This window comes from Uloborus diversus, chromosome 2 (assembly GCF_026930045.1).
Source record: "Uloborus diversus isolate 005 chromosome 2, Udiv.v.3.1, whole genome shotgun sequence".
Lineage (NCBI taxonomy): Eukaryota > Metazoa > Arthropoda > Arachnida > Araneae > Uloboridae > Uloborus > Uloborus diversus.
Genome location: NC_072732.1, coordinates 47,129,972 through 47,202,060, shown reverse-complemented (window position 1 = coordinate 47,202,060; position 72,089 = coordinate 47,129,972). Strand labels below are relative to the sequence as shown.

At 32.5% G+C, this 72,089-nt stretch overlaps 2 protein-coding genes across 2 annotated transcripts; both read right to left on the bottom strand.

Annotated features, from left to right (window-relative positions):
- Positions 1-14,187: 14,187 nt before the first annotated feature.
- LOC129217013 (bone morphogenetic protein receptor type-1B-like) lies at positions 14,188-58,721 on the bottom strand. The gene is made up of 11 exons (XM_054851244.1): positions 58,629-58,721; positions 56,909-57,093; positions 50,282-50,402; positions 49,862-49,943; positions 48,905-49,082; positions 40,210-40,402; positions 38,962-39,153; positions 34,602-34,707; positions 29,435-29,610; positions 22,549-22,679; positions 14,188-14,432 (listed from the first exon to the last, which is right to left on the bottom strand). The coding sequence occupies exons 1-11, from the start codon at positions 58,717-58,719 to the stop codon at positions 14,289-14,291; spliced, it is 1,599 nt and encodes a 532-aa protein (XP_054707219.1). The 5' UTR covers positions 58,720-58,721; the 3' UTR covers positions 14,188-14,288.
- LOC129217014 (tigger transposable element-derived protein 6-like) lies at positions 18,445-19,215 on the bottom strand. The gene is given in 2 exon segments (XM_054851245.1): positions 18,445-18,695; positions 18,697-19,215. Coding segments are annotated over 2 exon segments (600 nt in total). The 3' UTR covers positions 18,445-18,614.
- Positions 58,722-72,089: the final 13,368 nt, after the last annotated feature.

Here is a 72,089-nt window from a genome sequence, read left to right as displayed (position 1 = left end):
TTTCTCACACCCTTTATTATTTCTCTCAGGGATTAGGAATGATTTGGAAAAGTTTAACTACTGCAACTTTCATTCTAGAGCCCGGGGGTGTCGGAAAATGTCTTGAGAAGCCCAAAAAAACCAACCTAAAACTTTTCGCTCCCTTCTCACGCAAGTTCGTTGGACCTTTTGACCTTATTTCCACCTCCGTAAAAAAGGAGAGGTGAACGGAAAATCCCTTTAGAGACACAGGGAATGGGGTTGTTTCCTTCAGTCAAAAGTAGAACTTTTTGTCACCAAAAATGATAGAATAAGCAAAAAAAAAATTAATTTGAATTTTTGGCATCTTGAATTCAAATTATGTTTTTCACAATCACGGAGCGTGTGTGTTTGTGTAGGCGCATGTGTGTGGGTGCGTAAGTGTATGTATGCATGTGTGTGAGTGAGTGTTGTGTACGTGCGTGTGCGTGTAGGCGTTCGTGTGTGTGTGTGTGTGTGTGTAGGCGTTCGTGTGTGTGTGTAGGCGTTCGTGTGTGTGTGTAGGCGTTCGTGTGTGTGTAGGCGTTCGTGTGTGTGTGTGTGTGTGTGTGTAGGCGTTCGTGTGTGTGTGTGTGTGTGTGTGTGGGACATGGACGCCACCGCCCAGCAAAAGTGGATTTCGGGGGACAGTGTTCAGGACCAGCCGCGCCGCCGCCGGTGGACGGTGGTGCTGCAGGCCTGGTCCAAGCTGAAAAAGGCACGGACGCCAAAAAACGGTCAAGTGAGAACAATAAGCAATCGTGATTGCTCAAAAAAAAAAAAAAAAAAAAAAAAAATAACATGGACTCAGAAAATACTTTCATTTTCCCAAACAGTTATTTTTTAATTAATTTTTTAAAATGTCCGATTCTTCAAACCAGGCGTGGTCTTTATGACGTCACGAGTGATGCACTATGGCGCATCTTTCTACCGCATTTTTACGTTATGATAATCAAGCAGCGAATTACAATTGTGTTCTACGCTTGCTATCAACCATATCGTTGCCAATACACGTGAGTAAAGATGCGAATTAAATATTTTGGACCGTGAATGGCAACACTGAATGGCATTTCATCATTTGTGATGTCATCGGCAGAAGCGTTAAACGATGAAAGAGCACGGATTTAAGTATTTTTTTAAAAAATATTAAACTTAAAGAGATTATTTAAAAAATGGTCAGATTCTATGTTTTTAAGCATTCTGTTTCAGAAAAAAAAATACTTTTAAAATTTTGGAAACGACCCCATTGTGCAATCCTTTGTCTAACTTCCGGGGCGCTCGAAACTCGTGTGAAACCGATCGTTCTGCAACTTTGCTAATCCAAATCATTGATAAGTTTAGTCGTGGTAAATGACATTTTGCTACTTCACTAGAGCGTTATTTTTTATTCTTTTTTCTGATATTTTTGGCGAGTTTTAAAAATTTAAATTTTTGTTATTGTATTAAACACTTTTTTTTCCAACTTTCATTACATGTTTCCACTTATTTTTAACTATCGTGATTAATTTTTAGAATATTATTTTAGAATGAATATGATCTTATTATCTAGAAAACTCGATTTTTTTAACCGTCCCTTCTACTTCGTGATATCGAGAGTATACTGAAAAAAAGAGAACCTTTCGTTCCTCCTCAAGTCAATAAAAGAGAAGTCTGAAATAACGTTTTAAAAGACGTTTAAAATTTTGCAAAATTTCTGGGAAGGAACCCCCAAACCCCTTGCTCTAAGTTTGCTAAAGATGGCTTCAATTTGCGTCTTTAAGACATCAGTTCAGTTTAAGAGTTTTTTCTGGGAAGAGCTTTCCTTATCCTTACATTACATTACCAAAGACAGTCGAAACTTCTTTGTTTTTTCTTCTTATTATTATTAATTAAACTTTATTTAAAAAAAAAAACATTACGGTGACAATCCTGGAAACTCCTTTCTGTTCCCCAAACGTTGACAAAAACTCTACTAAGACGGCGTTTTTGAAACTACAATTTCAAAGCATTTACGCGAGAGAACACCAAGAAGCCCCCTCCCCCCCCACTCATTCAAGATAGCCTAAAATAGTTTTCACCTTCCTAAAAAAAATTTGCCCCTGCACTTATAAGCCCCACTCGCCGCCTCTGCTCAGTACAAATAGCAACCTCTCAGGGCTGCAGAGAGTCAAGGAGGGCCCCTTGTCAGTTTGGTCGCTGATGAGTTCCTCCTTCCCCCATAAAACTTATAAAATTTTATACTGCTCCAATTCCAAAGCGGGCCCCTAGTTTCCGGCCAGGCTGACATGGCCTCTCGTCGGCCCTACACCCTCCTACCCTTAGTGATGCTACTAGCTTTAATAGGTTATAAACAGTTTAAAATATTGGGGCTAAATTTCGAAAGGAATATCTATAACTTTCAAAATATCTAGATTACATTTTGGGTGTAACTCCCTCAGAAGGGCCACAGCCGGAACGCCCCCCCCCCCCACCTCCAAAGTTTGCACTTAATCTTTGAAACACGTCATTTCATTTTTTTGCATTCCGCACAATTCATTGAAAAATAGTTCCCCCCCACGCAACCTTTCCAATTCATCCTTCTCAGAAAAAGAAAAAAATTCTGAACGTCTGTGTCTCTTGAAATATTTTACAAAAATCTAAACACAACATTCCACCCAAGTCATAACGTAACACAAGCAACCGAAAATAGAATCTCCGCGTATGCGCATGACGATAAACCTCAATATTCCACGCTCGGCAGGTTCACAGCCGACTATCAACTGGTAATGCATCAAAGTTTCAAAACACTTCAAGTGACAGTGACACTACGACGAGCAGCATGACACGAATTGTTGTAATTCCAGCGTACAAGATTGTTGAAATGGACGAAGGAAGGATGTCATGCTGGTTGAGGTAATATAGGGTGGGGATTTGCTGACTTAACCTTTCAGGGAGATGCATTTCTTTTTGAGGTAAAAAAGGATGAATCTGACAACTTTCAAAACGTGTTTCAATTTTCTCTTTTTTTAACCCCCCAACACACAAAGGAAAAAGGGGTTTATAAGTTTGACGTGTCTGTGTATCTATGTGCCTGTCTGTGGCACTCTAGCGCATAAACGGATAGAAAAATTTTGAAAAAAAGAAGAAAAAAATTGTTCGAAAGGAGAGTTGATCGAGAGTGTTCTTAGCTAGGTTACATATTTGGATGACAATAATTAACAAAGATATTAATTAAAAACCTCCAAAAGGTTTTTCGCGAGTTTTGCAGTGAAAACATAGTCAAACATTTTAAAATTTAATACCAAAATATTGAATTTTTTTCCGTGTCTGATAGAATGTGTTTGGAACTTCCATCTTTCACAGAAATATAATTATAACGTTTTTTTTTAAAGCAGATTTTAATAACGGCTAAGCCTTTGTTCATGCGATTGATAATAGAATTCATTGTTGGCCGACAAGGAAATTAACAGCCATGATTTAAAATTTTTATCTGTTGCCAGTTTCTATTTGTTAACAAATAAAATACTTGTAATTGATTTTTAATAGTATAAGGCTTTTAAAAGGATTTTAAATTTTCCCTCTTGATTCTACAGTTGCGACTCAGTCGGTGTTTTTTAAAATTTTTAATTTCATCGTTGCGTGTTTGTCTTTTAACAGGGTTGCTACTAAAGTTAGGGAATAAAATTCCCTCACTTTTGCGCTTAAAAAAAAAATCCAGATTAATCGATGTCTGCCATTCTACAATATGGCACGATATTCTACATTTCGATATCCGACGTTCTGCAAGTTCCAAGTCGACTATCATATGGTAATTTCAAACACTTAGTTACAGTGATAATAAAACAGTAGTACGTATGAGGAGAATTGTGGTAGTTCCCAGAGTAAAAGATTGCTGAAATGACGAAGGAAGAGCCATGCTAGTTGAGGAACGTAGGGTAGGATTTCCTAGCATAACTTTAAGAAGAATGCATTTCTTCGAGGTAGGAGAAACAGGAGAACCTAAGTACTTCCCGAACGCTTTTCTTTCTTCCTTTTTTTTTTTGTCTTCGAAGCAGTTGGGACAAAATGATGTCACACTTTATTCCAACGATAGTTCTAGTCTTCTTTTGTTGTCTAGAACTTGTTGTTGTCTAGTCTTCGAAGTCCTAAAGGCTTCGAAGGCCTTTTCCTCTTACCCTCGATACATGGCCGTAACCAGAGTTTATTTTCAGAGAGGGTTTTATCTAACATATTACTCCGGAAATCTATACATAACCAGTGGCGGATACAAGCCCCCCCCCCCAAACCGCGGGGAAAATTTTGAATGTTTGTTTGAAAAAATAAAAGAAAATGTCGAAATCATGAAAAAAAAGTAATGTTTTTGAATTCAATTTTTTTGGGCATTACATGAAACGGTGGATGGATAAAGAAAGGGGGGGGGGGGTCATAGGAATAGTGACCCCCCTCCTTCCCTCATCTTTGACAACACTTTTCAATCTGTTATAAGGTTCATTGCATTTGAATAGTGAAAATGACGACTTGAAAAGAAAAAAAAAGAAAACCTGCCCAAAACCACAAGAAAGAGTAAATAATTTTTGAATTCCCTTTTCTGGAAGCATTACATGTCACTTTTCTATTTATATGTGGCAATAAATTAGCTCTGCTTGAGACAGTCTCTTCTTCGTGAGGTCTCAGGTGCCAGTATAGTGAAAGAAAGTGTCTGCCGCCCGCTTCCGAACTAACAAATTTAATTGCCGATAGCTATATAATGTCAATATTTTTTATGTAACGTCTCTGTAGATTATTCTTTTATGTTGTAATTTTTAGATAGTTTCGTTTTTGTTTGTGCTGACTTTATTTTTAAATGAGCTGTAAATAGTTTAAAACCAGTATTGTCGGGCAAGAAATGTATAATTTTAGCATCGTGTTTGCCTAAAACCTCGTTACACGAGGGTTTCCGTGATTAACCCATCGTATTAGACGGAAACTGTGCTGAAAAAAGCCGCGTTTGTTAGAAAAAGGCCTACCCGTAACCAAAATATGAAGCGTTCGGGCGACAAAACATTGTTGTCTTTTTTGAAAAGTTAAAAAAACTGATGAACCCAACCGGTGGAAACATATCCGATTATACGGAGTTCTTGTATCAGACTCTGAGGTCTTCATTCCCTCTGTTTTTTCCACAATTGAAAAGAATCTGCGAGTATTCATCAATGACTGAATTATATTCATAAAATATTTAGTTTGAAAGAAGATTTTTCGCCTCATTTTTTACTATTATTTAGTGAAGATTATTGTATTTTTCTGCAAACAAGATGGATGTGTATCCTGTGTTGAGTATTATGCTAATGTTTAATCAATATCTAAATGTATCATATTCATAAAACATTTAATTTTTATTAGATTTTCGTAGTATTTATTGTATTGTGTTGGCTGGCGTTTATACTGGTCTTACAGGGGTTATAATATAACTTAACTAGGTCATTTTTAATGCATTGAGTTATTATTAAGTTTAATTAATAATAAATTAATTTATAATAGTTAAAATTAAGTTTTCACCAACTAATGGCCGATTATTGTGCTTTTCTTGACACCTAAAGAAACCAAAGTTCAAGAAAATTGTCGTATGTAAGACTACATTTTTGAGCATGCCCCCCCCCCCCCCCCCCAATGAAATCCTGTATCCGCCCCTGATGATAACTAATATTTGATTTCATTCGTATGTTATGATTTTTGTTGCAATGTTATTTAATGAGGGAGGGCAGTGCTGCTTTAAGAGCAGATGACATATCTGTTAAGTTAAAAAAGAAAAAGCTGATGTGTACACTTCGTAATTTCATTTCTGTTAAATATTTGAACTATTTTTAATAAGTCAAAAGCTCCGCAGATGGGTGTGCAATTTCAAAGTAATATTTCTTAAATTCATATTTTTTTAGTTTAATTTTTTTCTTTTCGACATTTTTGAAATAAAATGTAGAGTTAGGCACTGTTAAATTTAAAGATTTTTGATCATTTTTTTTTCGTAGCTATTCAAAATTTGAAGGAAGACTATCGTTTTGTAAATGTTTGGAGTGACTAAAATAAAAATAAATACTGTGGATAAAGCAATATGTTTGTATTACTTTTCAAATGAAATTGAAAAAAAAAGAAGATAAATAAAATAGCACTAGAGAGCAGTAATGACTATTTTTAACAATATATATATAATAAAAATTATTTTTTGAGATAGTTTTGAAAAATTTCAGAGGGGGGTTTGAACCCTAAAAACCCACCCTTTAAATACGGCCATGCCTCCATAATTTTTAATCGAAAATAGGGATCTTCATTATTGTGCATACTTGAATTGCCTAACTTACGCCATTAACCTTTGCTTCAATCTACTTTGGGACTTTTCCTCTAAGGTTTTGGAAAATCACTTTTGTTCATAGCTTTCATGAAGTTCTTCATTATTCCTCATTGAAGGAGCAGTGGTGGAAGCAGAAAAAAAGCATTTGGATCTACTACTCATTTTGGACATTATTCTCCACCAAAATTTTAACTTCTTGAAATCTGTTTGTATTTTACGTAGTGAGATTTTCTGTCTTCCTCAGAGGTGGAAGCTCAAACGACGGTCTGATCCATTGAAGGTGCTTCTATATATCAGAAAGAAAAAATGAACAGTAATGTGATTTTCTTGCCCTAGTTGACACTGTATTTTGAAAACAAGAGCTGACCTCAACTTTGTATGGTGATTTTTGTGTTTAGCAAAACAAAATACTTCAGAAACAACTATTTTTGAGCCGATATATTTTTGGTGTTGGGTAGCTTTATTGATATATTATATTCTTCATTTCAATATTCCACGCTCAGCACGAAGAAATTGAAAAAAGAAAAGGAAGAACTCGATACTAAATTAAATATGTCTACTAACTAAATATTTGAAGTTTTATGTTTTATAATAATAAGAAAGCTGGCTCAGATTAATGTAAATTATGACAAAATAAGAGCAAGAGACGGAAAATAAAATCAAGATTTTATTCACCTGAAACGATGTTTAAGATCTTTTGTTTTTAAGGATTTTATAGAAATATAATTCTCAGTTTGATTTTCTGTACATTCTTTCCATGCTGAAAACACATCAACAGGAAGTTAAAACCATCAATTTTTACAAAGGAAGCCCACTAGAAACTTCATTTTCAGAATACGTATTTACATTTGCTTCATATCAAAGTGATTATGGAATTTACATTGCATTCCCCCCCCCCCCCTCCCCAAGATGCAATATACCATTTCAAAAGTGATTTGACTGCAAATATTAAAAAAAAAAGTATAGGCAAATTAAATGTCCCAAATTGTAAAGTTATCTTAAAATATAAGACAAATAATATGACCTTTCAAAAAGAATATCATTATTTAAAAAAGGTAATTGTAATTTCTTAGAGCCTGATATGCATTTTCATTTATTTTACTAAAAACAGAATTTATAGCGATGTAAAAAAAATATAAATATCAACATTTATTAAATAACACCAACAATTACCGCACACCAAAGAATCAAATGAAATAAGGGCAGGCTTAATGTTGGCTTTCATTTTTTCCACTGCAAGAAGGAATATTTCTTGCAAAAGCTCATTGCATAAAAAAAAAAGGTTTTGAATTATCAATTGATTGTCTATGTAGAATATCTCAGAAGCAATTAAAGAACGCATAGACTAAAAATGTGATTGGAATTGGAAAGCTTAAACAGTAAAAACTTAAAATTCTTTGAAGTAAATTTCAAAATCACTCAGCAGAAGCAACATAACATTGCAACTTACATATTCTAACAAACTTTACAAGTGTGGCAAAAAGCAACAACAAAAAATATATATACAAAAACAATATGAAACAAAAATATATGGCACATAAATCAATCCTTATTAATTTAAAAATTAATATGAATACTTAAAATGTTTAAATGATATGAAATCAATTAAATTTGAATAAAAATGAAATTTAGCAATACATACATATAAATTTGGATATGCAATATTTTTTACAACAGTTTAAAAATTTTCAGTATCAGATGATATGATATAAGATAGTAATTCTTTTCAAGTATTTCTAATTTAAGAATACACATGATTATATTCTTTTTTTTTTGCATTGAATTATGTGCAGATGATTAAGACTTTAACAAGTGCCAGTAAATGGGCAATTTAGAATTTGGTTAATTCGGAATTTATGGTACAAATATGAAGTCTCAAGAGTGAAAATGATAGGTTACTGTAAAATGGGGGAATATTACTCCTGTAGGGATAACATTGCTTCAAAGTTTTTTTTACTGATTTCCGAGGACTTCAGGGACAAAGCGGTTGAAAATGAAGAATTTCTTTCAACTAGGTAGAAGATAACAGTAAACAGGTGGGCAAGTTGCCAATTCAAGACCAAAAATCAGTAAAAAAAAACTTATTTTGGAGCAATGTTATCCTTACAGGAGCAATGTTCCCCCATTTTACGGTACTAATTTCATCACTGTACATAAACAAGTAACACTTCTACATGCCTCTCAGTTTGAATTTTAATACATAAAAAAATGGTAAAAGATTCTAAATGAAATCCCATCCCTCCATCAGTTTTTCTACAAATTTGTGGAAGAAAATCTCCATTGTCTAAACTTGCACAATTAAACACATTCAAGAGTTAAAGTTGCAAAATTCACAAGGCGGAAATTTTTCAAATAGAAAGGGAGGTTAGGGCAAGTGTTAAAAAACAGAAGATTTTAACAACAAACTGACAATAAAGTTGTGAATATTTTTCAAGAAATAAATTTCAGGACATTATTTCACTTGAGAATAATTTATTTTTCATCATTAAAGTTTTTTTTTCTTTCCCTACTTAATTTCGATTTTGAAATACAGTTGGTTAAACTGGAGATCAAGTTAAGTGGAGGCCTTTTAAGCGGGAGTACCGTAAATAAAAAAAGTTATTTCAACTGATATCTGCTTTTATAATACCGAGATTTAATTCATTCCTGGTGTTTCATTATTTTGATAATTTATCACCCTTGATGAGAGAACATCTTCCCTTAGAACTGTTATCATGTCAACCACACTGATCAGTTCTGAACAGTCGCCATCATGTATGCATGCAACAGTCTATTGCGGCAAATGTTACTACAGTTCAGGTCAACTCTTTCAACTCTAACTTCACAGGCCTTGATTGTTTTTTACTTTTATTTTATTCTGTCTCACTGTGTTCCCAATTTATTTTTTTTAAAGACGGAAATCTGTCAAATGACTGAAAACTTTCCCGAGTATATTTAAAACAATGATTTTTTAAAAAAAGTCTGGTTTTCGTTTGAATCTTTCGGTTGAAGAAACCACACCACCAACTTTTTAATAAAAATGTTGTGTGAAGCATTAAAACAATTAATACTTGAAGTTCTAATCTTCTTGAAATATTTCTTACTTTCTCATACATGCATCCAACTATTCTAAAGTCAAATCTATTGAAATTCACTCACAATATTTCAAACTGTATTTCGTTTTAAAATAAAAACGGTAAGGTTTTTCTTTTCAGTATTCGAATTGATTTCACTTGGGACTTGCACACTTGCAAGAGACAAACAATTGTTTAAAAAATCAAAATTTAAACAGTAAAAATCAGAACATATCACAAGTATCATGAAATAAAAAGTTGCTTTTCAGTATTTTGGCATATGATTTAGAAAAGCGATAGTTGAAAACAATAGTCACATGGAACTTATACTTCAGTTAAAAATGCAATAAAGCATAAAGTTGCTATATACAGTGCAATCCAAATTGAAATTAGTTCTTAATTTAAAACTAAGAAAAAACAAAATAATGTATCGGATTTTACACCGGCACTTTGGCAACATAACTTAATTTCTGAGGGGTTCTTAACAAATGATGCGACGCTTTAAAAGGGGGGGGGGGGGACACTCGTGAAATCGACAAAGGAGGGGGGGGGTGGACAAGAAGTGTGACACTTTTTCTTGCAACAATATGTTCATGAAAAACTGCATGACATGTGAAAAGGAGAGGGGTTTAAGGTGAAGTGCTACATCTAAGGAGGAAGTCAAAAAAAGTGAGACATCATTTATGGACAGCCCTTAAATAAAACATGTTTTTTTCTCTAACAAATCTGCCCTTTTTGAATTTGTAACAAATGAAAATATCAAAACATATTTACGGAGCTGCATATCAAAAAGAAGAACATAAAACTAAAAAAACCATTGCAAGAAGTTTAACTCAATGAATTTGAGCATTGATTCTGATTTTGTTTTCTATTTCTCTCTGTTGGTATATTTTGTAAAATTACGATAGTGTAAAATTTAATTTATACCCATGTACACCCTACCTCCCCCCCCAAAAAAGTCTATAGGGTTGTCTACAAATGATGTCCCGCTTTGAGAGGATAGGAGTGCTTGTGAAATTGAGACAAGGGGGAGGAAGGGAGTAACAAGAAGTGACATCACACCTTTTATTTAAAAATAAGAATATGTTGATGAAAATAGTGTGACATGTGACAAGTAGAGAGGGGTAAGGTGAAGTGTGATTTTTGTGTCAAACCTGGGAGGGGGTAAAAATTGCAAAAAAAAGTGACATTTATGGACAGCCCCTATGTAATTCTGTAATTAGCATAAAATGTTTCTTTTGCCAATATCATACAAAGAACTTCTTCAAATTTAAAAGTAAATAAAATGTGTTAAGCAAATTAGAATTTTTTTTCAAAACTATGTAATTATTCAATGATTGATATGATGTAAGAATATAAGAGTAAAACAATAATATATGTGATGAGTTAGGTATTCACTACATGAAAAATTAAGAAATGAACCTAATAAGCTTAAATTTCTTTCTAATTACTTTTAGATTATGCATAAATTCATAAAAATAACAATGCTAAACCTTGTTATCAACCACTAATACATCTCAATGATAACCAAAGAGTATTACATTAATAACTCAGATTTGAAAAAAAAAAAAAAAAAAAAAGGGAATATGTAACGTAAAAAATCTCAAAATGCTGTAGCTAATTTTTACAAAACAATATTTCTTTCACACTAAATGCACAAATATATAGATACATGTAATATTTAAAGTCCTAGTTTAAAAAGCCATTTTAAACAGAAGTACAAAATAAATACAAGTTAGTTAAAATTAATTTCTAGATAAAAGTTGAAAGGTAACTGATAACAAATTAGTTATATTCTACAGACACAAACAAAAATATAAGATATATTCACACAGAAATACATAAAGTTATCAATAACAATCAAGTTTTGGCACAAAATATTGCTCACCCAATAGTTATATTTTATACATAATACAAAAATGAAAGCAAAAAACATCTCACAGTACATATTTGATCATAATCTAGTTTTGATTCAGATAGTGATACTCGTTTTAAAAAAGAGTATCGGCAAAGGAACAAAGGAATTTCAATTTCATTCGGCATTTGATATGTTATTCTAAGATTAAAAAGATCTTTTTATTTTTTCATAATATACCAAGACAGTCTTGCATATTATGTAAAATTTTTGAGAGAACATTTTAAGCTTTCAAATCAATTCTTGATAGGTTTTCATTAAAAATGCAGGATATGCTGGAGACAAATTGCATAATTTAAAACCAGAAGACTAAGCAATTGTGAGAATGAGTAAATATGGTTTCAAAAGTTACCCATTTTTAAAATTATGAGCAGTACTAAAGAAAACGAAGATTTAAAGACTAAAAGTAACAAATTCAGCAACAGAAGAAACAAGTAAGACATAAAAAAATTAAAACAAATCATTCATTTAAGATTTGAAATTTACACATAATGACATGTTACACTATTTCATTGTGATACAAAATTTACATTGAATTGGTGTAAAATAGAAATAATTGGCAGTGAACAGTTCTTTAATTTAAATGAATAATCACAAATAGCTATTTTTTTTTTAAACTCAAAGATAATACAAAATCAGTGAATATTGACCTGAATTTGACACTAACATTAAAAACATAATGTGGAGATTTAGATAAACAGACATTGTTTGATTATATATTTTGATTTTATATTGAATAAGTTCTTGAAATCTATATGGAGAAACATATCAAAAATAAAAGTTCTAAAAAATATTTTAAAAGAAGCGTGTTATCGTTTAATGCTCACAAGAATCCTGTAATGATTGTGGGGAGGGCAGGGGGAGAGAATGCGGTAGATCACCAAAAACCCGACTTAATGAGGATCAAGTTTCTGAGTTATTGAAAATTCAGGAATATCAAGATTTTTCACACACTAGGATCTTTTGTCTTTGCAAGGCATGGCCAAGTTTCTTGGATCAAGTGCCGAGTTGCTTGCGTTATCATATGCCGAGTTAGCATGACTCCACTGTACAAAGTTTTTAGATATTTTTAAAATAAAGTTTGTTGTAAAGCATATGAAATAATTCACAGGGTCATATACTAACATTTCTTGCCCTACTCCCTTCCTTCAGACAAAGATAAAAAATTAACATAGCATTAGCACTTGAGTTTTCAATGAGGAAAAAAATCAAAAGCCTTAAAAAAAAAAAAAGAAATGTCTTAATCATTTAAAATTAAAGAATTTTTCATAGAACAGAGGGAAATATAGCATTTATTTATGAGAATGTTAAAAATCTTTAAATAGGAAACAAATTGCCAACATCTTGTTTTGAAGTATTTATTCATTTCAATCAATGTTTTCTAGTCAGCAGGAATCTTTACTCAAAAATTTTCCTTTAGGGCAATCTAACAAATCGGTCAACACAAATGTTCATTTTAAGCTTTTTAAATTTTTTGTTTGGTCATGCAGACTTTTAGCATAACACAATAGACAGCATTTATTATTTGATGCCTTGCAGAAAACCCTTAGTAAAATTAATGATTCTTCTAAATATCTAGGTTTTTATTGTCTTTTAGCTTGTTCAATAAGAATACGATTTTTTTTTAAAATGATTGAATGATCGTGGAAGGAGTTTGAAACAAGATTTGATTAGGAAATATTCCTTACTTGCTTCCAAAAAAGTTTCCTGAACTTTTGAACTTTTATAAAAATAGTTGAATGAAGTTCATATGCATAGGGCTCTACTAAAATTTAGAATTCAATATAATGTATTGTTCCAATTGAAATTTGATAGCTTTAATAGAAACAAAACACTGTAAAAACATCATTTTAAAACTTTAACTTCCAGAATACTTTTAATCACACTAATTTATAAATAAGTTACTTTGAAATAGATACACTGCTTAATAACTTGAGTCATTTACTAAAGGGAATTTGAACTGGAAAGGATATATACTTTAAAAACAAATTAAAACTAACAATTAATAATTGCTTGATGATTGAAAAAAGAACATTCTGAAACAAAACTAAGCAAAAATGATTGCACAAATTGGAAGCATGAACAATAGTAAACTGTACAAAAATAGTTACACAATTGGCAAAAATCAAACACTTTCAAATAAATATTGTTTAATCGAGCTGTCTTGACTGAATTAAAATTAAACAACAAATATTTATATTCAATTTAGAATCAAAAGTTTCATTGAGTCACCATTTAAGATACACCTGAAGTGGAGTAGTTTTTTTTAGTAAGTGTCTTAAAATAGTTGTCAGAGTACAAAAACTAAGCTTCATTACTTTATACATTACAAAATAATCATAAGATTCAAACAATTAGCAGCATATGAGATTGAAAGTGAATACAGTGAACTTTGATTTTTCATTTACTGCATGAAAAAATACCAGTGATTATAAATGGCGAAATAACTTGTATCTAAGGTTAATAAAAAAAAATAAATAAATAAAATAAATAAATAAAAAAAAGATTTGCAAAGAAAAAGTAAAATTCATTAGATATTAAGTGAAAATATCTCTGCAAATTTATGGCTTTTAAATACAATGCTTCCTTTGTAAAGTCAAATTTGAATGCATCAACAAAACTAAAAATTGCAAAAAAAAAAAAAAAAATCAATAAAGGATAAAATAATGAATGAAGACTATGTAGGCAACTCCAAATTCAAAAATTGAAGGATTGTCAGTTACATGTTTTACTTAATTTGCCGCTTTCTAATGAGTAAATCTGTAAATGAGAAATGATGGTAGAAATGTTACAATAAAATTTATATAAATGCTTGACCTGCAAATATATATTGAGCAGCAGGCCAATGTAAACATTTCTGTCATTGGCTTGTTCCACTTTCACGCAAGATCACACCTTTTGAGAGTAAAAGAACACATTTCAGTCAATGAGGTTTGAAATTTTGTTTAAAAGGCACCAGATTTACCATTCAGAAGGGATGAATTGAGAAGCAAGTTTTTGCCCTTCCTTTGGCTTTCAATTGTGAAAAACTGGAAGAAACAGATCACACTAATTTCTCATCTTTGTTCAAGTCTTGATACCTATCTTCAAGTTTCTTGAGATCTTTTTTTATCCTTAAGGCAGCAATTCTAGCTCCAGGATTCTTATTCCAGCTTTCTTGAATGATTTTACTCATTCCTTGCATGAACTGTGCAACAAGTTAAATTGAAAATTAAATACAATTCAAAAAAAAAAATCTTGTCAAATAAATTATTACTTGCTGCAAGGTAAAATCAAATTATGCTTGTGTTATTTCAGAATAATAATATAAATTTGAGTAACAAAATATATAGCATTTTATTATAAGAACAGGGTGTCTTTCTTTTTTTTATAAATTCTTTGACATTTAGTTGAGGAAAAAAAAAGTACTAAAAGTTAACACTTTGATATTTCTCAAAGGCAAACAATAGAAAGCACGTTAATGCATCTAGCTATGCATATTTAATATTTGGAAGCACATGGGAGCGGCATTTCTACATATATAAACCAGGGGCGGATCTAGACTATGGATTTGGGAAGGGAATTTTTTTAGCAGTTTATGTTTATGGGGGAGGGGATGAAATTAGTCATTTAACAAATTAACCATAAAAATTGAGTTTTACAACTTATCCTCTGCAACTTAACGCTTCTTATAAAAACATTTTGCCTTTAAAAATTTTGCAAGAATAATTTTCAGAAAATAAATTAAAAAACTGTTATTTTCATTGTTATATTTATATTTTAATCCTAAAATTTTCACCAACTGATAAAGGGGGGTTTGGGGGTTCTCCCTCTGAAATTTTTTGAAATTATAGCTCTAAGAACGCAGTTTTAGACGGCTTCTGATAATGCTACAGGGAAGAAAGGTTCTTGGGGCTTTCTGCAAAATTTTTTAGAAATTGAAGTTTTAAAAACACGATTAAATGCAATATTTGTTGACGGTAAGGTAAGAGATGGGACTTTTGGGGCTGCCCCGGATCTTTTTTTTTTGTAGAATAGATCTAAATTGATCACCCCTCCACCCAATCTTTCAAATTGAAGTTTCTAAAACGCAGGTACAGACTAACTTTGCTGATGTTATGAGCAGTGGGGTTCTTGGGCTCTTACCGAAAAATGTTTCGAAATTGAAATCATAGGAAACGAAGTTTTTAAGCGATATTCAGTGACGAAGGATTTAAATGCTCTCCCCCTTAAAATTTTTCATAATTGTAATTTTTTCATTTTTAGATTTTCTACAAGAGTATTCAGGCCCTTGTTCAGAATTTTTTTTAAATTGACCTCTTAAAAACGTGACTGTAGACCATGTTTGGTAACGTTAGGGTTTGGGCAATTTTTCAAATTTTAAGCTCCAAAAAGCAATATTAAACGATTTTGGATGTTTTTAGAATGCAAGGTGTTAGGTAGTTTTCCCCTGCACTTTTTTCGAAATTCAATTTTCTGCTATTTTCTAATTGCTTTTCCTGGAGGTTTTCTACAAGTTCTATAAAATCGAAGAATTTTACTGCAATGAGTTGTGAAAATTTTTGGTATATATGGGATTTGGGGGGGGGGGGTATTCCCTCAGTTCCCCTCCATGGATCTGCTCCTGCTGTTGTTTAATTGCTTTTCCTGATGCCTTAGTTCACGTTCTAAAAAATGGGACAAAATTTCTGTACTCCTGTTTTCTAAACTGTTTTAGGCACACTTGGGATTTTTTTTTGAGGGTGCGCGGGGAGGGGGGGGGGGATAACGACATTCCCACAGTTCTCCTATTTGAATCTGCTTTGCAATTCTTTCCTCGCTTTTCCTGGCGCCTTTCTTGAAGTTCAAGTTTTAAAAAACAGAAGAAATGTGCTGTATTCTGTTCTGAAAATTTTTTGGTACACTTGTTTCTTCTTTTTTTTTTTTTGGCGGGGGGGGGGGGGGAACGTTCCCTCAGTTCCCCTCCCGTGGTTCCGCGCCTGATATAAACACATATATATCACACTAATGAGCAAGTTGAAATTCTCCAGATTAAAAAAAAATCCTTGATTTTGTTCAACGCATTGAAGTTCCCTGATAATTTCCTGTTTCAAAGTTTGTTGCTTGTCTTGAAGAAAATACTTTTGAAGAGCTTGCTTTGTTTTTGGGAAGTTATGTTGGGGAGAATTTCTAATCTAATAATATCTCCCCAATGTTTCTTTGATACTAGCAGAGTGAGTTCGGAAATAAGACTAACAAACTATTTCTAACTTTCATGAAGTTTATTTAAACAATAATGTAAATAGTTAAAACACGCTGTAAATGATAAAAATAAATACTAAGGACATAATCTCTCCACATGCTACTTTTGCATGAGATAACTAATACAATAATGCAAACTGCATGACTATTGACTAAAAACTTCGATGAAGTAAACCCATTGGGAAATAAGCTAACTCCAGCTCATCATTTCCTATAAAGGGCGAACGGCACGAACAAGCAAGTTTGAATACCGATCGAGTGACCGCCTACAATGACGAGATGATCAAAGAGAGAAAGAACTAAAGCCGCGAGCAGTTTAAATATCCCCCCGGGTCATTAGCATATCAGAGTCACGTGAACGGACACTCATCACTGCTATGGGGAAGCACACGTGCCATCAGATTCCCTCTAGAAGCTTTCGCGTGACGTCATCCACTACGGAGTTCCTGCCACAGGTGGACGAAAGTGAAACAAACATTCGGTCGATTCGAACAATGTGAATGAGTGCTGATAAGAATCTTTTACCCCAGTCATGCAGAATGATTGGTAATACATTATAAGTAAGGAAAAACATTCTTTTACTATTGGTGTTGTGAGGTGATGAGATAGGTTTATTTACTGTTGTTATTAACAGGCATTTATGCCTAACAAGTTAAGATTGATGAAGAAAACAAATATAAATGAATTATAATAGCATTAAAACTATGTTATGAAATTTCGGTCTTACAATACTGGACAATTTAGAGAAAATGCATAAAATACTTCATTATCAAATGGCTGGTTTTAAGTCTTTGACAAATATAAATTTAACAACAATGGTGCTGCTGTTGGCAACTTAAATCGCTTAACCCTCTGTGGTGCGAGTCTATACAATTTTTCAAATACAGTAAAACCTCGCTATAACGATATTTTGGGGACCAAAGAAATATATTGTTGTAGAGGGATATATTGTTATATCGAGGGCCTATATATTTTGATAATACAATAGTTTTTTTTTATTTAAATGTTATAGTATATGCATTACCTAGGTGTAAATGTTTTTATATATAGTATATTTGTAATACATTTATTGGCAAGGTGTTAATTATGATTAAATATTACTATCAATTGAAATAAATTCCGAAAATAAGCTCGTAAACATACCTCAAATCCGTTTTTATTGAAAAAAAATCCAATATTTTTGTTTGTTTGGCCGCTTTTTTGACTGTTAAGTCAACCAACAAGGTATACATTGAGTCCAAAGCACGAAAATGATCCTCATTTGTGGATGGAAGACTTGAAAAAAATGTCCGCAGAGATTTGACTGATTGAAGTGCTTCCTGGGTCGACAATAAGGATTGTGATGGACTCGTATTATCATCATCATCATCTTCTTCTTCCTCCTCATCGTCTTCTTCTCCACTACGTTCCATCTCACCAGTAATTTCAGAGAGAATTTCTTCATCAGTAACTCCTGCGAAAACAGTAAGATCGTCATCCGCTGTCAAATAATCATCCACGTTCACTCCATATTTTTTGCCCGTTTTTTCCTCGAGTTGGGACACAGATGTTTGGAGATTCAAAACTATTTCCTCAACATATAAAATATCACAGTCTGAGGAATTTTCATCACAATCAGATAACATTTTATCTTCTAAGACACCTAAATCGGCCTTTTTCCAACAATTCAGAATGGTTTTCTCTGTTACTGCCCACCAACTTCCAGCAATAAAGTCACATGCGTCCTTAACATTTACAGCTTTAAAAGGGTCTTCCACTTTATTTTCAATCTCCAGAAGTATCGATTCTACCAAACGTTTCCTATAGTATCCTTTAAAACATTTAATTATGCCCATGTCGAGTGGCTGCAATATGGAAGTGCAGTTGGCCGGAAAAAAAACAATTTAAACGCATTGTAGTTTTGGAATTGAGGTGTGAGCGGAGCAATTATCAATCAACAATGCAATTTTTTTCTTCCTCTTCTTCATTTCCTTATCTAACTTCAGCAACCATTCAGAAAAGAATTTAGACGTCATCCAAGCCTTTTTATTGGCTTTATATTCCACAGGAAGACTTCTCACATTCTTGAAGCACCTTGGCTTCAAAGATTTGCCGATAACAAGAGGTTGAATTTTATGTGTTCCTGTACTATTGGCACACAGAAGAACAGTCAATCTTTGTTTTGATTTCTTCCCGCCGTGACACTTTTCACCCTTAAACGCCAATGTTCTATCAGGGAGGAGTTGAAAAAACAGCCCAGCTTCATCAGCGTTATAAATGTCTTCTGGTGCATACTTTTGAAGAATTTCTTTCATCTTCTCTTGTCTCCAGGCCTTTGCCTCATTCATCGGAGCAGATTTTTTCTCTCCGTGAATTTCCTGGAAAGTGATTCCGTGGCGATCCCGAAAACGCATTAGCCAACCATTGCTAGCTTTAAAAGTTTCGTTCCCTAGCATTGCTGCATATTTCCGTGCTTGTGCACATAACAAGGGTCCATTTATTGGGATATTTGTTGCCCTCATCTCTTGAAACCACTTCAGGACGGCAGCATCAATCTTTTCATTAGTCGCGACTTTTAGTCGTTTTCGCTTGGGATTAACTGAATTTGATCTCACAGCATCTTCAATATGTTTCCTCTTCTTGAGGAACGTTGCAACTGTAGATTGAGATAATCCATATTTCTTAGCTGCATCAACCTGCTTCATTCCATCATCAATATCGATGATGACGTTGAGTTTATCTTGAAATGAAATTTGCTTTCTCCCTGCCATCTTAGGGAAAAATACACTAGTGAATAAAATCAAATCTTCCGTTTTCGTCGATCATGTGACAGTGATGACGTAATCAGATGGGAATGTTACACCTTTTCGGATCATCTTCATTTGCCACTCACTCAAAAAAAAAAAAAAAAAATTGAACATTTTCTGTTTTTTTATTTGGCAAGCATTTTTAGATGTTTAGTTCCCCTCTCCATGTGCATGTTTTCTTTTCCCAAAAAAGAAAAAAAAAAAAACACTGTGGTTTAAACAAAATAAAAGAACAATCTCAGGGGGGGGGGAGGAAGGATGGTTTCAGCTCTTTATTCCTTTGGTCTAGACGCCTTTTTATACAAGGGCGCCTTTTCTTTTTGTTCATATGTGTTGCAAAAGAAATTTATACGATTGTACTGCTTTTTTATTTATTTTGGAAGGTGCATTTTTGTTTTGGCTTGTGAAAATAAACTATCTCCAGCGCGACGCCATTTTGGAAACGCATTGTTTATAATGTAGCGCGAAACTTAGAGCTAACCATTTTTAAAGAAAAAATAAAGTTTTAAGTTTTTTTTTTTTTGAAAATAGGAGGGGTTACTTTCAGGATTTTACTGTACTTGAAAACCAAATTATCGTAATAAAGAGGGGTTGAAAACTTAAAAAAACATCGCTTTACAGGGGTTTATTGCTGTAGAGAATATCGCAATATTGAGAGGAGGATAACATTAATTCCTATGCGAGTTCACCGGGACCACGAAATATTATCGTTGTAGAGGGATTTATCGTTGTATCGGATAGCGTTGTAGCGAGGTTTTACTGTATAATGAAAAAACACTATGAATGGGTGTAATTATATAGACAGATTTTGCAAAAAATTTTTTTTACCTCTATTTATTTACACCACCACTTAGGGCAGGAAAAAAATGTGTTTATCCATTCAAAAATAAATTTAAATGTTTTACAGAAATTCAATTGAATACTTGGAAAAATGAAGAAAAATGGTTGCCTGTTTTAAAGCAAATTAAAAGTTTTAAAATCTTATGAAAATTCCCCTTTTAGGATTCAAAAATTGAGAGATTTGAAGAATTTGACCGAGCAGAAAAAGATTTTTGGACAGCTGCCATTATTGGTTGTTAACGAGAACAAAATACTACCTCTGCAGCAATTTTTGTGACTTTAAAAAGAGATTAAAAAAAAATCAAATTGGTGTGGGTCAGGGTTGCCAGACCTCCCGGAATTAAGGGACAGTTCAGTGTTTTGAAAAATTGTCCTGCGTCCTGAGGAACTTCCATACGGGATGGCTAAAGTCCTGTATTCTAGCTGATAACAACATTTTACAGAATGAGACATTTTCAGGGAAAAAATAAACAAAAAATGTGAAATAATGAGCAATAAGAAAATCATGTGGCAACAAACAAAAAAATTGTTTTCGTTTCGATTTGTATGTTTCAGTTTTGGCAGCAGACCATGAGGAGCCAAATGGTTGCTTCTTTGCTCCATTGACTAATATTGGAAATATATCTCTGCGCATGCGTGTGCACCATCATTTGCAATGAAAACGATCTTTATACCTTGCTAGGCGACATTTTCTGGTGTTTAATGCTTCGTTGGGATTGAATTTACAGCGACGTCTCAAAAATAAGCACCCCCCCCCTTTCACTTTTAAAAGCCTGCCCGGTATTAACTGTTCGTAAATCTGGCAACCCTGGTGTGGGTGTCCTTTTATGTGACCACTGCGACGGAGAGGGTATAGAAGGTAATTAGTACATGCACTATACTGCCGTGCTAAGCACAGATGTGGTATCTGCAGTATAGCTCAAAATGAGAAATCGACGATTAAAGTTTTACAACTCATTTCTTTGATTCATGACTTAATTAAATGCTCAACTTGCGGTAGTTGTTCCGTAAATAACTTATCTAAAAAGCGTAAGAGAGTATTTTTTAATAAATGTAGTTACGACAAATTTTCTTTTGAAAACCTTTTCATATACTAAGCTATTTTCACCGTAAGTGACAATTACTAAGCATTTTTAGGGGTATCTGCAAAGATACGACAAAAATAGCTTAGTAAAACGTGCTCAAGGTATCATTAAATAATACTGAAAACATCTGCTTTCTTTGGAGTTAGCTGTTTCGCTTTATTTTATTAATACAAATCTAACAGAATCTACCTTCTGAAAGATACCATTTTCAAAACTCCGGACAATTAAGACTGTAATCCATTACAATTTTCTGTTCTATATATTAAAAGAATGTGTTTTTTATAATGTTTTATTTTCTAGATTCATTTTTACCGAGCATTTTTGACAGCAGACGATACTTAAATAAAAATATTACTGGCCGTAGAATGAAATTCGTTTCTTTTTTTTTTTGCATGAAAGAATTAGATATGAATATTTTACATGCATTTCATTTTTAGAATTTACATTTTAAATAAACATTTGAACAGAAAAAGCTGAATATTTACTTTAACAATTATGCAAAGTTGTATTAATTTTTATTATCAACCTGTATCAACTATTCAACGGTAAACTAATTTTTATTTCTGTGTTAAAATAAACTGCTACATTATTAAATATGCTGCTTTACCAAGGTATAAAAGTCGTATCTACAAAAAATACTAAGGAAAAAAGTGGTAACTGCGCAGATACCACTTTAAAGGCTTAGTATTTGTCACTTACGTTCAAATTGCCTTAGCAAACTCTGCAAACTGTGCAGTTACGACTTTTTTCCTAAATCTTTTTTTTAATATTTCGCGTTCACAAATCGCCAAAAAACTTGAGATTTAGGTAAATTAAATTACTAACGACCACCTGGTGACAATAACTCAATTTTGATAAAATGTGCAGATACCACATCTGTGCTTAGCACGGCAGTATACCAGACAGCCCAGTCATCACATCCAGAGACTGCAGTTTCATTCATATTAGTCATTCATATTATCATCAATCTGGATTAGTGAATAACTGAGCTGGAGGTAGATGTCATCTCATTGAAGCTGAGAGCACAAACAAACTGGTAGATAAAGGAAATCTACCCAGCAAGTGTCTGCAGCATGGTGCTGTTCTACTTGTGAGTTCTAATAAGAGCAAAAATACAGTCTCTGAATGTAATAACCAAGCTGTCTGGTACATTGCATTCAGTTCTGCCATGGGTTTAGAGGCAGTAACTTACTGCTAAGGTAATTGGTGTCACAAAAATAAAACATATCACATTTACATTACATATTATTAGAATAGCTTAGAGTTTGGACGGGGAAACACCCACAAAGAGCAATACATGTTTTGAAAGGAAGAACACATTTAGGAAGAAGTGTTTAAAATATTTCAGAGCGAATGCATAAATTGTACTAACTTCACAACTGCTCCAATGCTTGGGAATAGTTGGCCTTATTTGATCTACACAGACTACTTTTCTCATGTCTTCAAAACTAGGATTTGTAGGTACATATTCATAATATGGAAGCTGATATTCTTCTACGATGCCTAAAATAAAAGTAATCCGAAGAAAGTTGCTATTAATATTAAATATTCACATAAACACCGTTATAGGATCACATCTTGTGTCATTTAAAACCAGTCATAAATACAATTAATAATTTTAATAACATAATAAAATAAAAAATGATAAAGTAACATTTTTAACCCCCAAATAATTTTAAACATAATTCTACCAAACATGAATTACAATGAAACTTAAGAAACTGAAAAGAAAAACAAAGCAATTAATGTTCTACTGCTTAATGCTTTAATGTTCAAAAAAATTAAATACAAATACAAAAGTGACAACCAGCAATGCTCATAGCAAGTGGGAAAAAATATATAGGAGTTTGATAGCAAAATATATAAGAGTTTAAAAGAAAAAATATAGGAGTTTGGTAGAAAAATATATAGGAATTTCGAAAAAGTATAGCATCTAGTATGTTTGGAGCACTGCATAAAAAGAGCACCAGTATACAATTCTATTTTGCCTGAAGTTATGGCAATGTGAAGAGTCACAGATGTGAGAGCAAATGAATTTTTGTACCCACGGTCGCTTATATGAAATATGATATGACAATTTTGATTCTTTTTAAACCTGGAATTCTACATACAATTTCAGAAATCTTTATTAAATTTTTGGTCAAACAAGATATAATTAGAAGTATACCGCTCACTCTCAAACTTGTCAATTCTATTCAACTCAAGATATCATTCTCTGATTATTTAAAGAATTTAATCACAAAACAGTATGAAAAAGCAATTACAAAATTCAGATTTTAACTTACAAACTTCCAAAAAATGCATCTCTTATTGATTGTTAAAATTAGGTAATAATTTATTTGGACATTTTTTTTTCAATGTCATAAATCTACCCACAGTCCTCGATATTGATACCTCATTGTTTCAATGCTAATACTAACACTGAACAGTGTCTCCATGTCTCTTTCGTCTCACTGGTTTTGTTGGACATATCATGAGACAATCGTTACAAACAGTGCGTAACACTCTACCTCCCCTTTGTTTCACTATTTACAGAAAAAAAACTTATTTTACTAAACGGAGTCAAAGAAAAAAAAAACTGCACTAATACATCACGTTTGTGAGAAATGGTCAGTCTTATACGCTTGATTTATTTAAGCGGCATGTTTGATTCAAATATTCTGCAATTTTTTAATGTTGAAACTGCATTTCGTTTTGTTTTTGAGAAATTGATTCATTAAAGTGGCTGATTCAATTACCTGTCGCTTACTCTAACGGCATTATCCATAACTTACAGTTAATGTGTGTAAATATATGTACATACATGTATAAAGGGTGAATTAAATCTGCGAAACGAAAGGGTGTGTTAGAAAGGCCCAAGTGGAGCATAGAACCATCCATAATCCTCTGCATTTTGTAACGGTAACCGAGTAAATAGAAAAAAATGAGCTAAAAAAAAAAACGAATTTCTGAGATGATGATAGATTTCTGAAATTCTTGGAAAAACACAAAATAAATACATATTTGAAAAAAGCAGACAAAATCCTATAAAACGATTTTTTTCTTTGAGCTAGTTTCTCTTTTCAGCAAGCTACAAGCTTTGAAACATTTGAAGTTCTCAAAGTTGAGCTGGTACCAAATCTGTACATGGCATTTTAAAAAATAAAAGCTTTCAAAATCTTTACAGCAGTACACTTAAAGTTAACATGTTATACTATTAAAATCACAAAGTAAACTCATTAAAAAAACAGGGATGCCACGGAAGTTCAAAAATGAAATTCCCTGACATTTCCAGGTGACTTTAAGAAGAATTCCAGGTTATCGATGTCCACCTTCATTTTGCAACATTAATATATACATCTCAAATTGATAAAACTTACCATTTTCAAACTTTACTAACAATGCTTATCAAATTTAATTTACTCAAGATGAAATACTCAAAAATATGTACTATAGGGTGGTCCCAAAAAACTTTTTTTCAGCTTGAATCCAAGACACCCTTTACTTTTTTTATACTTACTAATAGTATTATGCAGTAAAAGTTTTAGATTCTTACTCAAATTTTATGAGAATGCTCAATGACCTCTTAATTAACATTAGCCGTAGCATAAAAAAAGGTCAAATTTAGAAACTAATTTCCCGAGCAGTTTTTTTTTTTGTAAATAATTATTTTATTGCAATATACAGTAAAACCTCTCTTAACGGACACCCCTCAAGTGCAGACACCCCTCTTATACGGACATTTTTTAATTCTCCGATTCCAATGCAAATAACTTTATTAAATCCCTGTCCTGCAGATACTCCTCTATTGTGGACAAAAAAATGTGTCCTGTTAGTGTCCGCATTAGAGGGGTTTTACTGTATATGCATATTACAAGTGTATATTATAATATGTAGCATTGTTTTTTCAGTTCAATGTACTTTTTAAACCTCCCTCCCCATACGTATGAAGTTTGTGGGAGGGGGTTGAGCAGCTTCTTTCACTTGATATAGGAAGCTAAAATTCTTCCAGTATATTACTATCCACGAGTCTAAAAACATTGAGTGGTGTCCTGTTATCTAGGAGAAACTTTTTCTTTACATGTATTTCTGAACCACCCTAATGTACTAAGAAAAGGAAACAAATCACTGTAATAAAGAATTAACGTAAATGTAGTATGTCTTCTTTTCAATCGCAAGGAGCCACTGCCTTACATCAAGAGAAATAACGGCCAAATAAACAATTGTGATATGTCAAAAAATCAGTAATCCAACGTCAGAAAGCACAAATATTGCAGACACGTGTTTCGGTGTTACAAGGAACACCTTTCTCAATGCAAAGAAATGTGAGCTTCTGGATGAAAAGTCATCCCTTTTCTCGGATGACTTTTCATCCAGAAGCTCACATTTCTTTGCATTGAAAAAGGTGTTCCTTGTAACACCGAAACACGTGTCTGCAATATTTTGCAATATTTGTGCTTTCTGACGTTGGATTACTGATTTTTTGAATTTTCAGCACAAAGGTATTTATTCGTTATTTAATTGTGATATCTGTATCACAAAAAAAAAAAGTTAACTGCAAATAGTCTGAACTAAAAACTTATGAAACCTAAACCTCATCAATTATTGCCTTTCACCCATCCAGTCCAGTACATTCACTGGGCTTTTAGACTTTGGCCTGTAGAAAAATCATGCATCTTTTATCTCTACATATTTCCCCTATTTGTTGCTCCCCCACCCCTAATATTTCTGAACTTCTTTGCACTTATTTATTTTTATCCTCTTTTTTTCTGTTTTTTTAATATTTTTTATTTACCTATCTATTTATTTTTGATTATTATTGTTTTAAAAGAAAAGTTCTGCACTCCGCCAATGAAATACACACACACACAAAATAAAAAAATAAAGTAAAATGAAATAAATAATTTAAATAAAAACAATCAATAAATGAATTCAAATAAATAGAAAATAAAAAAATCCCCCCAAAAATTTTGATGTCGCAACTTGCACCATAATCCCCCCTGTGGGCACCCCTGAAAGTAAAAGTTTGAGCAATGAACACAGAACTCTGATGTGCAGATTTTTTTAAAAAATTGGATTACTTTTATTTTGAAAGAAAGAAGAGCATTGAAACAGTCATTAAAGATCACTACCAAAATACAAAAAGATTAGCGATACTCCTGCAAAAAAGAAATTTTCTAAATTTAAAATGTGCTGCATACTCAAAACAGTAATAACTTCAGAACTGCTGATGCAAAAAAGCAGCATTTAGACAGAGCCCACACCTTCTGGGCATGTCAGCCAACTGCTATAGCGCTGCCAAAGCCAGAGAGTTGATAAAAAGAACTGCAGGGGGAAGGAGAAAGTCAGAACCAAACAAGGTTGAAAGGAATTATTTGAAATCATATAGCGCTGCTTGCCACCACACTAACAAAGAATGATTGGAAAATAAAAGAATTCCCGACATTTATGTTATTTTTCATTTTCCCTGACAATTCCAGGTTTTACCGGTGCGAGGCAACCCTGAGAAAAAGAATTAATTGAAAATAAGTAAAAAGTTACAAGTAAAGTCATCTATGTTTTGTATGTTTCATAAGAATAATTAAACAGAAGTTTAGTACATATGACAACATTAAAGATGCAAGAGTGCACAGTGCAGGGGAGAAAGAAAAAAAAAGGATCAAAGTTTTTTTAAATTTTTGGTTAGTATTTAACATCCAACAAAAGAAAAAGGAGAATATCTGACAAATTGTGAAAATATAGGAGGACTATGAGCCCTGAACCAGCAACCGGCTCTGGGTCCAGTTGAGCTGGTCCTGTCATATTATCAATTAATAATGAAGATCCGGCAAACTTAAACTATTAACCCCAGTGCAAGTAAAGGCTGCTTCTGGCAAACTTTTCGAAATACATTCGGACCCCGATTTAACGAATTCATTGGGACCGAAACTTTTATACGTTAAATCGGGGTTATTCGTAATATCGGGGTGCGAAAAAAAAAAAAATTACACTTTTTTAATCTGGAAGCCCTAATAAACAACTGCACAAAAATATCCATAATTAAACAGTGTGCACTCTTTATTCTGCATTCCGCGGCTTATTACACACTAATTAATTTGAAATTTGATTGCACTGAGTAATAGATTTTGATAATTTCCTTGATACTACTGACTCAAAATAGTTCTCTTTCGACTTCATGGAGAGAAAGAAAAATACTGCGTCATTTACAACCTTCTGCATGAGACATGTTTTTAGTTCATGTAAAGCATTAGAAAAAGTAACAGTTTTAATGATAGTTTCATTATCGCTTTCTGCATAAGAATCACTATTCTTTGGTTGCTCTTGCCCGTCAAACATTGCTGATTCCAAGAAAAGTCTTTTTCTGCTTCGGACAGTACAGATATATCATTTGGAAAACAATACAATACAGTCGACTCCCTCTACAATGCGATCCGACTTACGTGAAATGGCTATAACGTGATTTTTTTCACCAGTAAAGAATTTTAAGCTTAACGAGAATTCCTCACCCGCAATGCAAAAATCTTCGGTGGGGAATCGTAGTGTGTAAGTATTGGCTTTGTAATTGGCTACTGTAATTTTTTTTTCGTGAACAGACCATCACTTTCGCATCACTGAGAGTGGAAGTTCCCACACCGTACTAGTCTGAACATTGCTTATACAAATAACTCCTTATTTTCCACTATTTTTTTCGTTCTAAATGAGAAAGTTGATGAAATGTAATGACACCTAAGAGTTCTGTTTCATCTAAAGTTTGTGAAGATAGAAAGAAAAAGAGAAAGTTTTTGACAATTAAAGGAAAGCTAAAGCTTCTCAATGCAAAAGCTTCTTGAAAAGCTGAATCTCAACTAAAAAATGCGCCGAAGGTAGCACGACAATTACGTACGAGTGAATCTTCCATATTCCATACATACAATTAAAAATCAAGAAAAGGAAACCCATAAAGATTTACCGAGTAATATCTTAGTAAAATGCAAAATTTATGAAAATGGAAGCTGCTCTTGTATTGTGAATTAATGAAACCAGGAAGAGGGGTGTTGCCATAGATGGCTACGTTATAAAAGAATTAGTGAAGCAACTGTTTAAAAATATATTAGAATAACGGTTTGATCACGAAGCATAAATCATTATCATCTTCACTTTTTTAAGTTACGAATATCATTACTGGATCAACTGTACAGTACAACTGCAGTGCATTTGTTTTTTCTGTACGCACAAACGTTACTGTATATTGTACGCACCGTTCACTGGTTTATGTCTTTCTTCCCCATTGATCATTGATTTTGTAAATCGCAGCAGTATTAATGTTGAATAAAGGTTTTTTTTTCTTTTTTTTAAAATATAAGTAACCATTCAGTTCTTTATGTAAGAAACAGTAATGTATAGTTAAGAACTGGTTTTTAACAGTTGGGGGGTGTTTACAAGTGTCTAAAATAATTGGGTACGTTTATAAAAGTTTTTACAAATACCCTTTTCTACAACGAGAAATTTCGACTTACGCGAGGGGACTTGGAGCGCATCCCTTGGGTAAGTCGGGACTCGAATATATTTCCTAACTCAAACTAACGAATTTTACCTACAATCCCGTTGAGGAAATAACTTTTTTGATTGCAAGTTTAGATTAAGATTTGAAAAGCTTACCCCTGGTTTTGCCATCTGAGCAGAAATTTAGCACATACCCGTCCTCTACTTTAATAAACTTAAACAACTAATGCCCCTTTGCTCAATCAAGATTATACATATTAAGCATTCTACACCTAGAATCCTGATCTAAATTAGAAAACCCATTTACTATCCTTATAGCCCTCCTTATGAACACATCTCCCAAAAAATTGATATCTTTCTTAAGCTAAGAAGACCAAAACTGAACAACATATTCAAAATGAAGTCTTACCAAACTTTAGTATAAAGGTAGAGGAACTTCTTTAGAATTTTATGAACTAGACACAAAAGGCTGGGGCGCTATTACCCCAAGAGCAAAATGCCCCCCCTCCCATGTACCTTGATGACATAGAATGAGAGCCCCTCCCCCAAAAGAGAAAAATCCCCCTGAAAACAGCCCCCAGTGGTGCCAAGTGTTTGAGCTATCATCCCCCCCCCCCAGTGAGTACACTGCTTAAATAAAAAAATTATCAAAAACATATAAAAATTGATAAAAACTCCCAGAATGAAAACAAAAATGCATAAGATATTGATGAACATATTTACAGAATTCAAGACAACACATTTCAAATGCTATTAAGGAATTCAAAGACTCAAAAATTCTTAATAATACAGCTTACCATTTACTATGCACCTCCTAGCTATTTCCCAAAGAACAAGAGCAAAAGAATAAATATCTGATCTTTTGTAAGCTTCAAATTGTGAGGGATCAAGGGTTGCATCTAAAACTTCAGGTGCCATATATCTTCTAGTACCAACTCTCGTGTTTGTACCTAAATCCAACTCATTGGATTCACTAAAAAAAAGAGCAATAATGAGATTTTTCAAAAATGAAAAGATTAAATTGAAAGATTGTTATCAAAAAAAGTAATAGCTTCAAGCATTAGATAAGTATAAATAAAACACTAAACTCACTATTCAGTAAATTACCGCCCAATAGCCAGGGCTAAAGCAGAAATACATGAAAAACACCGCCAGCTCAGTCATTTCCAGCCGAGGACTGCAGTTTCGTGCTCCGCAAGCAGCTTTTTTTTTGTGCAATCTTCGAATTGAACCGAACCATTGCTTCGGTCACTCGTCTGGTCAGTGCTAACTCTGTATTAGCCACCTATTTTTTGGCACTCTTGGCTTCCTTAAGAGGTTTTCCACCTCCAGTTCAGTCACTTTCCTATGCCGGACTGATGAGTGCTAATAAGCACGAAAGTGCAGTCCTCCGCTGGAAATGACTGAGCTGGCGGTGTTTTTCATGTACTAAACTCACTGTTACAACATATTACAGAGTTCAAAGGTGAAGTTCTGTAGCTGCACCTATTTATGCCTTTGGGGACAAATAATTTGACTGTGGTATAAAATTATTCCTCTCAGTATCTAGATCTGTTTTTGTACCTACATGTTTAATTGAGTTGTACAAAAAAGAAAAGTATGTTTCCAGTAGTATGAAAAAATATAGTGTTTGCAAAAAAAAAAAACCCCACAGCTTTTATTGAATTAAAATGTGCACACAAATATTTACCTTGCATAAAATAAATACAGTCATCTCTCACTTGTACACGACTGAAGGGGAGAACAAATGTTCATGCACAAGTGAGATTTGCTCGTAAGTGAAAAATCCGAAAGTAAGCTAAACACAAAAAGTTAACAACAGTTACACTAATACTAATAGTACACTACTAATACTAATAAATAAATACGCACATAATTTGTTTAGGTATTGTAATTTAAGAATGTAAAAATTCAAAGTTGTCAGTTATATTTTCTTTACAAAAAAGTCATCAGTAAGGGTTCGTTTTTGTTCATGGGAACTGTCAATGAGAGTCTTTTCGATTGCAAAAGAGTTTTTTCTCTTCTGGAATCAAATTGAAAATAATCCTGCTCAGTTTCTAATACTTCAATGCTGTTGTGTGGGTTGGGAGAACTTTTGCCATATCTCTTTCATCATCTTCCATATCTTCTTTGCTGCCGCCAATTCAAATCACAATATCGCTGATATCCCACATCTCAGTTATAATTAAGGGTTTGTGTTCATCCACGAATTCGGAGAAAGTACACATTTCAATAGAATAGTTCCAATCGCCCAAAAGAAAAAAGTTACCGTATTACCCGCATTATCCGGCATGCCGGGAAAAAGTGAGGTTGACCAGCATGCCGGGAAATTCGAATTTTCCGGCATGCCGGATAATTTGAGGTTTAAACAAAACAAAAGTAAATTTCCCCTATCAGTTTCAATCAGAAAGAAAACCACTGAAAGGGAAAAAATAAATCCCGAAAGTAACAAAATGGGTATTGCATATAATATGTTCTTGTTATTTATGGTAGGTCATTATTAATGGATTTAATTGTATGCGAATAAAGTAATAAATTCAGTAGCAATCATCGTTGCTGTGATTTCTTTATATTTTTTAAATAAATTATTTTAGGTTCTTTTAGAGAGGTAAGTTAATTTTTTCGTTATTGAATAGCTATGGTAAATTCTTTAGCACTGGTTTAGGGGCGGTAACTTACTGCTTAAACATTTGCTTTCTTTTAATTTAATTTTTATAAAATTGTTCATTATTAAACATAATTTTCTTGTTAAAATAACAAACAGGGTTCATACCCTTTGGGGAGAAAAAAAATTCAAGCACTTTTCAAGGCAATGTAAGAAATGTGTACTAAAAATATTGTATGCCGATTTCATTTAATGCAAACATATAAATAATAAGTAATAATATAAAAAACTAAAGGAAAACAAAATTGCCTTTTCTACAACCAGATACTCTTTGATAAAAAAGATGTACTGTGTCGAAAGTTTCCCTGCATATGTCTGAAAAGCTTGGTCATAAAAGAGGAGTAGGTCCCATGAGGTTTAATTTTGCGATATTCACATTTAAAGACGTATATTTTATAGAATATGCAAGTTGATATTAAAAAAAAAAAACTTTCATGAATGATTTTAACTTTTATGGGAAGAAACCAAAATACTTAAATTCAATGGAATAGCTAGAGAGGAGGTTTTGAAGTCCCCCCCCCCCTGGTTTCAACATTTATTTCCAGTATTGATAGTGGTTCATGTTTATACACATATAAGGGCGGTTAGTATCAAAAACATCACCCAGAAGGTAATTTCAGGTTGCACTATCAAGTTCAAAAGTATTAGACGTTCGATAATTATTTATAAGTATTCAAAGCATAAGTCGATTATTCGTATGTATATATTAGTTGTTCAGGCAATAAGGTATTTCAACTGTCCTCAAGTAAATTTAAAAATTAGTAAGAAAGAAAACATTTTATGAAAGTCCCCAGTCCAGTTTCCGAACCTCAAAATTCGCAAAAGCTGCTTAAGAAGTGATAAAAACTGTGAATGTAAACTTGAGCCTGCTATTACTGAATAATTTGTAATACAGTTGGCTCTCTGTTTAACAACTTTCAAGGGACCACAAAAAAATCGTCCTTAAGTAGAAAGTGTCCTCAAATAGAATGCTTTTAACACTATAATGGACCATCTGGGACCGTGAAAAGCCGTCGTTAAATAGAGTGTCGTTAAACAGAGAGCCAATTGTAGTCAATAAATGTACAAGTTCAGATTCACACAGCTATATTCCCAAATTGTAAAGATTCACAAGAAGTTGACATACATTATGACAAAAGTAGTTTTATTTTGGGAACAAATGGGTTACTGTTGAAATTAGCATTTAAATTTAGAGACATGATATTATTCAGGTGTAATTGGGATTCATAAAAAAGCACCTGTAAGTTTTAAAGAGCTAATTGGGGGGAGGGGGTGGGGTAATCTTTAAAACTAAGACCCTTATTACTTAAATATACATGTGTACAACAATTACTTTTGATATGCATACAATTCATTTCTTATGTTAAAATAATTTATGAAGTCAAAATATTGTACAGATAAATACCAGGCCCAGTGCCTGTTGATAGCCAGCAACAGGCAAAAGGCCTAGCTAGGCTGGTTCTAGTCAATTTATTAGACCCCAATAAAGATCAATAACCCTCCTTAAGCTATCTATCCCTTTGCTGATTACAGTCTCTTCTGGTATGTCATTCCAAGTGCTCACAACCCAACAAAAGTAGTAATTTTGAACATTTGAGGTAAAGGGGGAAAATTGGAAGTAGGGCGGTGAAAGCATAACAAACTACTGGATTTTCAGTGAATAACTAAAACACAATCACTCCTGTTACATACCTTAATTATTTTAGCAGACATAAAGAAAATGATGTACTTATAAATTCAACTTTAAAAATTGTATAATTCAACTTTATCTTTAAACTACAAACTTTAAATTAAAAAGTTAGGTGCTCAACTGTTTAAATGAAATACTTTTTCAAAAAAATCTATAATAACCAAGAATTAACTAATGATAAATTAAAATCATAATTGCAAAATTAAATAATTATACATGTAATTAACAAAAGTAATTAATTTTTTAGTTATTAAAAAATAACATAAAACAAGCTAATCTGATGTAGCATGTGTCAAAATAATTTCTAATTGCCAAAAATATAAAAATATTTACAAAATGCAAAAGAATTGAAACCTCAAACAAAGGAAGCAAATTTTTGCGAATTAAGTTCAATGTTGGCATGTTTCCCATAAAATAAATTCATTTATTTTTTACTAAAATTAAACATAAAATATACTAATCTGAGGTAGCATATGCGAAAATAACATTCAATTAGCCAAAATATTTAAATATTGCAGAATGCAAAAAGATTGAAATTTCAAAAACCAGAGAAATTTTCGGCGAAATCCGGGTAAGTTCAATGTGTTATGGTTTCTAAAATAATTCCTTTTCCAGACATCGAAATTAAACAAAAAATAAACTAATCTGAGGTACCATCTGTCAAAATAGCTTTCGATTGTAAAAAACTTCAAAATATTTACAAGATGAAAAGGATTGAAATCCCAAACACAGAAGCGATTTTTCGCGTTATTGCAAACTGAACGCATGTTCAGAAAATTGCATTAGTGAAATACTTTAAGAGCTTTAAGCACAATCCGATGATTTTTGGAATAATTTAAGTATTAAGGAACTTTTTCAAGGTTTTCAAGCTCTTGAAAATTAACTTTTTTTTGAAGCACTTTTCAAGGTTTTTTAAGGGCGTAATAACCCTGACAAATGACATTATTAGTAAATATTTTTACAAAATTAAGACTATTACTAATAAGATATGTATAGAACTTATATTCATTTTCAGGCTGAACATATGTTTTTTATAGTATTTTTTTTCCTAACCTCGATTATTCTGGCATGTTGGAAAGGACCGGGTAAGTATTATTGAAAATCTGGTGACCCCCAAATTTTGCAGCATGCCGGATAATGCGAGGTAATACGGCATATGACTTTTCCCTTTTAACGGCTTTTCAAGCACCTCCACTCTTTCTACTGACTATTCAATATCATCCCATTCAAATAGATTTTTTTTTTTGCTTCCCAGAATTGCAGAGAGAGATGAAAGTGAGATAATCAAATGATGGACCTCATTTCTCCAACTGTCCCCCCCCCCCTCACAATAGCACTTTAGTCATTAAAAAAAACTATTCTCACATTGAAGAACATGTAATTAATGAAGTGCAAACTGATTTAAATGCTTTTTTTCCTCCACAACATATAGTATGTTCATTTACTTTGTATTTGTATGTTGACTGACAGTTGAATATCTTAATATGAGCTTGAACCCGGCTCACATCTAATACTTACCCCTTGGATTCAGCTTTTAAAAACTTGTCAAACTTAAAGAATTAGATTGATAAACGATTCTTGGAAGTTTTATAACTCAAAACAAATTTACCTTTTATACTTCACGGCAAGACCAAAATCTGCAATTGCACAGGTTCCATCACGCTTAATTAGAATGTTTCGGCTTTTGATATCTCTATGTGCAATAGCTGGCTTGCCTGAAATAAACATTGTCAACACTAAGTTTTATAACCTTTCAATAAAAGTAAATAAAACTATCAAAACTAGAAAAAAAAGGGGGGGGGGGGAATAATAATAAAATCTGTAACACTAAAGAAAATTTTGGATTTATATGGTGAACTAAGATTTATTTTCACTTGCTTCAATTCTGCGTTAAATTTGTGTCAGCAACAAATAAGGATAATATAATTAAGGAAATGGAAACATTTTTTTTAAAAATAATATTACTTATAATCTGTGTATTCAAGAAAAAACAATTTAAATTGCAATTCATAACAAGAAAAATCAATGTTGAACATTTTACTTTCCAAAGAAAAAGAATTAATAAAACTATTTTCTAGGCTTATTTACTTGGCCTTTAGAGCCATAATTTAAACAAACTTTTTGTAAGAAAAGTAGAAATCTATGTTTTGCTGAAAACGGGGTATGTGCTACATTTCAAGTTTTTTGAAATCCATGACTCTTGCTTGTAACTTTCCATGACTCATGAGATGCAATTTTTCCAGAAGAAACATAAATTTTTCACAAAAATATAATTATTAAAACATATTAATATATTAACATAGTATAAACATTATAATATATTAACATAGTAAAATTCAGTAAGAATATAATACTGTAGCAAAATTAAATAAAATAATCCGGTAATGAAAGCCCCACACAGATTTGCCCAGGCTCAACTCACAAAAGAAAAGCTGCAGTCTGGCTAATAACAGCTAAAAAGTTAAAGCCTCCCACTTGCGAAGGATGTGATCTGTCCAATGAGACATCTGCTTTGTCTGAGCAACATTGAACTGTTTTACCTCTTGGGCTATTTTTTCAAATCACCGCAAGGTGGCGCAATCAAGATGTAGAGCAAAAAATATGATCCTTCAAAAATTTATAATTTTTCTATCTCTTCTCTCTATTGGTGAAAGATCAAATATTTCTGGTGAATTCATTCGGGTGAGAGTCAACAATCTCCAATTTCTGCAGTTTAAAGTAACAAATATACACGTATAACATTTATTTTTAACTGTTTTTGTTTACTGCACTACCGATACAGAAGAATAGGGGCAAGAAGTTCTATGGGGCTAGCTGCTTTTTTTTTTGCAGCAAGTTGTTCCTCGGAACTTGCCCCACAATGAAGGAACAACTAGCCCACAAGCACACGTGTCGTGTAGTTGCAAAACCGGCCAACTCCAAACCAGGAAACATGTTTTTTCAGTGTTTTGGGTACTAAGATACCTGTTCCACCTATTGGATACATAAAGTCACTGCAAAACCGGCAAAATCCTCTTTTAACATGCATTTGAAAATCATGATGTGCTGCAAACCCGGCCAAATCTTCTCGTCTGTGAGTTTCAAATTTGGAGGTGGCCGGTTTTGCAACTGCACAACAGACATGTCCTTAAAATATTAAATTATAAATAAGATAACAAAGCGTAAACTGTTTCAGAGAATACACTAGGATGCAATCTATATTTGCATGAAAACACCAAAGAAGTAAACACTATCATTTAAAGTTCCTGAAAAAGACCAAAAAGTTCAAAAAAGAAAATATTTACAAAAGTGGATCAGTGATGCATGTACTCAGCTTTTAATATGCCCAACGCCACTTGGCCAGGGCTTGACTTTAGCCCTGCTCTCCCCTACTTAAAATTAACTTACCAGACATTACCAGATTTACTACTACCAAATAGTGATGTGCCGGATCGTTAAAAAAGTAGATCCGCGGTATGGATCTAATTTTTTTTTACCCAATTCAACTATCCAAGTGTAAAATTTGTTACGGAAGGTATTACCGTCAGAATAATGGCAATTTCTTCAAAAAATGCCAACTGCGGCAAAAAAAATAATCAAGACTATGATTTACTCTTTAAATAAATCTCTGTTAAAATTGAAGGAGAAATGGAAGGAATGGGCCAGCGCTGCATAAATGCTTAGATGGAATGTGAAAAATTATTCCTAGCTTACTCAGTAGATGTAGGACACAGAAGCAAGAGTGTAAAGCTCTTACTGGACAGGGTCGAAATAATTTTTCGCATTTTATTTCAGCATAAATGCAGCGCTGACCCATTCCACCGAACTTACTCTGACCGACTAAATACAGAGCCGGGGACACCTTTACAAACAGTAAATAGAGATTTTTGTCTCACTTTTTTGAAGGATGCCGAGAAAAACAAAAATGAAGAATAACAGAAACCCCAAATCAATAACAAAAACTAATATTAAATTAAAAAAAAAAAACATGTCCCAGAGAGCCGACCTCATATTAAGATGAATTTCGCGGGTCAGAACACATTTGTTAACAAATATGAACTGACAGCAGGTAAAAGTTTTAAATCATTGAGCTTTTTCTCCTTATCTTCCGACTATGAAATCGCTACCAATCACGAGTATAAAGGCATAGAATTGCATTTAAAATTTACTGTACAAGATTATAGCTCCTACTGTATATAAGTTGGAAGTTTCAAATAAATATCAAACGCAGAAAACTTCATTCTTTCAATTAGGGCCAACATTGTTAACGTATGGGTAAATTTTTACTACCATAATTGTGAAAAACGTTAAGTCAGTTTTTAATTAATATCTCCGGTAATTAAAGTTCTACAAAAACGAGGCCAAGCTAAGAACACTTTCGATCAAGTCACCTTTTGAACGAAAAAGTAATTATCAAAATCAATTGAAAATTCTCTGATTTCTGTATTTTATTGATGTCTTAAACGTCCTTAACACTAGAACCGCGGATGGGGTCATTTTGACCCAAAAGTAATTTTGTTTCCGATTTCCTCGAAAAGTTACGAACGAAATTGAAAAAAAATTCGTGACTTTTCCTATTTTTATACCAATAATAATCTGCGAAATTATGATACGTTAAATACTTACCACTTTTTTGATTTTAATACTTAAACCTAAAACCGCGGAGTGGGTCATTTTGACCCCATTATAATCACAAGCACTAAAGTCGCAGTTCAACATTTCCTAGAAAAATAGGAAAAGTGTTTTCAGTCCTCTCTCCGTTTCCCAGATGAAGGCAGAACAATACTTCAAGGTCAGTTAATTGTTACTGATAACAGAAGTGCAGGTGGGGGGGGGGGCTGCAGTAGTAGTAACAAGTGTTGCAGACGCCCCCCTCCCCTAACGTTACCATTCCTTGTGGGAAAAATGCATCTGGTTAGTGTATTCAAGGAATGTTTTCCTTCTTATGTTTTTTGTTTCGGCCTAGAAGGGAAGTGGTGAACTGGCGCACATTCGGTTTTTTATGACTTCACAACTGGTTGTTCGCATTGCTTTGGATAGTTTGATTGTACCAGTCGGTTCGATTTTTTGGCGCCTTGTTTACACAGAGATAAAATTGATCTGATGTGAAAATGGCTGGAAGAAATAGGCATAAATTAACAGTTAGCGAGGCCCTCGAACATATGCGACAATTATCGGAAAGTGAATCCGAAAACGATAATGATGAAGAAATTGCTTTCAGCGATGATGAATATGTGCCCCCAGATGAGGAAAATATTTCCTCGGATGAAGATTTCGTATCTAGGTAATTTTTCTGGACAATGTACTAGCAGAAAAACTACTTCTGGGAGGAAAAGACAATATGTACATAAACGAAAAAAGTTGTCAAATTCAAATCCAGATGAAATAAAATCTGGAACATTTGTTACAAATGGCGAGGCCCTCGAATATATGCAACAATCATCGGAAAATGAATCCAAAAACGATAATGATGAAGAAAATATTTCCTCGAATGAAGATACCGTATCTGATTTTTCTGGACAATGTAATAGCAGAAAAAATTCTTCTGGGAGGAAATTTACACTACAAAGTGAAATGAATAAATGATTAAAGTTAATGGGAGAGAATTTTATATCTTATTATTATATTGTATAATCATAGTATTACTCTTGTTCATCACAAATATTTTTTCTTACCTCTTTCTTAACATCAAAGAACCCATTTTAAGCTTTGGGTCAAATTGACCCCTGCCCGGGGTTTTAGGTATACGGAAATTTTCCCGGTTCTAGTGTTAATTAAGTCTTTAGATCAATTTTATTTTCTAAAATGTTAATTAACTTAAGACACTGCTGAAAATTAATGATAATTTTTATGAGCCTCTTGAATCAACTTGGATGCAAATGACTTAAAATTTGCGAGTCGAACGAGAGCGGAAACATTAGAAATATATCCTGAACATAAGCCAGCAAGTACACAATTAGACAAATAAGGAGATTTTTGAAATTACTCACCTTGCTTTCCAAGCACTTCTGTGTGGAGGTGGTTGATGCCTTTAGTTGCCGAATGGGCTAACCGAAGCATGGCTCGAATATCCAGCATATGTACCCTTAAATAATCATGTAATGATCCCAATTCATGATAATCTGTTATTAAAAGCATCTGAATCCAGTTACTAGTACCTTTCACATCAGCAGCAACAAATCCTAAATGAAATAAGTAATTTTTTTTTTTTTTTTGGCACAGTATAATAATGCTTCCCACTGTTAAATTTCTAAATTTGTAAAATGATTCAATCGACACAATTTATACTTCATTGAAAAAAATAAGTTGTGCAAAAAAAAACAAAAACCCACAATGCATGAATATTTTGGTAACAATTCAAACACTAACAAATAGATGTGATGTTAAGTTCCTTGAAAATGCAAGTAACTCACCAAAACATAATGAGTGCTCATTTTGAGACTACTATTGAAGCAACTTTGACATCTAAAATCCATTTCAAAAGTTCACTTTTTTCCAATAAAACTATCAGGCAATTGACGCAAAAAGCAAAATTGCACTACAATTTTAGCATTTCTCAGGGTAAGAGCACTTCAGAATCTTCAAAATATTGAATTTAAAAAAAAATCACCAGTGTTTGTTCATCACCAAAAATAACCAAATAATTCAGTAAAAGCTAACCATTTTCGTACATCATATTAACAAAAATTGAATATAACAATTGCCATTGTCTTTTAAAAACTAAATCTGTATTGATTTCAGCACATTTCCATTCTTTTAAAGAATGATTTGGAAAAGAAAAAAAGAGGCAAATTCAAAGTTTTTGTAATCAAGGATTGCAGCCAGGTTCTTGAAACATGATTGTTCTTTTAATTTCCGATTTCTTTGCTCTATAGATACTCTTAACTCCTTAATTCTAAAAATGGTAATTTTACATAAAGTTCAGTCTATCTTTATAGATTTTTTATCATACTCAATTTCATTAAAAAAGAACAGTAATAAATTATAATATATTACAAGCTATACTATAATGAAAGAAACAATTAAAATATACAAATAGAAACTGATGGCAAGCAACAGGTTCTGGACCCAGCTAGGTAGGTCCTACTAAATTTATCAATATCCAATGAAGATCAAGAGCCGTCTTAAACACTATTCATCCCATCGCAAGCAACAGCTGCATCTGGTAAACTAAACTAGGATAGATAATTCACCACTGTATCAATATCAAAGTAAAACTCATAAGTTTTAACTGTTACCTAAAATATTTTCATGCCTAAGAAGGACTGTTTTATATATATCAGTTTCTCTGGCCCAACTTGCTTCCTCAGATGTGAAGAAAACTTTAACAGCAACAAACTCATCACGTAATCGTGCTTTCAAAACTTCCCCAAAACGTCCTCTGCCAATAGTTTGAATCATTTCTATTTGTTTTCCGATAGTACGTTGAACCTAAAGAGAAACATATTTGTTTGATAAGCATAGTATGTAACTAAGTCTACATAAAAAATTTTCATTTTTAGTGAAACAAAATAAAATAAACGGAACAACAAAAAATAAAAGGAAAAAATCCAAAAAGAAAATGAGTATTAATTGAAATATGCTTCGATGCATCAAAACCAGAATTCGAAAATCTTAATTTTTTTCAGTGGCTCCCGAAAGTGGTTGTAAACCTTGAAATTTTACAGTAAAACCAAAATAAAGCAAAACTGAATTTGAAAATGAATGTCCAATTTTTTTACATCATTTGTATGCTATTCTAAATAAAACTCAGTAGTTTTATCAAAATATTGCCTGATTTTATTTTTAGCAATTGTAAAAAAATGAAGATACAGAAATAATAAGCCACAAAAGTCATCGTATACTGAAATATTTTCGAATAAATTCATGATAAAAGTATCACGTCTTTTTTTTAAAAATTATTTTTGCATTGTGTTGACACTGTAAAGTCATTTGGCTTTAATTTTTTGTTTATTTATTCCCTGATATTCTGCTTATTATTTTAAAATAGCTAGTATTCGTAAAAAACAACAAACATCATTCAAAATTTGATTTCCCACCCTCAGAATAGGGGTAAATTGGTTTGAAATGTCTCCAAATTAGTTAATTTATACCATTCTATAGTGAAGTGCTTGATAAAATGTTTAAAAGAAAAGAATCTGATCAAAACACAGTAACAAAAGATCAACCGGCAAAATTAACAAAGCCTCATCAGAGATTTACAGTTAAAAAAGTAAGGAAAAATACACATTTGAGTGCTATAAAAGTTTTTGCAGAATTTAAAGAAACATTTGTTTAATTTTCCCCTAAAATTTTTCGCTAAGTTCTGATTAGCTGGATAAAATGGGACTTTTTAACCGCAGAAAGTTTCTTGTTCGTGCGAAAAACAGAAAGCTAAAGCTTTCCCCAAGTAGGCCCTGATTAACGCATGGGTCAACTGCAGCCATCCCTTGGGGTTTTCAAGGTTTAGGATCCTCATTTCTTTTCAAAGTTACAATATATTTAACAGAGTTTACACTTTCAGGCTTAAAATATAAAAGTACTAAAAACAAAAAAAGCTGTTATAATACTTCTTTTTCATTAAATTCTCTATTATTTGCAATTTAAATTGAAAACTGAGTACATTTGCAAAACAATTTCGCGATTTAGCAAATTTTTCTTTCCTCCCGAGTAAAATAAAGGCAAAAACCCCTATTTACCAAATAATAAACCCCAAATAAACAAATAATTTTAACAGCCCCCCCCCCCCCAAATTTTTTTTTTTTGTTAGTTTGAGTTAGGAAACATTGGAGGATTGTTTTCCAAATGATACACTCATCTTGTTCGAAGCATAAAAAGGACTATTCTTAGAATCCAATGAATAGCGATTCTGATACAGAAAGAAACTCCCATTAAAACACTATTTTTCTAATGCTTTACATGACCTGGAAATTGTAAAAACATATCTCATATGGCAGGCTATAAATGACAGTATTTTCTTCTCTCCATAAAGCCGAAAGGGGGGGGGGGGGTGGCAAACGTCAAAATAGTACCAAACCGTTTTAATTTTAATGCCTGAAAATGGCATTAAATGGCTCTTTCTACTCCCAATAACAGGCCGAGGACTGCTGATGGCCTTTGAAAAAAGTGAGAAAGGTGACAAATTTGAAAACAAAAGTGACTAAAAGGTGACAAAAAAGTAACTAAAAGGCGACCAAAAGCAATTTGTTAAGAACTCAAAAAACAGAAAAGGACTATCCTTTTTTACTGACTTTTACCAAAATAGCCTATATATTTCTTGTAAAGATTTCTTAACAATTTTGGAAATGAATATTATAGGGCTAGAAGTAGTAAAATAAAAATTTTAAGACATTTTCAAAAAACTTTCAGTGTAAAGTAAGCTTATTATATATATATAATTTATGTTATTCAATCACATTTTTAGTATTGTTTTTTTTTTTAGTTTGTTGAAAAATTACCAGCATTCTTTCTTTTTTCTTAGTAAATACAAAGCATAAATATTAAATCGAAAGTCTTGACAGTAGAGAATAACTGAGAAAACCAATTTGAAAAATCAGACTTTAACAAAATGATAATTGTAATTACAATGCAAAAATAAAATGATGAAAATATTTCATATGCCTGAAAATGTTCATGATTTTTTCTTTCGTGTTTTATTTATTTTTTATTTTTTTAGCAAGCTCTGAAAATATTCCATGACATATCCATGGGAGGTAAAAAATGTAGTATTAAATCAAGTTATTAATAATTAGAAATACAAAAGTGACGACCAGCAACAGGCTCTGGGCCCAGCTAGACTGGTCCTAGTCAATTTGCAATCCCCAACTTATCAGGCTTAGGAATGAAAAATAAGCAGGAATGCTGTCATGGTCTCTTCTGATTTGATCAAAATAGGGGTGATAAAGATAACAGGGCTCATAGCAAGAGGAAAAAAGTATATAGGAGTTTAACAGGAAAAATATAGGAGTTAGATAGCAAAATATATAGGATTTTGAAAGGAAAAATATAGGAGTTTGATAGAAAAACAATAGGAATTTCAAAAACGTATAGCATCTAGTATGTTTAGAGCCCTAAAAAAACATAAATCCAGTATAAATACAATTCCAGAATGCATGAAGTCGTAGCAATGAAAAGAGTCAAAGAAGTGAGAGCAAATTTTGTGTGTGCGTGTTTTTTTTTTTTTTTAACGTGGAAAATTCACCATACAATTTCAGAGAACTTTATTAAATTTTTGGTCAAACATGATACCATAAGAAGTATACCGCCAAATTATCCATTCTCTGATTATTTAAAGAATTTTTTCCCAAAACAGCATAAAAAAGCAATTAAAAAATTCAGATTTTAGCTTACGTACTTCGGAAAATACATCTCTTATTGATTGCTAAAACTAGTTAATAAATAATTTGGACATTCTTTTTTCAATGTCTTAAATCTACTCATAGTTCTCAATATTGGTACGTCATTGCTTCAATGCTAACACTAACGATGAAAAGTTGAAAAGTCCATTCAACTCCATGTTTCTCTCGTCTAACTGGTTTTGTTGGACATATCAAGAGAAAATCGTTACAAAAAGTGTGAAACATTCTGCCTCCCCATCGTTTCACTATTTACAGAAAAAGAAATTAATTTTTTTAAACGAAGGCAAAGAAAAAAAGACTGCGCTAATGCATCACATTTTTGGGAAATGGTCAACCTCATAGGCTTGATTCATTTAAGCAGCAAGTTTGATTCAAATATTCTGCAATTTTTTAATGTTAAAACTAGGGATGCACTGGATAGTGATTTTGCCGGATACCGGCTATCCGATGCCCCCTTACCTGCCGGATTCGGATATCCGGGCCGGATATCCGACATTTCGATTGCATTGCATGTTCGCATATTTTTCTACAACGCCGTTTCAAAACAATAAATCAAACTTGTTCCACAAATCATTTCTTTAAAAACATGTTAAGTACATTCAAATGTACTTTTTTAGAGCTTCTATATTTAAATTTAGGAATTGTGCTATATATAAAATGAAACATTAAAATATTGTTTTATTTCGACAGATTTTTTCGAAAGAGACAAACTTTCGGCAAAAATTAATTCTGTATGTAATGTACACATGGTTTAAACTTTTAATTATTCATAGTTGAAATCTTAAAGGTCGTATAATGAGTCGTATTTGTTATTAGATTTGCATGATGTGTAGAAATTTTTTAAAACTTCATCATAAAGTAATACATTTTTTTGTTTCCAATTTAGAAATAACAAAAAATAAAACTTTGCTTTGAAATCATTTTTATTACAGATAATACACGTGTAAAATTTTTCTAACATACAAGTTAAAAAAGAAAATATTAAAACAGGGCCAGTTTGACTCAAAAAATAAATAAACTTAAATAATCAACTTAAAATTTTACTTTAATTCCAGAAATAAAGGTACATTTTCTCTAAAGATGCAAATTAGCATCTTAAATACAAGGGTGCCCCCCCTAAGAGCAAGGGCCCACCCCCTAAAAACCATAAATACCCCCAAATAGAAAGCCCCCTCAAAAAAAGAAAATACCACTAACCCCCCCCCCCCCCAGGTGGGCAACCCAGTTAACAAATTAATAAACTTTTGCTAAAATAATCAACTGAAAATTTTTATTTTAATTCCAGAAAACAAAGATTCACTCTCTTAAAAGATGCAAATTAACATCTTAAATACAGTATTGTCATTCTCAACGCGTTCACTTTTTTAAAACAAATTAATAAACTTACGCTTAAATAATCAACTTAAAATTTCCTTTTAATTCCAGAAAATAACGATTCACATTATTAAAAAATGCAAATTAATGTCTTAAATATATTATTAAAAGTCGTTCTTAACATGTTAACAATTTTTTTAAACATAAATAAAATTATACTTAAATGATCAACTGAAAATTTCACTTTAATTTCAGAAAATAAAGATTCACATTCGTAAATGATGCAAATTAACATTTTAAACAAACTATTAAGAGTCGTGTTAAACACGTTCACGCTTTTAAAAATAAATTAATAAACCAATTCTTAAATTATCAACTTGAAATTTTACTAAATTCCAAAAAAAAGTTACACATTCTTAATCATGCAAATTAACATCTTATATATAATATTAAAAAATATGCTAAACATGTTCAATCTTTCTTAAATGAATTTATAAATTTATATTTGAACAATAAACTTAAATTTTACTTTAATTCTAGAAAAAATAAAAATACACATTCTTAAAAAATACAAATTAAATTCTTAAATATATTATTAAAAATTATACTATACAATTAAAAAATTAGAAAGAAGAAAATGAAGCAATAACTCATAGCTGTTATTTCTCACAGCTATATTCAGTCTATTTTAAATCTGCAAAGCAAAAGTAATAGAAAAAATGACAAGACTAGAAATTAAAACTGAAAAAAAAAAAAAAAAAAAAAAAGCTCTCTTCGTTTTTTCTTTATTTATATTTTTAGTTCATACAGAGATTATTTGAAGCCTGAGAATTCGAATTTCACTTGCCTGATCTGCCACCCTTCCTTCTCCTTCCTCTAAAATGTGTTATACTTTCAATAAAATGAATTGTACGTTTGTTCTAAGATTTTTTTTTTTTTGTGTATGGTTTTTTCCAGGTAGATTTCAACTCATTTTTACAAAAGTGGAATAATTTAAAAAAGGGGGAGAAAACTTTTACGGATAACTAAAAATGGAAAAATTACAAACGCAACACAAAATTTTGGATATAAATGAATGCAATGAAAGGATTTTAGCATGTGTAGAAATATACATGCAAATATAATTTGGAAAATAGTTCGTTTGTACAACTGCGCGCGCTGGGTGCAAGCATTGACTACGTCATTGGTCACTACATATTGGTTTCTTGATGGTTCTTCATCCTTTTAGTATCACTGAAAACGGAAGTTTCCACACCGTACTACTCTAAACATTGCTTTGTTTCAGTGCAACTATTCCGCATTTTTCATTAGTTTCTTTCATTCTTCATTTTAATGTTCATGAGATATAATGGCACCAAAGCGTGCATTATTAAATTATTAATACACTGTAACTATATTATTGTTTTATTTACATGTCTCTCTCCCATTGACCATTAATTTTGTACATCGTAACAGAGGTTTATGTTGAATAATACAGCTTTTTTATGCAAAAAACGGTAATATATAGTTAAGAAATGGTTCAAAATAGTGTGAGAGGTGTTTACAAATGCCTAAAATTTTTTAGTGTGTTTCTAAAAATCCGAATTCATACATTTTTTTACTACGCTAAATTTCAACTTACGCGAGAGGAGTAGTGGAACGCATTCCTCCTGCAAGTCGAAATTTGACTGTATTTTAATTTCCAACACGGCCACTCCTCCAACTTCAAGCGTTTTGATATGAACCATTTCAAGGTCGACTTTTCACTTCAGCGTGTTAAAGCAGAGAGAGTGAGAGAGGGAGGTAGAGGGGGGGGGGACGACGCGGGGGAATGCTAGAAGCTAGGTTTGAAGAGGAATGGTCGTTTTTGAAGCAGCAATTAAAATAGAAAGCATCATCGAAAAGTTTATGAAACAGTGAAAGCTTTAACTGGAATTTTTGCAAAAGTAAATTCAAAATTAAACCCTCATTTTGTACCAGATAACCCCACATCAACCCCGGATATCTCACATTTTTACCGGATAACTGCCCGGATATCCTGCAAAAAACTTTCGGCTATCTGGATCCGGAGTGGCTTGTCGGATCGGATGCCTCATAGTTCTGAATAGTTAAAAAATACCGGATAGTTACGGGATGTCCGGGGCATCCCTAGTTAAAACTGGATTTCATTTCACTTTTGAGGAATTGATTCATTAAAGTGACTGATTCAATTACCTGGCACTCACTGTAGCGGCATTATCCATAACTTACAGTTAATGTGTGTATTTATATGCACACACATGAATAAAGGATGAATTTTACCTAGTCTGCCAAACGAAAGTGGGTGTTAGAGAGCCTAAGTGGAGCATAGATCCATCTATTATCCTCTCCAATTTGTAACTGTAACGTAGTAGATAGAAAAAAATGAGTCAAAAAAAAAAAAAAAATCCGAGAAGAACGAATTTTGAAATCTTCGGATAATTTACATAGAAAATAAGTACAAATTTGAATAAATCAGACAAAATCCTATAAAATGACTTTTTTCACTGAGATAGTAAGAAAAGGACTTAATTGAAAACAAGTTTAAAGTAAATCTAACTTCCTTGGTAAAACCATCTACTTTGTATATTTCATAAAAATAATCAAACAGAAGTTTCATACAAATGCCAACATTAAAGATGTAAGAATGCACAGTGCAGGGGAGAAAGAAGAAAAATTGATCAAAAGTTTTTTTCATTTTTGGGTAGAATTTAACATTCAATGAAGAAAATATAGGAGTTAGTGAGAAAATATAGGAGAATATCTGACAAATTTGAAAATATAAGAAATATAGGAGATATAGGAGGACTATGAGCCCTGTAGCAGTTGGCAGTTCTGATGATGCATGTGAACATTTTTTTTTAAAGTTCTACCTCTTATAAGGACCACTTGTTATAAAAACCTTTTTCTCTGGGATGGAGATAAGTCGTTATATTGAGCATTGACTGTATTGATTTTCTCCCTTCGGATTTCAAAAAAAAAAAAGAAGCTGTAAAATCACTGGGGAAAAAAGTTAAAAGCATTTTTAAGCCTAAAATGGAACAGCATTTTCGTATCAGAAAATTATCATTTGCGCGATCTCATTTTAAATTAGCATGAATAAAACTATTTAGAAGGTTGCCACTTTTTTTTCTTGACTCTGACTAAATAAAATTTTGTTTTTGTGTCAAGATAAAAATTTCTCCGTTTGATTATTATTTGGCAATTTATCCACTTTTTTTTGTACTGCCAGCAGAAGATAATTAGGAAAGTTGCATTTAATGTGTTCAGGAATTTGATTTGCCATTTTCTTTCTTTAAGAATGATTATTTTGTCAGGAAATTTACAGTATTTTTTTTTTCTCTAGTTGAAACCTGATTGTTGAACATGCGTACTTGACATAGCTTTTATTTACAAGGTAGACTGTGCAAAGGCGGGCAATGCAGCTAGTACTGAATAAAAAGTGTACACTTTTTAATTATGGATATTTTTGTGCAGTCTTATTAGGGCTTTTAGATAAGGTAACTGCTTTTTTTCCCTTCCCCCGGGTATTACAAAAACCCGGATTTAAGGTATAAAAATTTTGGTTCCGGATGAATTCATTTGATCGGGGTCCAACTGTATTACCTTAAATTTCAGTTTGCCCTATTAAATGGAAAATTATTTTTCAGAGTACATTTAATTTTATTCATATAATTAATCTTTAGAACCTTTCATTTTAACATTTGAAGAAATAGCTACTTTTTGCTTGAAATTATAGGTAGGAATACAAATAACCAACATGTTGAAGAACCAAAGACAGGCATCAATGTAAATATGTGTTTATAGGTTTATATAATGCATACTCAAGCAAAAGAACATCTTAAAATATTGTGATGATGTATGGTGAGAATGATAGTATGCTGTGTAGGAAGAGGAAAGGGTAGGCTGCCGGCCCAGGGCCCTAATATAGCTTCATTGGGTCCTGCCCTTAAGTTTCCAATACAAATCAATACCTCTGGGGATAATGGCTTAGATGTTGATTGGCTCCTAGTCTGGATCAAGAGTATTCTAATAGCACGTGTTTTCACAGTGAAGTCAGACTTTCACCATTATGGTGCTTGTTACACAGAAGTCACACCAGTCAGAGTTGTATTATCTACTCGGGTTCTTTTTCCCAAGTGGTTTCAGAAAGAAGGACATGTATCAATTTATAATACTAGTATATATTGTAATAAAATGGATGCAAATGCAATAATCAATACTTTAAACAGGGTCTGAGGTTGAAACAATACTACATTTGAAATATTAATTGTAACTATCTTACCAATAAAGGAGCACCAGATCCACTGCCTGTAGTATTATTGGACTTGTCAATTAAATTTCGCATTGAATCACCTGCAAGATAGCTTTTGCAATTTTCACCATCTATATAACTTCTCCGACTTTCTTTCCGATTCTTCATGCTAAATAAACAGAAAAGAAAACTATAAGAGGTTTGTATGCTTAACATGCAATGTAAATTTTAATTCAAGTTTAGTAATATTGATACATGCATATTTGAAAAAGCAAGTTTTGTACATTTGTTTACTATGCTTTATTGTTAATAATGTTTAATGAAAAATAAAAATTGGAAAAAAAGTGATAAGTTAAAGCAGAACCTAAAAGGTTGTTCACAATTCACATCAATGTGCTTATTTTTAAAATACAAGTGAAAGAAACATCAAAAATCATTAAAACAAACTATTTTCAAATAAAAACACCTCTGAATTATTTTAAATACTTGATGAGTAAAAGGTTGCTTGTTGATGCAAAAAATGAAAAGAAAAAACAAATTTTAGCGACATGGTACAAGAAACTTTCCCGTTAAAGGGAAGGGGGGGGGGGATAAGAAAATATAACAACATAGAAGATGGTTGAACAAAAAAAGGCTCATAAAAATATATAAGTTAAAAAAAAAAACTCAAATAAAAAAAAAAATAAATATTGAAAAATTAAAAATTGGAGAGTAGGGCTTTGAGATGGGGAAAATGTGTGTCTGTTGGTCTTTCTGTCAATCTGTTTCCCCTAATAATTTTTGACCAAATAATCTGATCCAAAAAAACTTGATTTTAGTAAAGTAACCTGTTTTGGAAGAAATAATACGTATACTAATGCATTCAAATTTATATTAAACACTAAATTTTATATTTACTACTAATGTGAGGTTAATTTATAACTGTAAGTGTACTACAATCAAAAGTTTTTTTACCTGATACATATACAGATGATAACAACAATGAACATAAGTATGCACACGGATGCAGCAGCCACAAATGTAATCAAATGATATGGTCCATTGTATGTCATCAATTCTCCATTATACACTAAATAAAAAATAAATAATCACCAAACATTAAATTTGTTGGATGTTCAAAACATTAATGCTTGTTTAAATTCATTAATTACCATACTATTAAAGTGTCTCTCGTAATTATAAAATCAAGGAAATCTATAAAGGTAGACTATTTCGCTAAGAACTAAAGATTTAAGCAAGAAAATAAGAAATAAAAAAATATTTTTACAATTTACACATTTCAATTAAATTTTTAAAATGTTACCTACTGCATACAAACACATATAAAAATCAAGAGCAATTATATGACTGTATATATCTAAAATAAATAGAAATGGGCAAATTCTTAATAATAAAAAGAATACTTACATGGATTTGGTGTTGTAGGTCTAATTACAATATTTGGAGTTAAATACTTATTGCACAGATCCATGTTGGAACAACAAGCAATAGACTTTGGAATTTGATGTGGCACAAGGTGACCTTTACACTACAGAGGAAAAAAAAGTTGTACTTATCAGTATATATTTTAAGTTGCTGTATTGCAATGGACAACAAATATTAGGAAAATAAAGTAACTATCGACAGATAAGAGAAAGAAAATAAGCAAAAGAGAAATAACATTTACTCAAACAAAATGTTCAATATAAGAAGGATAAAATTTATATTCAATGATAATTATTCATGCAGAAGTTTCAACTTAATCCAAAGAAAGACATAAATAATTAAAAAAAAAAAAAACTTACAACATTTAAATTAAAAAAAAAAAAAAAAAAAAAGATGTGAAAAGTCTAAACAATTGCTATATAATGGGTAGAATACTGTTTGCCATTCTGATAAATTAATGCTCTAGTTCAGTTTTCCATTTGCTTTAAAACCTTAGAATGCAATGACGTTTTAGAGATATCAAAGAGTTTGCAACGGCAAATGAAATGAACGACACCTTAAAGACTTCAACGAACTTTTGAACACAACATATACAAAAACAACATAAAACCAGAGCAAAAAACATAGTGAATATTTGCTTCAAAAATACCAGAAACTAGGAAGTTTTTGTACAAAGAAAAATTACTAGAAAGTGTTTAAATTGCTAAAATTAACAAATTACTATTGTAACTGACCAAAGAAATATGAACCAATAGAAATAAAAGCTGTTTTTCAACATACATTTCATCGAACAAAAACTTTTCTCATAAGCTACTGAAAAAGAGCAAAGCGATTCAATATGCGATGTTTAAAGTGGAAAACATTTATAAAATATAACTATTTCAGCCAAAAAAACGCTTAGTTATTCTAATTTCGATGTATGAAAAGTAAAAATGTCTCGACAGAACATCCCAAACATAAACAATACAAAAATACCATACATTAACTTGCTATCCAGAAATGTTTTCAAAATACCTACAAAAAATATCTACTATATTTTACATAAAATAACACTTCATATTTTTATGAAACGCTACAGTCAACTTATTTTCAGAAATTCAGTATAAAAAGGAAGGTCTATAGAATATGCCGGAATAAAACTTGACATCGATAAGAATCAACTTTTAGAGTAAAATAACCGTACCATTTTTGTAAAATAAATATACATGCAGTAAAAATAAAGTTAAAAACTATAAGAAAACCTCAAGATTTTCTAAAAACATAAGGAATTTTGGAAGTGAGAGTTTTTTTTTTGAATTCTAAAAAGAGGAACTTACCTTTTTATTGTATAAATCCTCACACTCAGTCTAAAACAAAACAACATATTAAATGATGGCGCCTTACAGAAAAACCCCATGTTGGATTTTACTTTTTATTAACGGTCAAGTTTGAAGAAACTGGCATTCCTAATATTTATTCATCAAAACACAACTACTGAATTCAAACAAAATAAGCTTTTCTATAAGGTATATTGCATGAAAAAATAAGAATCTGTCCAACGTGAAAGGGCTGAAAGTAAACAAGTTTGAACAGATCTAAGATTGCCAAACACAGGTTAGTTTCGCAGGGATGCCATGGTTAAAAAATCGTCTCATTGGCTAGAAAAAAAATTCAATTTTGTGCAAAAAATCAGATGTCGCCAAATGGGGGGGGGGGGGGGGGTATATATCATCTGTACTGAAAAATATTATCAAATACTCATAAATTAATCCTCATTCATATCTATATTTATGCACTACGAATACTGCAGTAAATACGAATTAGTTAAATTACACACTAGGGTGGAACACAAAACACTTGTTTTTTTCTAATCAATTTCTAATAGCGTGGAAAACTTGCACATTAGCATCCTAATAACAAAAAAATAATTTAAAATTTTTTTAAAAAAAAATTGAAATCCCGCAAGAGTTTTCAAGTTGAGAGAAAATTGAAAAAAATCGGCAATTTTTAAAGACGAATATATTTTTCAAAAAATAATTTACTTAATTTCTAATAGTTTACAAAATACACTTTATAGTTACCGAAATGCACAGAAAAAACTTGGGGGTACATTGTAGATCATTTGAATTTGCGCAGAAATTGTTAAAATACCATTTTTAAAGTAAAAGTTCTATTATTGCAAAAACTTTTAAGCTGACAAAAAGCTATAAAAATATACTATTAAACATCCATTTCAATATTTTACATATATTTCTCTTATGCTGAAATGACTCGGGACTCACTACGTGCAGGACTGTCATTTTAAATTTTTCTGGGGGACGGGGGGTCAAAGTATGCAAATTCAATGAATGTTTCAACTAGAGACGTAGCGAGTACTCGGTAACTACTCGGTACTCGGCCAAATTCTGATCAGATATTCGGCCAATACCGAGTAGTTGGAAAAAATTGAATATTGTCCAAGACAGATACTAAAATTTATTTAAAAAAAAGAGCAAGCATTATATTCTGCTATCATTTACAATTAAAATCTATAAGTCAAATTTAAATTTTGAGAAAAATGAAGTTTGTAATGCTTCAATGAAATAAATCTTTATTTTAATGTCCCCAAAGTTAATAAAACTTATTAAAAATTATGCAAAAAAGGTAAGTATAGAAAATATGGAATTTTTAGATTAAAAATAGATTTTTGCTACAAACAAAAATTAGTTATAAGAAATATAAAAATACCTTTGTTTAAAAAATAAAAGGAAATAAAACAACGTTAAAAGCACAGTGCAGGAACACTGCAGACACGTGTTTTGGCGTTAAAAGGAATTTCTTTTTCTATGCACAAAATGGGAGCTCGTGGATTTAAAGGCATACGACAAAAGTCAGATTTTTTTGTTGTATGTCTTTACATTCTTTAGCTCACATGTTATGCACTGAAAAAGACGTTCCTTGTAACGGGGGGTCAGAAAAACGTGTCTGCAGTGTTCCTGCACATTTGTTTTACTGCTTTTAAAAATAATTTATGTTTGGCGGACTAGAACTATAATTGATTGGTACAGTGAAACTCCTCCTAACGGACACCTCTCTTATGCAGACAATTTTTAATTCCCCAGTTCCAATGCAAATAACATTATTAAACCCCTGTCCTGCGAACACCTCACTATTGCGGACAAAAAAAAAATTTGTCCTTTTAGTGTCCGCATTAGAGGGATTTCAATGTATTTTTTTTTTTATTCCAACTTGATTAATCATACCTTTTATTTATTTATTTTTAATTTTAAAAATAATTTTTTTGTAAAACTTTTGACACAAGCAAAATTGTTTATATAATGCATAATTAAATTTCAGCAGGAATTTCGTTTATAAAACTATTATATGGACAAGGAGGTCTATACTACTATTAAAATAAGTTCAAAATTCATCACATGTGTGTCGGTGGTTCTTCTTAAAACATAATTGGTACTTGGTAACTCGGCCGAGTACTCGGTACTCGGCCAAAGTGCTACTCGGTACGTCTCTAGTTTCAACAGAAAACAGCAAAAATCACACCCACCAAAATGCAAATGGATATTTATTTCTCAAAGCCATGGTGTGGGGGCGATGGACCCCCCTGACCCTCTAAATGACGAGCCTAATCAGATGGCGGTGGCAGCAAGTCGAAATCAGTTCAATTCACTACCATACCCAATCAATCAACGTCTAATATTCAATATCAAATATTTAAGTTTTGGCAGGGATTTGACTTTCAATGACGTTCAAAGTCTTCTTTTGCCATTTTCGACAACAATGGTAGTGGTATCAGTTTACACTTGAGCCGATCAATAAGTTCAGAATAATCTGAGGCTTGAAAATTAATTGATGAAAGCTAGAAGAATGTAACGTGACGTACTACTGGAGGCTGATTTCAGACTTTCAGTATTCTCCTGTAGCCTAATTCTCGATTATGCTGTGTGTAGTCCAATATCATTGCCACATCATTCTTTAGATGGCAAAAGAACGAGTTTCTATAAATGATAGGATCAAGGATTTTTTTTAAATGTTATTCAAAAAATGTCTTGTTGCTTGAATGACATTTAATATATGCTTCGGAGCATCTTTTCATAGTGTAATGCATCTTAATACAAAACAAAACAGGAGCTATACCCTTCCCAGTATTTGCAATACGCTTGTTGGACTAATTTGGGAAACATGAAGTTCTAATACCCAGTTTTAGCCAGCAATTGGGATTTCGAAAAATCTTATTAGAACTGCTGTTTTTGATATTTTTGGTAAAAAACAGTATCTGGCGCAACCTTGATGGACAGCGGCAGGCGAAAGAACTTAATAGAGGTTGCCCTAGTATTATTGCAAAGGAGCTCTTAAGTCTGAACCACAACAGCATCAGAAGAGCTATTGGCCTCCTTACTGGTCACTGTACCTTGAAGCGACATCTTACTATTATGGGCATCACTGATGACCCAATTTGTAGAGGCTGTCGCTTTCATGAGGAAACTGTTGCACATATTCTGTGTGATTGTGATACCTTTTCTGCCTATAGGTTTGAACACCTTGGCCACCACTTACTAGATCCTTGGGAAATTTATGATATTCCCATTAAATGCCTGCTAATCTTTGCTACGGCTACTGGTCTTTTTTAAGATTTTTGTTTGGGGTTTAGTACAATAGACCTCTGGTCGCAGTGCTTGGCTCTGCTGAGCCCCCCTCTCCCTCATTTCATTTCACAACACCCAGTTAGCAGAGTTAACTGTTGGGAATAGCTGAGAAGTCGGGGATACTCTTAACAGCTAATTCTTGATCACTTGTAGAATTTTTCTGTGCTCGGGGGGTATGGAAATTTCAACGAAAAGGTGAAATTTCCTTCACCAGAAAAATCACACACAACTTCGGTAGGTGTTGGAGGGGGGAGGGATTGCTGCTACCTACAGGTGGTGAGCCCTGAGCCATTTTAACGTAATGGAAAAACAAGTAAACCATTAAAATGGATGTTTAATATTCTTTGAAAGCAAATGTTCTGCCACAACTCGAACATGTGATAACACTCTCAATCTGTAGAGAGATGAGCAAAACTTGTGAACCGCCAGTAGTACGTCACATTAGATTCTTCAAGCTTTCATTAATCAATTTTCAAGCTACAGATTATCCTGAACTCATTGCTCGGCTCAAGTGTAAGCTGATAACCACTATTATTGTTGACAATTATGGCAACAGAAGACATTGAACTTAAGAAAAAGTTTTTGTCGGATGTCTTTTCATCCATAAGCTCATTACTTTTTGCATTGAAAAAGGCGTTCCCTGTAACGCCGCAAACATGTGTCTGCTGTAATTGACAATTTGTGCTTTTTTGACGTTGTTTTTTCTTACTTTACATTGAACTTCATTGAAAGTCAAAGCTCTGTCATAACTTGAATATTTGATACCACACTCAATCGGTAGAGTGATGTGGAAAAGTTGTGACAGAGGCTGCAATCAACTATTGCAAGCATGAAAACCCAGAAGGTTTTCATAGCAAATAACAATCGGATCAAGAATATTTGATACCAAGTGTGAATTTGAAGAACTTCAGCATAATGAGTCACACCCAAATTGGTTGGTTGATTGGGTAGGATGGTGAGTTGTACTCGACTTGCTGCCGCTGCCACCGCCACCTGATTTGTCTTGTTATTTTGGAGGTCAGGGAATGGTCCATTGCCCCCCACCATGGTTTCGAGAAATAAATGTACATTTACATTTGGGTGGGCGTGATTTGGCTGGCTATTTTCGGTTGAAACTTATATTAAATTGGCACCCTTTGACCCCCCACCCGGAAATATTTGGAACAAAGGTCTTGCTCATGGTCACATAAGAGTAACGTCATTAAATTTCAATTACATGTCAGCATAAGAGAAATGTATGAAAAAAATAAAACAGATGTTTAATAGTATATTTGTTTTGGTTTATGTCAGCTTAAGAAATTTTTAAATAATGTAACTATTTAAAAAAAATAGTATTTTTAAGGTTTTTTACACGAATTCAAATGATCGACAACGTGCTCCCAAGATCTATTCTAGATTCTATACATTTTGGTAACTACAAAATGTATTTTTATACTATTAGAAATGAAGTAAATTATTTTTTTAAAAAATATAGTCTTTAAAAATTGCCAATTTTTTATATTTTTCTCAACTTGAGGGCTCTTTTGCGATTTCAAAGTTATTTTATAATTTTTTAAATTACTTTTTCCATTATCAGGATGCTAATGCGCAAGTTTTCCGCACTATTAGAAATTGATTAGAATAAAAAAGTAATTTTTGACCCACCCTATTACACACCCCTCATTAGCTTTAACATACTTTTGGAGAGTTTCGGACGGTAAAAACCACCCGTTCTGTCTTAAATCAGTTTTGGACGATCCAAAATCCAACCCTGGTCCAAGATAAATTAAGACAAAAAATTTTTTTTTGTTTCAAAACTTTTGTAAAAGGTTTTAAAAATGAACTGCTCTCAAAATGGGTCCCACTTAACCTAACCATCCCTATTAAGTTATTATGCATTCAAAGTTCAAACCACAAAGCAAGAATTTAAAGACAAAAATACAATAACCTTTATAACAGCAATTAATTCCACAAATCCAATGTTAGTGTGAAAACTTCAAATTCATTATACCTGCATAAGTCCTCCTTCTTCAGGAGGTAAACATCCATAGGTTCTCTCATTTTCTAGCAGCCCAGTTTCATGGTTATATACTTGTTCAACAGCACTAAAACACTGGCTGTGCGGACGAGCAAGACAGGTGCCATTTGGTTGACTATTGGGACATACACCAGCACAATAACAGGTCAAACTTAAAACTGAAATATTAAAGCATTAATAATTAGATTCATTTTTAAAACAAGTTTCAATACACATATTTAAAAAATAATACTGCTTCCGGTGATATTTTGCTACTTTTTAAATTTGAAACATTAATGATTTTATAGGGTTGTCAAACACCTAATTTGCCGAAACATGGATCAAAGTTTACACTTCGCTAAAATTTTAAAAATTCCGTATCCTTTGTTAACATTTAAGTGGCCGCCGCTTACATGAATCCAAGGGCGCCCATATGCAAAATTTTAAGGGGGGGGGGGGGGGGGCTCAAAAATTTTCCCCATGGTTTAGCAGAATATTTTCCCCATGAAAACTGATTTCAGATAGATTAGAGATATTAAAATTTGACATTTTTAATAACTTATTCATTAATGGCAGGAAAAGAATTTTTTATACATTTTTGCAAAGAAAAAAGCACTAAAAGCAAGGAAGTTCTCATTTCTAAGAGGGGGGGGGGAGGGGCTTGAGCTTCCCCATATGGACGTCCTTGCTTGAATCATGTTTGCTCTAAACAGTTTTGATTCCATTAAGAAATACGATCAAATGGATTAAATTAGTCATTTTTTTGTCAAGAATTTTTTACTCAATGAAAAAAACCGAATGCAACTGATAAAATGATATTTAGTCCTGACGATATTTTCTACGTGGAAAAAACAGGACAACCCTGCCAATAAATGCTTGTTGCTTTTGAGTACTTTTGATTGTGATTTTGGATGTTCAAACTGAAATGTCAAGCAACAACAAATCTTTCTTTCCTACTGTGGCAAAATGTATAAAAAGGTTTTTAAACATTGCTGAATAATATCGCTAATGCTGAATATGCTTAAGTGTGATGTATTACATGTTATAAACATTAAATTTGAAGAGCTATTTTTCTTTAATAACTCCTGATTTTGGATCAAAGATAAGCTCTAGAATTATGGCTTTGCTTTGTTTTGTTTTAAGTTCAGTTCAGAAAACTCACCAAGGAAAACTCAAAGATCGTACTCATGTAAAAACAGACCCCGATTCTTCGTTACCAAATAAAATTAGAGCTGAAAAGCATTGAAATTGTGGGTAAGTACTAATTAAGACCACATTTGTTTTTTAATGCAATTATTAAACATGACGGATTCAAACCAATAAGGCACATTATTATCGCACTTAAAATTCTTTTTGAATTTTGGAAAATGAAAAATCTACAGAAGCAACATGTGCAAACGACAAACTACAAAATCAAAGCTCAATTTTCCAAGAAAAATAAAAGTCAAGCTGCACAACTTATCTAAAAATTTTACTTTTAATTAGATGGTCTTTTGTAATTGAATTATTGCAAAAATTAAGCGAGAATACGAACTCTACATTTTTGTCGTATTCCTGTTTCCGATGTGTAAAGCAATGTAAACAAAAAAATTATTGTAACAAACAAGCAAGACGTAAACACAAGAGATAATTACTCAACAATTAAGAATCTCGATGTTCTCATCCTACTCGAACTAAATCAAATTTGAAATAAGATTTTTTGGAGGAAACTTACCTTCTTTAGTTAATAATACCGAGGCAAAAACTAAAAATAACGTCCTTTTCAAGTATTTGTGACACATAAAAGCGCCATTGGCATCCGCCATTTTAGATACCTCTCTCAAGAGGTCAAGTAACTAGACAACTAGAAAAAAGTATATACATAATTTTATTTCATAGCTATTATATCCCAAACTACACAGTTCATACACTTCGACTAGTTAAATATAAATTTAATAATTCTGTCAAGTCTTAATAAAAAATCAGGTTTCATATACCCCACTTCAAAACCGAGAAATATATAAATTGAACCCTGTGCCTGTAGAAAATCAGAGGGAAGCCTTGTATCTAGTAATATTTTATGAGTGACAAAAATTACCTGGAAAGGAAGATTTCAACCTTATATAATGCTACTTCTACGGTGTACTACTTGAAAGCCAGATATTTTGTAAAACTATAATTTGGATTTAAATTTAAACAGTATGTACTTTCAGCAAGGTGAGTCCCCATTTTGCTTGCGCTCGACGAACCTCACCGGTCGACCAGTGAGTAACCGGTTACCAACCGCAGGGCATCAATCTAAAGCGTTCGATGAAGCAATGGTTCCTGAACAACCGGTTAGTAACCGCTGACATCATTGCTGTCACTTGATTAAGCAACCGGTCGCTACCGATTTTGCTCGTCGAACGTAAGTTTTGTGAGAACAAGTCCCAATTTCCATAGTGAATGCTCTTAATTTAAAATAGCAAGTGGGTGCTACATTTTAGAAATGTATCCATTTTGAGGGGCGGTAAGAGTAATATTTAGCACAAAAAAGGTCCCTCATAAGGTAATCCCGACAATAGGGAAGTTTTCGATTTTTCAATTTTATTTTATATGATAGAGTAACATGTATGAACATCACAGGTGAAAAAATTTTTGCGATACGATAAGTAGTTTTTTTTAAATTAATTTTTAAAGTTCAAGCTCTTGTGACGTCAAATGGCATAGGAAGTGACGTCATGCCCTCTTCCGATAGGGAGAAGCCGAAAGTCACGCATTCGACTTCGAAGACGAAACGTAAAAGGCTTATCTCCTCGCATTTAACTCCTCGCGTTTCTGGAACATTAAACCTCTCATCCTCTCGGAAAAATTCGAATATCCTCATTCATGTTACATGAGGAAGATTATTTAGATTGTGCTTTAACGAATCCGGCCTCCATAGTGTGTTCAAAAGGATTATTGAATTTCTAAAAAATAAAAATATCAGCGCGCTCAAAATGTTCCTAGCGAAAACAAGGGATCTTCGGCGGAAGGCTGCCCATTCGCGCCCTGTGACGTAGGCTCGTGACGTTTCAGAAACGCGCACTTTTGCGCATGGATTTTTAAAAATCCATTAAAAATCAACCACGGTGTTTTAAAATTCGGCGATGGTGAATTTTTTAGTTTTGACAATTAACAATGTCCAATAGCCAAAATATGAACATTTAATAGGTTGCAACTTCCCTATTTCCTGAAACTGAATCCCGCAAAATGGAGTTTTATGATATTTCTGGTCTCAGGTAGCGTTAAGGGCGGGGGGGGGGGGGGCAATCTCGGACGCCGCCAAAAGAGCAAGTCACCCAGCTGTCATTCAAAACGAAACTTTCTTCACTGCGAAGCGCTGAGAGAAAAACAACAACACACAAAACAAGCATTGCGCTCAACAGGAAATTCACTGAGAATAAAACGAAACAAATCGTGGTGATGAAAAATCACCGCAGGGGGGGGGGGGAGGGCACTAGCTTTTGAAGTTTTTAATCGGTTGCACCGGTTGGTTGTTTTGATGATAGCCTGTTAGAATGGTTAGAACGCACCGGTTAACCGCGGTTGTCCGGTTGCTCTATGCAAACATAGACCAGTATTCGTTATAATTATTTTGTATTTCATTCTCAGATTTTTTTTTCTTATCAGACCCTACTAACACTAATAACATTTCTTGCATCAACCTTAACAGATCTTGATATCAGACTGCATAAAGATTGCATAAAGATTAAAAAGCAACATTGCAATAACAACACGTATACAACATTGCATTCAACTAAAAATATCAATATTGATATTTCCTTACACCATCAGCATTGCATCTATGATGACGCCGTCAAGATGGCATTGATTTCAAACTGTCGCCGTTAAGATGGTACTGATTTCATGCTGTCGCCGTCAAGGTAATTATAGTACACAATATAACAGGTGTAACTTCGTTGATAGTTGGTTAATGATCCTTCCTATTGCCAGCTTGTTTTCTTCCTCCTTCGACCTTCGATACAGTCGGTCCAAGAGCTCCGTACGCTCTACACGTGGCGAAGCAATTTTTAGGCTTTGCTAATATAGTAGGTTGCTTAGTTCGGGTGGAATATTATTGTTTTCAGAATAATTTATGAAGGACAAATAATTGCATTTGTTTACTGATACACTGTTAAAAAAAAAAACTGAAAATTCAGGTAGTTTTCTGACTGATTTTAACAGAATATTTCCGTAATGCTTCAAAATGTATTTTTTCCTTACAACAACGTAAACATCCCGACGAAAACGGAATTTTTCCATTTCTAGGGTTGCCGCTGTGCTGTACTTTGCTCTGATTAGTCTTCAAGTCATGATAAACATCGCTTATTGAAAGTGCTTATTAATCGCACTGTTACATTTTGCTAATTAAAAGCATATTTAGAATAACAACTCAGATGCTGTAGACAAAATAGATAGCTTGCTAATTCATGTCTGGAGAGTAATATACTCGTTATGTCCAAATTGTTTATACGCCTTTTAGCTTGTAGGTTTGGAAAAATGTTCGCGCCATTTTTAGACTGGCAGATGTGTTTTGATCGCCCTGATGATTTGATGTGGGTTTTACTGAGTCAGTATTAGAATATTATTGCGGTGTATTATTTTGCTCAATACTTCGAACAATTCTATTCGTTAGTCATATTGTGCGTTCTAGCCGTGAGAATAGTTTTAGGATCCCGTGTTATCCATTTATCACACGATCCAACATGAGACAAGTCCAAGCAACGCTGAAGTTCGAGCTATCCTCTATACCAGCCAACACTGGCAGAGCTCAGACTTGTTTCTAAACCATGACGTCATCGTTGCTATTGTGGGTTGCCGTAAAAGTTCGGATCGTCAGCTCTCAAAACAGATACTTGGTTTGCTAAAATAAGTTTTTATCTCTTCATGCGGGCTTTTTTTTACTTGTTTCATCGCCGATAGTTTTAGTAAATAATGTTTGAAAAAAAGGACTTTATTTTGATACATTTTTTTTTGTTCCGTATGCTATTTTTTTACTTCCTTCCTTTTTTCAATAAAAATCTTGTCATTGTTCACTTTCAAGTAAAAAAAGGTGCTAAATTTTAACTGCATAAAAATTGTCTTTTTTGTCTTCATTTGTTTGGTTATTAATTTTTCCCTATGCAGATTCAAAATAATGCCTTATGAAAAATGGCTTTTATAATTTAGTTCCATGATTTTTTTTTTCATCTCGTTTGTGCGCAGAAATGCAGAAGAAATTTATTGAATTTAAAATTTTCCTAAAAAAGTGCTATTAATGTAGGTTTAATTAACTAAAGACTAACAGCTGAAGTAAATTAATTTTATATCAATTTTATAATAACAAAAAGGCTTTTCTCCCACAGAATACATTTAGAAATCTGCTGCCCCCCTCCCCCCACACACACATAACTTTTGAGTGAATAGTCAGATTTGAACAAACTTTCTGTTTGAAAAATTTCAGCGAGCACACCTCATTTCCAGATTTTACTTTTTGATTTGAAATATATTTTGTTCCATTTTTTACGCATCAAAGGAATGTAACATTAGCCTCTAAGGGAAAATTTAAGGCAAAGATAAATCCCTAACTTAAAGGTGAATTTGCTTCAAACAAACAGTTGGAAAAAGTTCTTGGTGATGAACATGTATATAGAAAAGGTATTTGTCAATTTAACTATTTTAAAAGTATTTTTTGAACAACTGAAAATTTTTTAACATTCAGAATGACAGAAAACATTATTTTTTATCACCTAAAAAAATTAAGGGGGGGGGGGATTTGTGCAGATTTTGAATACATTCTCAATTTTTGGTATCAAGGAATAGATAAAAAAGCTATCACTAAAATTGAAATGCCATATCTTGTAGACCTGAATATTGACACAAGAGATAAACATGACTGAACCAAAATGAAAGGAATATGAAATGCAAATGGTTTTACTAATGCTGCGGAATTGAAGGGAAATGCCTAGCTACCAATTCTGACTCCTGTACCATACAATTAGTCGTAATCCGACTCCCCAGCTGTGGCAGAAATTCATTACTTCCATCTTTTTTTTTTGTTTTACTTCATAAGTTAATTTATTATATTTTCCCTATTCAGATTAAAAATGTACATTATGAAAAATTGTTTGAATAATTTAGTTCTATGATTTTCTTTCTCTATGCATGTACAAAGAAATGCTAGAGAAAATTTTAGGGCCTCCAACTCCGATTCCTGCAGCCTGCACCCCCAAAATTAGTCGTACTTCCACTCTGCAGCTTCGGCAGAAATTCCTTATTTTCATCCCTTTTTTCTTACTTTATTGAGTACCGGTACTGGCACGGCTTTGCCAGTAGTAGAAAAATAAAAGGTGGTTTGGTTTGCCTGCATATTTACAAATAATGGATGATGAATTTCTTGCCAATTTGCTCTCAAATGTTACGGTTCCATGTTATGATAAATTGGAAATTTATTTGTCCAGGTTATGATAATTTCCTTGGTAAAATATTCTTAACATTGGAATAGCAAAAGAACAAAATGGAATTTTCGAAAAATTTCTTCGAGGTGCTCACCCCCTATGCTACAAACTAATTCTGCGCCAAATTTCATAAAAATCAGCCGAGCGGTCTAGGCGCTATGCGCGTAACAGACGTACAGAGATCCAGAGACAGACTTTCATCTTTATTATTAGTAAAAGATTATTTTTTCCCTATTCAGGTCAAAAATTTTACAAAATGAAAAAGTTTAAATTACTAATTCAATGATTTTCTTTCTCCATTTTCTTTTTCATGCTTGTACACAGAATTTTTTGAAAACATTTTTGGTCCTCTGGCTCCTGTATCCCAAAACTAATTGTACTCCGACACCAGTACGTAGTGTTTTCAACCCTAATACTACCCTAAGATTAATATCTGTACCTCAGGTCAGAACAACGTAAGTCATATAATTGTAACTTTAGAGGCGAGAGGAAAAACTTTTGTCTGCCGCATGCAAAAGATTGAACATGCGCTCAACACAAACACAAATGCCTACATACACACACACGAACTCCTACACACACAGCACTGCATACACAACATGCACACACATGCATACATACACATATACACGCACCCACATACATGCGCCTACACAAACACACACGCGCATTCATACACACACACTCTCGTGATTGCGAAAAACATAATTTGAATTCAAGATGCCAAAAATTCAAATTAATATAATTTTTTTTAGAATTGCATTCACATGGCTCGATGCGGAATGAATAGGATTCTACGTACAATATAATAATGAACAAATTGAAAATCACATTTTTTGGACTCACATCAGTCTGGCTCTGAGGTACAGGTATTATGGAAGAGGTATGGAAAGTGTTCACATATGCAGGAAGATGTTATATTCACAAGTAACCCCATCTTATCTACCTTACAGCTGACTTTCAAAAGAAGTTGATTCAATTTAAAAAGTTATGTCATAAATTCACTTGCATGTTCATATAATGGTTTGCAACAGCTAAGTTTAGCTCCATAATTAGTTTAAAATATGTTTTTACAAGGAAAGGACATATTGGTAAAATTATATACAACACCCGCTAAAACAAAGATTATGTCACCAAGAGGTAGGACTGGTACTGTCATATTTTGAGAATTTTAAATATTTTTTGCTTGAGGTTATCTTAGTAAAACATGCCATGTACACATGTGACCCATGTTCAAATGTGCCCCTTTCTCTTCTACATAGTCATAAAAAATGCAAATTAACATCTAAAATACATCATTAAGAGTTGTGCTAAAAATGTTTATTTTTTAAAAAAGAAATTAATAAACTCATAATTAAAAAATCAACTTTAAGAAATCTTACTGTGTTCAAAAAATTCAGGCAGAGTCTTAAAAAATGCAAATTATTATCTTAACTACTAAAGGCAAAACTTGATGAAGGAAACATGAAAAGTTATTACATCATCCCATTTAATTGAAAATTTTCCATCAAACCCCACTTCATACCGGATAATCCCCACATATATACCGGATAACCCCCATATCAATATCAGATTAACAGCTGGATATCCTGCAAAAATCTGTCAGATATCCCGTACGGTGTGGGCTGGCTGGATCAGATACCGGATTGTTAAAAAAAAAATAGCCGGAAACCGAATAGTTCCCAAATAATTGGTGCAACATTGTTAACATATTCGCAAAGTAATGACATGAACAGCAAGTACACCAAATTGAATAACAATGTTTATTTTAAATATAAAAACTATAGCAAATGTTCCAATCATGCTTTACTCAGGTAAAGAACTATTCGTTAAAAAAATAGCATAAACTATAATAAAAGAACAGAATAAAAAAATACTATGAAATCGTAATAAAAATTGGTAGAGGGAATACATTTCTAGGTTTTTCAAAGTAATGATGCTTGGGTTCAAATCTTCATTTCTTCTTGGTTAAATGCAATGAATTCTCTTCATATGGGAAAAACTTGGTTTTTTTTTTTCTTGAATTAAAACATAGCCATCACCAACTGAACTATTACAATTGTAAATGCCTCAGTGACTTGTGGTTTTCTTCTATTACTTTGGCACCGGAACTCAAAGGATGAAAAGATTAACCAGCAAGTTAACCAATATGACAGATAATTTAATTTATTTAACCTGTCAATATCGACAAACCAGCTAGCGTTTAATGGTAAGATTTCACTAAAAGGTCTTTCTCATATCCTTCTTCATTCATTTGCACAGATGAATGGCTGAAAGGGATCCTTGTAACTGAGAAGCAAAAATTATGTACAGCTCTCTTACAAAATGATTCAGAAACTCACTTTTAAATCATGATAAAGCAATAACATAGATTAATTTTAATTTTTTTTAACACTAAAAGCAAGACAAAATGATAATTATTTGCAAGCAGGATTAATACTGATTTATTAGCACTGCAAAATGAAAAGTTGTTTTTGAATCTTATGAAATTAAGAATTTCTCACTATTCTAGAACACCTCAAAAACTATTTTACAAACATTTAATATAAAAATTATGTATCAAGCATCAGCCTACTTTTTATATGATACTGTTTTATGTAAACAGTTTTACATTTCGCACATACGCACTATGAGAAATAATACGGCAAATAATCAAATTAAGATTGTTATTTTTTCCAGTAATTTGACAAGGATTCAGTAAAATGTAAACAATCATTTGGCGTCGATATGTACCGGTACTGTCGCCAATGTACCTTTAACCAAAACTACGAATTAATATAAGAATTAGCCAAATTTACAGGCGAAATTTCAGCACGAACAACAATAAAACTAAAGGTATCACAGCATTTAAGATTTTTCTTTCACGCACTATATCAAGCAAATAAATAAACATCGAAAAGGATATCTTTACCGTATGTAAGGAGTATGCATGCTTTCGGCAATCGCTGATTAATCAATTCCTTGAAAATACTCCCTCATTAACCATATCCTATAAATCTTCATGCAGTACAAGGGACTTTTAACATCTCATAGACATTTTTTCTCGCTAATAAAGTCCATTATTTAATAAATTTCTTAGTCTTCTACTTCGGATTCAAGCAGTCAGCCATGTTGGATTTGCCCGTGCACTCAGATGCTTTCCTATTGGTCGAAAGACCAACTCTACCCAACTTTATTGCTCGGAAGCTATAATCTTGGACTAAACTCGCGTAAGGGGGAACAATAGAAATGATGACGTCGATCTTGGCCGAAGCACCTGAGGTATATTGGACTAGTCCGGTATTGGATGGAATAGGGTGAAAAGTTGCATCGTGTGATAAGCGCTTATTATACTCGTAGGGCGAAATTGTTCATACGCTTTTGAGCTTAGTAGGTTTGGAAAAATGTTCGCGCCATTTTTAGACTGGCAGATGTGTTTTGATCGCCCTAGTGATTTGATGTGGGTTTTACTGACTCAGTATTAGAATATCTTTGTGGTTTTAATATTTTGCTCAATACTTTGAACAATTCTATTCGTTAGTCATATTGTGTGCTCTAGCAGTGAGAATAGTTTTCGGATCTCGTGCATCTGAACCAAAAATTCTTCACGTGCATGTCAATGATTCTGTTTTTAAACACAATGGATATGCGGTACTCTCTATCAGGTATATTATTATATGATAACGTCAACCTGTTTTTAATAGCATTTTATTTGACATATTCTGCAAATAAAAATATCATATTTTTCATGTATGTTTTTCCATGCCACCCCAGACAATATGACACGAAGGGAATATCGAACAGTATCAGCAGGGATAATTGGTGTCCTATTCAAATCCATCAATTTTTCTGCTGGCACTATTTGATTAATTTGACTCATCTGAAGTTGATATAAAAAGTTTTGATCAATCATGGATGCTCGGTATGTTAGGTAAGTTCTCTCTCCAGATGTTAATTTAAAAAATCTTTGAGTAACAAATGCAAATAAAAAAAAGTAATAATTTTAGAATAGTTAACTATATCTGTATATCATCATTTTAAAGAACTAATATTTTAATGAAACAAAAAGTCAATACTTGACATAACTTTTTAAATATTTTTTGAAAATAAAATCTTTTAACTTTTAATATTTAAAATTCTTGCACAAGGTTTTATTTTAAGTATAACGATTTGTGTGTGTATGAAATTACAGCATTATTTTGTGAATAACCTAATGTTTAATTAATTTTATTTGTACCATTCACAGAAAATTGAATACTGGCAAAGTCAAATAACAGAAAAATGACAAATGAAAGCGTTTGTCAATAGAAAAAACAGAAATACAGGGTTTTTTTTTTGTTATTTTAAGAAAATTGTTTTATAGTGTAGATAGAAAATCGAGATTGTAATTTCAGTTAAATACGGGAAAGTGAAAAAATATCGCAATGGAAAAATAAGGAACGTAAATTCTGTTAAAACACAGAAAGATCATAAATAAACGGAAAAATAAGTAACAGAATTTTCGTTCAGTCACGGGAAATATATAAACGGAAAACTACAACTACGGAGAAATAAGAAATGGAACTTCTGTTAAATCACGGAAAGTCATTGAACGTAAACGTAATATTTACGGCAACTTTGCTGCCGGTACTTTCTCCGTTATTTTCAGGAATTTTTTTTAACAGTGTATAGTACTAGACAACAGGGTTGTAGCTAGGCATTGATGTAAGGGCACTTGACTTACATGGCAGGGCACTCTTTAACTTTATGGGGGACGGGAGGGGGGAGTGATTCCACACATCTTATTCAAAGTCATTGAAGAAGAACTAAATATCACGCTTTCTCCTTCTTTAAATAAATTATTGCAACGAGCGATGTAACAAATATGTGGATCATCGGCCGAATACCTAGTTTACTATTCGGCTTTGGCCGAATACTATGCAAATCTATCTATCTATCTATCTATCTATCTATCTATCTATCTATCTATATATATATATATACATACATACATATATATATATATATATATATATATATATATATATATATATATATATATATATATATATATATATATATATATATATATATATATATACATACACACACACACACACATATATATATATATATTTCTCCGCATTGCAAGTTTTATGAAACCATATTTATGCTTATCATATTTGTTGGCATTTTGATTAAAATCTTATTATTCTATAGTGCACCATCTTTTTTTAAGGGTGAATGAATGGTGATTAAAAATTTCTGTACTACAAATCTTCACACATAACTATTTTCACACATCTATTAACACATAAAGTATATTGATACAAAATTTTCAGATAAAGCCAAAAAAAAAAAAAACAACCTTTTTTGGCATGTTAGAAAGATTAGTATTTTTAATGAAACTAATTCTAATACATAAAGAATCTAAATTGACCAAATAGAAGCATAAATCATTCATGAAACAAAGGTTAGTTTTCTCACTCAGAATAAATATACAAACCAATTTGAATTCTGAAATTTTGAATTCAAATTACGTGTTTCGCAATCATTAGTTTCGGGGACCCTACTCAATGGAGTTATTGTTTCTAGAAACGGTTTCTGTCTCCTCAAGTCTGCCCCTCCTCCTGGGCGGTTACGTGTGTAAAGTTAGTTGTGTGTGTGCAAGCGTGTGCGTGTGTAGGTGTGCGTGCGTGCGTGCATGTGCGTGCTTGTGTGTGTGCGTAGACCTGCGTGTATGTACGTAGGCGTGAGTGTATGTGTGTAAAGGCGTGTGTGTGTGTGTCAGCGTGTATGTGTGTCAATGTGTATGTGTGCAAAGGCACGCGCGTGTGTGTGTGATTGTGTTTGAGCGCGCGTGTGCGTAGGACGTGCACGTCCCCCCCCCTGCCCCCGGATTCCGGGGGCCAGTGGTCAGGACCAGAGGAGCCGCGCCTGCAAAGGTCGACGGGCGGTGGTGCTATAGAGGCCTCTGGTCCAAGCTGAAGAAGGAACCACAACATCAAGGACGGTCAAATGAAAACAATTAGCAGTCGTGATTGCTCAGTAAAAATGAAATAGTATGATATAAATGAATGTTTCTTCCTAATCTTTTCATTTTTTTCTTGTTAAATATGACAATTGAAAATGTAGAAATATTCATTGATGTTATGATTTACGACATGACATAAAAAAAAATTCTTTGTAATATTACATTTCAATATACTGACAGCTCAGTTATGCCATCCAGAGACTGCAGTTTCATCTTTGTTACGGAATAATAAATGACATCGACTTATCTAGTGTATTGCATGTGTTTTTTTTTCTTTTTTGCCATAGCAATGGCTTAAGCGTGGTAACTTGTTTACAGTTATGAAAATCATAGAGCAATTTTTTTCCCACCCTTGAAACAGATTATGATACAGAACAGAAAAAACAATGCACAGTATTTTTACTAGATCAATCTTGACATTATTCATTAGATCATTTACTTGATCAATCACTTTTTTTCTAGAAAATAATGGTTCTATTAAAGATAAGTTAATTTCTCTTATTTCTATTCGAGCTGAGGTTTCAGCCAAGTCTTAATCACTCTGTTGCTGGTTTGCATTTTGGTTAATACAACTACTCTTAAAAATAATTGAGTCTTTTAAAAGAGAATTATTATGCTAGAAATATTTTCTGACTCCTCTGCTAGATTCGTTCTGATATTTCACCCTGGGACATTAATTTTTATTTTATTGCTCTGTCTGCTTAATTTTTTTGTTGAAGAAGAACAATTTTTGAATCTAGTATCAAAAACAGTTTCAGCGTAATCTAGTGTACATGGTCTTAAATTGGTAAAAAAATGGGTCTTCAAATTTTGTCAAAGAGTGCCTTTCACGGTAACTATATCAATAAAGTCTGTAGTTACCAAAATAAAATTATATTTTTTCTATTGCGAATAACTTCAGAAATTTAATTTTCTCATAGAGAAATTTGATTTGTTACTGCTAATTTTGGATGACGTCTATGCGACAGTAATTACATGGTGAAATTCCGTGCTGAATCATATCAGTTATTTATATTTTTTCTCAATTTATTTGAGAAATTTTTTGAATTTATGACTGTAATAGAAAAAATGCTTTTTCATAGCTTAAATATAAAGGCTCTCATCTTTAGGAACTGTTGTTAAGACTTCTTTTTAGTAATTTTCCGACCGAATGTAGTCGAATAGTTTTTAAGTTTAAACTAATGTTATCAGTTTTTTAAAAAATTGCTCCAAATCATTTTTAAAATCATCATTAATGTATATTGCACTATTAACCACAGAAAAATATGCTTCTAGTGCAACCTGTGCTATCTTTTTGGACAAAAAGAAGTTCACTATTTGGCGACCGAATAGCCGAATATTCGGCCTCGATTGTGGCCGAATATTCAGTATTCGGCCAAACCACTATTCGTTGCATTCCTAATTGCAACAACACTTTTGCCATCATGCACACCTGTTTATATAAATGTGAATTCAGTTGTAAGGTAGTGTTGTAAAACAATTTTCTCTGAAAAAGTTCGGTAAAGAAATATTTTTGTGCGAAAAGTAAGAGGAAAAAATGCTACGTGAAATCGCACAAATTTGCAGAGAAATTCCAGATAAGAACTTTAAGAAAAATAAAAAAGGGATAAATTTGTAACTCATGGGAATTAGAAATGAAAAGTTTGAACGGAGTCAGAGTCGGATTGGGAACATAATTCGGCTCTTACATCCAAAGAAATCCGGCGCCTCTCCAATTAATTAAAAAACAAGAAGTTCTGTCTAGAACTAGACGAGCCTACTTTCCCGTATACCCATACTACTTTCTAGTACCTGATCAACATTCTCAAAAATAGTTACAATTGCAAATGTTTTCAAGCATATTTTTAAAATACTTTAAGCTGATTTCTAGGAATAAAACATTCCTCACTCATCTAAAAAATTAGATGCGTAAAAAAAAAAAAAAAAAAAAAAAAAAAAAACTGAACAAATAAAATAGCGGCAAACTTTTAAACAAAGCAGCTAATACACTTTTTTCCAATAAAAAAATCTTTAATAGCTTTCAAAACGAAAAAATACTAATTAAAATTAACAAGCTCATTAAAATAAATACATCATATCAAAAAAAAAAAAAATCGTTTCTATTTCCCGGTTGCCAAAAACAGTTTTTCAAATGAATTCAAGCACTTAGCAAAATAAATAAAAACAATAAAATGTCAACTTCAAGAAATAATTTTCATTGTCAAAAAAAAAAAAAAAAAAAAAAAAAAAAAAAAAAAAAAAAAAAAAAAAAAAAAAAAAAAAAACCGTCTGCGCATATCTTTATGTAGAAACATATATGACTTCGAGTTTATTCGCCGAAACTTGAATACCTAAATTAAAACTTTAGCGTAAAAATAAAAACAAGTCAAATCAACAATAATTATTTCACAGTCAAAACCATAACTGCGGAGTCGGAGTCGGAGTCATTCTCATTTTGGGGTAAAGAAGTCGGAGTCGAATATCTAAGAATTGGAGTCAGTCATTTGTCCTTCGTGTATAAATTTTTGCCAAAGCTACGAAGTCAGATTCAAAGTCGGGAAATCGGAGTCCGAGTAATTTTCGGGCACAGGAGTCGGAGTCGGAGTCAGGTGCGCCAAAATTATCGGAGTCGGAGTCGGGAGTAGGTCGTTAAGAGCTATTTCCAACGAAGTTTATTTGAAGTAAATCCGCCTTCAAGTACGGAATCTACATTGACTTTCAGTTTCCCCGTAGGCGCTAATGTTAAAGGATTTGAACTGTTCAAAAT

What these genes read in the sequence shown, in the direction of transcription:
- LOC129217013 (XM_054851244.1), bottom strand. Translation starts at nt 58,719, where the DNA reads ATGGCGGATGCCAATGGCGCTTTTATGTGTCACAAATACTTGAAAAGG. An exon ending in GGTATTATTAACTAAAGAAG is followed by an intron (nt 57,094 to 58,628) that starts GTAAGTTTCCTC and finishes TTAATATTTCAG; the next exon opens with TTTTAAGTTTGACCTGTTAT. An exon ending in GCATCCGTGTGCATACTTAT is followed by an intron (nt 49,083 to 49,861) that starts GTTCATTGTTGT and finishes TTGCATGTTAAG; the next exon opens with CATACAAACCTCTTATAGTT.